Here is a 72,089-nt window from a genome sequence, read left to right on the forward strand (position 1 = left end):
GGACTATATAATTAGATCATGGAACTTAAAATAGTTTAAAATAAGGGATACGAGCTCTAAACAAGTTTAAAACCTACTGCATGATTCGTTGCCGCACATTGTATATGTATTATTTATGTTATGTAATAAAATGAAAATAAGTCAATATGTTTAATTCAAATTTGCCAACACAAGATATTGTCCAATCATCACCAAATTTTGAAGAGTTGTTTTGAGTCTCAAGACACGAACAAAGGCCAAACACATCCCGTAACATTTTGAAAAAAAACAAAAAAAACAGAGCAAAGCAGAGCGATCACCCTAATAACGATGTAATAGCATATTTTAAATATATTTTAGGCTCAGATATGGGTATAATAAGACAAGGCAATTGAGCGATAAAATTTTGATAGGCAGTGAAGTTTTAAATATGTACTTCTATTTGTTGATCCCATTTTGACGCCCCATAGTTCACCATTTTCCGTAATATTAATGAAAAAATTAAACATAAAAAAAAAAAAGATATTGCATACCTTATTAATTATAAACAAAGGGTCTTAGTCCCACAAATAATATTTAAGAAATTAAGTTTAGCATGTACGTATTTTTTAAACAATTAAATTAATGTAGCCTACCTTAACGTTTTATGATGGTCCCAAAATGAAAGTACTCTCTTCAACGCTTATTTTCCACCACAAAAGCTTATGCAATAGCATGAGGGTCTACATTTAACTTAGTGTATGTGACAGTACTGTAAGTTATGAAGTCTTCTTTGTGTCTTGATTGCCCTGAAAAGTATATATTGACACGAATAATTGAGAAAATGTTCTTTCATCTATCATTGTAGTAATAAAAGCAAAAAATAGTTTCAATTGCACAATTCATGGGCCATGGAACTATATTCAGACTATAGCCCTTAAATAATATATTTTAATATTTGAAACTGCACAAGAAAATTAGTAATTATAGAAAATTTTCAAGTGACATTGTTGGCTGCTTAAACAATGCACCCTCCTCCCCCCCTTTTTTCATTCATATAAGGAAAGTATTGAACTATTGGATGTCAAAACCCATTTAATATATTCACTTGGTACAGTTAGAATAAACAGAGTAGCCGGAGTAAAAAAATTCTTTTATCGGACAAAAGAGCTAATGAAGAAAGGAAGAGGATCATATGTGGAAATATCTTCATCTTCGGGACCCACAGAAATTAGACTAATTAAATGGTTTGATAATAGAATTGTAAATGTGCTGTCTACTTTTGAAGCCAGGCTCATTAGATGTTAAAAGGTACGACAAAAAGAAAAGTAAAACTTGTAATTCTTTTATGGGAGGAGTAGATTTGATGGACTCTTTAGTTTCTTTATATAGTATATGTATATCCATATTTGTAGTAAAAAATGGTACCATAAGATCAAATTTCATTTAATAGATGTTACTATTGTGAACCGCTGGATCCTTTATAGAAGAGATTGCAGCATACTCGCAGCAAACAAGCAGTATGACTTATGTACATAATTTAAAAAATCAAATGGCTAAGAGACTTCTTCTTGGAGGCAAAACTACAAATAGGAAAGGTGGGAAACAATCTTCAAGTTCTTTACAAAATCGAATGGACCTTACCTCCCACTTCCCAGAACCACTTCATAATCAGCAGCGTTGTAAAATGCTGCAATGATCATGAAAAGTAAATGGCAATGTAGCAAATGTAAAATTCCATTGTGTCTTGTAGCAGAGAGGAATTGCTTCTTAATATCTCATACTCAATGAATAAATAATTTATTATCCCTCAATACGTCTGAGTTTATATAGCAAATAATATTATTTTTGAAATTATGTTCTTCTATTTTATAGAAAATGTTACTATTTTTATCATTATGTTCTTACATATTTAAGAAAATAACAATATATTTATTTTTTATTGTTGTTATTTAGCTTATTCAGAACGAAAATATATATTGTGAAAAGAACTTTGTATTCGAATTGTCATTTCAAAAGGACACTTGCAAAAAAACATGTTCCATATCAAAAAATTAGTTTTGACTTTAAGTTAATATATTGACTACATAAATTGACAAATTTAAAATAAAGCTTTATGTAACTTTATTTTATGGTTTTTTTTAATAAAAAAAGACATATTCATAGAATACTACGATAATAAACACTGCTATTTTTATCAAAGTAATATATACTAAAAAGGGTTAAATTTATACAATTATAATTTACTTGGGATCGATTAGGGACAAGAAAAATAGGATTGTAATAGTTAATTTTTATGAACAATATGGAAATAATATTGTAACACGATGTGATAGCATATTTTAAATACATTCTGAGGATATATACATAATAAAACTAGGCAATAGAAGGTTTAAGTCTTTTTATTTGCTATCCCATTTTGACGTCCTATAGTTCATGATTATCTTTAATATTTACATGGTAATGAAATTTGGTAGTTTAGGCCCCCAAAATAACCGACATCAACACTGCTGATGTCACATGAAAATGTTATATACAGAGTTGATCTTATCTAGTGGTATACTTAGTTCATTTTTAATAAATCGGAAATGTATTCGTCGATTGTCTTCCAAATCGGTGAAACCTAGTTTTTGTGACTCAAGATTCCTTATGCAAAGTTTCTGCTCAAATAATAAAAAAAAATGGGAACGAGTAAAAGGAGCAACGTAGGAGTGAAATTTTGAATCTTCTCTTACGCAGCATGTCCCCCATGGCCATGTTCAACGAGCAGGCGTACCACTGTTTATCGTTCCAGGGACATGTTCAACAAAAGCATTGTCTTGGGTGTTGTGCCCAGCACAGGCGAAGTCTGCACTCTATTTTTGAGGCAAGGAAGGAGCGATTCATGCAGATGCTTACATCGAATTTATGATGGATAAGAAAATGCTACATAGGGCTAGAGAAAAGTTTGGGGACAACTTTGTTTTCAATCAAGACGGAGCTCCATGTCATCCACCGTTAAGACCCAGGCCTTACTAGATACAACTTTCAAGACTTTTGGGACTTCAAAATGTGGCCGCCCTCCTATACAGATGCGAATCCCTTGCACGGATCTATCTATGTATGTTTAGAGGGGAGGGTGAGTTCTACTCCTCACTTGAGTGGCCAGTCTCTAGAAGCTGCCATAAAGAAGGAGTGGACCAAGCTCGAGTCTGACTACATAGCTAGTGTAGGTCTGCAAGAGAATTAGGCCTCGTATTGAGACAATTATTAAATGTGAGGGCTCACATATTGAATTTAAGTTATGCAAGCACTATCTTCAGATAATTTTGTTAAATAAATTTCCACACAAAACCTCGCGTTTAAATTTTACTCTTGAAAATTGAAAATAATATAATGTGTACCCCTAAATAAGATCAATGCTGTAGTATGCTTGAGACTGAAATGTATGTTCTAGTATATCTACCTCCAAAACCTTTTTAGGAGCCTCAGTTGTCGGGGCAATCGGATAATTTCTTTTTAAAACCATTAAGAAAGTAAAATGGTCTAATCACAATTTTAGATGTTCGTTACTTTATTGCACAAGTATTTTTCCCTCATAACTAATACAAAACAAAGAAATATTTATTCTCACACTTCCCAATCTATCATTCAAAATATAACTAACTTAAATTTCCCTGCCGTTACTGTTATATTGAGATGTAAAAAATCAATCTAATCAACTTGTTTATATGTTAATCCGGGAGTAGTTATAGATTATATTTGGAAATTGAAATTAAAAAGTAGCACAGAGGAAAAAGTACTTATGGGTAAACGAGTCGATATACTTTGATTAGTTTTTTTTTCTTCATTGGGGGAGAGAAGATTTAAAGAAGGGTTTAAAGATAAAGATTTATTCATGAATAATGGGTGCCCTTTTCAAAAGTAACTCCTACTTTTTCCTTGTGGCCATAATTTCTCAACTTATCAACTAAGTAGAAGTTGAATATCATGGATATGGAGTGATATTAACCGGTAGCATTTTCTACGTGTTATACAAAAGCTTAGCTGTCTTGACGATCCATTAAATCAACAAGAAGCAGCTAGGACGAGAGAGGAGAGGAGAAGGAAATAAACAAGGACATAGGCAAAAGTTACTCCGATGTCGATCCTCAATTTTACTCTGAGTCCAACAAGGCCTTACTTATTAATGTAAAGTTGTTGTTTTTTTTATTTCCAAAGATGTTATCATTATAATTATTTTATTATTGATCATCGGAGTAATTCCTACGTCTATCATTGCTCGATAAGGAATGTTTTTTTTTGTATGGAAAATTCCCCTCGAGAAAATTGTGAGTGAGGAAAATTGCTATATGGAAAATTTCTCGCCATTTACTAACAAAATCACACTACCTCAGCCAAAACTTGTTTTGTACAATGACAGGGTAACCAAGCAGTTTAAAAACCACTGACACCACTTCACAAAACATTTAGACCCTCCAAATACTTATACTTTAGTTTAGAACCTTTGTTTGATTTAAAAGACTTATATTGGTCCGGATATGGGATTTCAAATAAAATTTATCAATTTCTTATTCTTTTATGATGACAATCAATTTACGATACCTTAAGTACAATTTGCGATACATCCAAAGAGTTAATAATAATAATTTGTTGAAAAAAATAGACGATGATTAGTCAAATAATGTAAATGTAATCCCCACTCAATTTTGAGGAAATTAATTCTAGTCTTGACGGGCAAATATTTTTGTTAATTTAAAAAAAAATAATGAATGTGACTTTATATTAGCGTTGGCAATGAACGTGTGTAGCTGAAGCCCAGCATCATATTTTAAAATTAAAAAAGGATTATTTGCCATGGGCGCCCACAAGGTGAGGGCTGGAGGAGCTGTAGCACCCCCCCCACACTCAAATTAAGGAAGGACCAAAGACTTGAGAATTGGTTTGGACTTGGAGTATAAGGACATTTTCCCACCTCTCATTATCACTGAAAAACATAATCAAACTTTGTAAGTATTTCATTTTTTGATAATCATGTCTGTATTTTACTGCATTTAATGAATTTATTAGTCAATTAATATTTTGACCTTCATAAGTTTTATTTACGGTGGGTATAAAGTTGGATTTTTTACTTATTTGTCTCTTCCAATACTAGGAATCTGAAGTTTTAATATATCTCGATGTCTCTTCCGATATGAGATATGAATAATATGGATCTATTTCAGTATTTTTTTAAATTTTGATTACGAATATGGGAAGATTTGGGATGTTTCTTTTTGGTTTCCAATATTGAAATAATATAGTTACAAATAATAAAAATTAGAGACAATTAACCTTTATAAGTATTTCATTGAAATATTAATGACTCTATTCAAGTGTATTTAAGAAGTTATCCGAAAATACCTGCTGAGATATATATTATAATTTCATGTACATGCTCCTTCAAAACTTGATCCTAAATTCATCGTATAAAATTAGATACTAAAGCCAAGGTTGTGCCCTTATTGGTCTATCGGTTCAATTGGATCCGGTGCATGAACCACTAGAACCAGAACCGACAAACTCGAACCGTGACCGGAACCAAGACTGCAATATATTGGTTATTGGTCCAGTTCTTGTGCTTTTATTCCTATATATAAAGAAAATACACTATACAAGGGTCGTTTGAAAAGTCCGTGCAACGTCCGAGATATGGCAATTTCTCGATTCAAACAAATACCAAACAGAAAGAAATAGACCGATCTGGCTGAAAGTTGGTGTGTGATCTTACAAGAAACGCTACAAACTGAACATGACCTCGATATGCGCCAGTCGAGTAATCTCTCGGATTTTGCACGAACTTTTCAAACGACCATCGTATGTTATTAAAAATACATTAGCTTTAATCAATAAGTCAGTTTTTTTAGGGTTTTTTTTTTGTGTGTAATTGCCGTGTTTTCCAACGATTTTTTTTACGTCGTTTTACGATACAGTTTTATCTGAGTTTCAAATAGCTAAAGGCTTCTTATAGATCTGGAAAAGTGGTTTTAGGCACAAGATGGTGTAAATATAAGAGGGAAGGGGTGGAGTAGATTATGAATCTAGGGCCACTACTAAGCATGGCAGGGCCCTATTATATCATAACTATTATATTTCTTAAGCCAATGTTCCCCAAACTTTACTATGCCAAGGCCCCCCTACAGTAATACATTTTAGCTGAGGCTCCCTTTATACAAAACATGTGTTGTTTTTAAGTGTAGTCTGAAAGCAATCCTCAATTCTTTATCTTCCTGCGCGCCTCCCCCTAGCCTCCCTTCACGACTCCCACTTTGTAAACCATTGTCTTAAGCAACCTTAGCGTTCGGGGCCTCTGCTAGAACTTGGGGTACTATGCACTCTGCGTATAATGCAGCTACGGCACAGTTTGTATCATATATTATTTCCTGGGACGAATTTTCTAGCGCAGTCCATTATTTTAATTCCCTGTTACCAAACTGAGCCTGTATAAATACCGATAAAGCTGAACCGAGACCGGAACCGTTAAAATGAAAGAACCGAGACCGATAGACCGCTCAACATGAACCGCTCACAATTTTGACCACAACTCATTGACTTGCAAATCTTTTGTCATGGGATTATGTAGAAATCGTTATTAAAAATTGTATGTCATGCATAGGTCGAAACAATGAACCTAAAGGTAGGTTCATTGAAGATACAAATGAAATTGGAGCAGTTTCATCGGTTTAATGTTCAAATCAGTGTGATTTACTCACAAGTTCGAACCATATCGTTATAAAGCTGTTACTACCGTTACGTCATAGAAAAAACAAATACATAACTGAATACTCCGATCAATGGAAGTATAATAAATAATTATGATTCTTCTCCGGGACTTAAAGGAAGTTTTTCGTCGCTCTTCGTCACATACATCCAGTGAGCACTATATACATGGAGAGTTCACGCATTTGCTGGAAACCCGTAAGTTGACATTAGCAATCCTCTTTCATATTTCTACGTGTCTAAAAAAAAACACTCTTTGATTTTATCAGATTATGGCCATGGGTAGTGATTTGATTAATTATTCGACCAAACGACATCATATTTGGTAATCTATCTCATGTATATGTGACAGTAGAGATTGAAATCCAGTCGAATCGTTGATTCTCCTAATAGAGATCAGGATCGTAATCTGAATAATTTGTGAAGGATTCAGTTATTTTATTAAATGAGTTATTTTAGTAAATCAGTTCTTTTGATGACTCGGTTCTTTTATAGATTTAGTTCTTTTGATGATTCGTTCTTTTAAAGACTCAATTATTTTAGTGAATCAGTTCTTTTGTTAAAACAGTTCTGTTTAATGATCTATTCTAGAAATATATTACTAGTGCCAGCATGATCCTATAAATGATGAGGATTTTTGTAACTTGTAAGATTCAATCCAAAGTTGAGCTTGAAGCATGGGAGAGTAAGAGATCCTGGAGAAGGCAGTGAGGGGCCCGAGCAATTAGCTTAGAGTTATTGTTTACGTAGATTTGAATTGTGAAAAGAGAAAGAAAAGAAAGAGGGATTATTAAATTGATGATTGTCCATTTTTGAGAAGAAGTAGGTGCGAGTAGTAATACAAGTAGACGATGAAGAAGAGGAGTAATGACGGGATTTACTTGTATTTCCCAAAGTATATATAATATCAACAGATTCCATTTCTTCTTACTATTAAAGATTTATCATGACGTCATTTTTAATCCATAAATACCATAGTCCATAACTCATTCATATCTGTCCCCCATTCATCATTCATCACTAATTATCGCTCATGTCCAGTATCCAATGCCCAACGTCCAGCCCTCTTTCTACAGCCCTACACAAAAACTACTAACTAGTGTAGAAACATAAACTGTATGACGTCACAAAATATCCTTCTTCTAAGTGGGAATAAAAAGTCAGCAAATGAATTTTACAGGGAATGAATTTACTAAGAAGGAAAAGACACGGGATTAATTTACTGGGAATGAAATACCGGTCATGGTTCCATAGAGGATATGACTTGGCGTCATATTTTCGAAAACATGCAACCTCTTCAAATATTCAATGCTACTATCCCTCAGTAAAATTGTAATTTGAGAATATAATTAATAGGATTGTAATCTCTACAAGTAGAATTATTGCTTCTCTTACGAGATACTATGATCGTAATCTGTCCTAGGACAGATTACGATCATGATTTCTCCTAGGAGAACCAACGATTCTATTGGATTTCAATCTCTACTGTGACATATATATATATATATATTATTATCTCTTTCTATTAAATATTTTTTTGTATCACAACTTGTAAAATATTAAAAAGAGTGCATACTCCTTCTCTAGAGCATTCCCTAGACTAGCATTCGGTACGGTACAACAATTTGAAAAGGAGTGCTGGCACGAAGTATGTTATTGACAAGGAAGCTACCCTTAGTTAGTGTCATACCTTGTATTTCTAGGTTTTATTATTTATCAATTATTACTTATCCAACACTAGTATGAATTAAAATAATGTTACCATATCGTAATACAATCATATTGTATATAAAAATTAACTATTACAATGGAAAGAATAAGATATTTTTCTCTAATTATCCTACTTTTCTCGTCTTTAATTGATCAAAAAAAAATAAAAAAAAGTCATACAAATATAACATTTCATAGGGATTGAAAGTGCATATTACTTTGATTATTATATTCCAATATTAAAATGTCACTGTTTATCATCAGCATAACGTAGTATTCAATACAGGTATTAAGTCTTTTTTGAATCAAAACCATTGAATGAAGTATTGTGTATTGAAGATCAGAACTCTCCCAGATGACGTCATAAATTACATCATAATTGATGGACAAATGTCCTATAAATTTTGATTAAGCTCAATCATTTAGCTTTCAGAATAAACAAAGACTTTATAACTGTATTGAAAACTTCTCGATGTCTAAGTCTATGATAAACGCTTATACTTGAATATAATATAAGTATTTTAGGGTCTGATATGTAATAAAACTAAGTAATAAAGCAATACATGTTTGATAGGCCGTAAGATTTCAGTCTTATTATTTGTCATTTTGACAGCCAATAGTTCACTATTTTCTTTAATATTAAAGAAGAAAGGGTTTTCATTGTTATAAAACTTGGCTGTTTAGATCCCCAAAATGGCCGGACCAACAATGCTGACTTCACGGGAAAACACTTTATTAACCAAGGAACACTGAAATGAATATAGAACCATGTATTTTTTGGTCTGCGTTTATTGAGACGGAAGTACAAAAGAATTTTCTCATATAAAAGTACAGTACAAAGTAATTAATGCAGTAAATTAAAGATAAATTTACAACTTATATCTTACTAATTTCTAAATTTAATTAAATGCCTCATTTTCCCATTAAAAAATTATCATTTCAATGACATTGAATATAAATTTTTAATTAAACTTAATTTTACAATGAAAGACATATATTCGAGGTGGTGCCTGGTTCAGGTGCAGCGATTCTATCCGTCCCTGTTCTTTTATTTCAACGGTTTCGGTCTCGTTTCTTTTTTATACAGGCTCAGTTTGGTAACAGGCACGTAAAACAAGGGACTTTGCTAGAAAATTCGAGCCAAGAAATAATATTAGATACAAACAGGGACACAGCTACCTTATACACAAAGTGCGTTGTCCACCAAGATCAACCCAGGGCACCGAAAGCGAAGGTTGATGAGACAATGGTTTCCAATTTGGGGGCCGTGAGGGGAGGCTAGGGGAAGGGGCGCAGGAAGATGAAGAATTGAGAATTACTTTAAGACTACACTTAAAAAGAGCACATGTTTCGTATAAAGGGGGCCTCAGCTAAAATATATTTGTGTAGGGGGGCCTTGGCATAGTAAAGTTTGGGAAACATTGGCTTAAGTTCATGTTTTCAGTTAATTTTTGTTGTTTCTCATTATATTTTTTTCCAAAGATTTTTACAATTTTTTTTCTTGATTATGGGTATAATCAGACTTGTAAACATTCTGTTATTTTGGCCTTCCGTTCAGAGATCTGTTCAATTTTTTTTTTTTTTTTTTTTGTTCGGCATTCAGTCATAATTTCTAGTGAGTTCCGCGTTCCAATCATAAGGTAGTAGCATACACACTATACCACAGCAAATTGCGATTTACACTATGATAGTGTACGGGAGGCCTCCTTTGATAACTAAAGCCTTAAAGCTTGATTAAGAACTAGCTTTAAAGATTTTTTTAACACAATAATCCGGTGAATATTAGCGTTCAAATGACTTAAACTGACTAAAATCAGTTCTTTCATGGTTCAGATGGAGGCCAAAAGGCAAAATGTAACCGATTTGATTTACCCCCAGCACAGCAACAAGACAAGAGAAAATTGACTGTAGACTAGTCAAGAAACTGCAGGAACGGCCGCTACCTTGTCTACGCGGTCGATGAGGTTTCGTTGGTCAACCAGACTAATCGTTGCGTGAGGCTTTATTTAACGTAAGTGTACATGTGGATAGGAGTATACAATCCCTGAGTAACTGACATTATGTTGTATAAATTATCTACCACTTCAATAGTAAGTTCATTCATTTAATATTTACAATATGTACATAATTGGCGATAACTTGAACTTTGGTTTTTACCTCAAACTTCGTGCCTTAAAGAGTTTGTTTAAACATAGTCCTTGATACACTCCATTCTATTTATAATTCGAGATGATCTCCTTAGAGTAACGGAAGGAGAGGATGTAGTAGAGGTTTCTTTGTAATTACTATTTTGGAGTGATTGACTGAAAGCTGTAGGATTAGCACTAACCGGTGAAATAGTAGGTTTTGGTTCTTGTGACATCATCTTTGAAGTTGTATTGTATTGATCGTTTGTATTTGAGTCGTTATCATCACCGTTCTTTGGAGCTAGACTTCTGAGCGAAACATTGAATATGTTTTAATAGAACAAAACAACGGTATCAAAATCAGAGTTTGCTGAAATAAGATCTACTTCTTCAACTAGAGGTTCGTATTGGCTTTGTCGAACATTTCTTTTGTGGAGTATCTTTCCTGGAGTCGTTAATCATGAAGAAAGAGCCAAACCATCTGTTGTTTTTCTATTATAATTAAATATACGTCCGTGAGGAGTACAATTGGTAGCAGTGCTCAAGAGTGATTTGATTGCATGAAGAGCTTCCTGTAAAACCTTCTCCCACTGTTATTGCTTTAAATAATTAGTTTTTAAGTTAAACAGTATTGTCTTCCACGAAATGAATGGTTAAGTAGAAAATTGAACTCCAATCTAACCTAGAATACCTATTTTATACACAAAAATTTCATAATCAAGTGATTTGCTGATGATATGCTGTTAGTTATTTAATAAAAAATAATCAATTTATATAGTAATTAATAATTGTACACGCAAAAAAAAAAAAAAGATTTTTAATTTTTCTATGCATATTGATTTTATTAATTATAAGATAATAATAATTATACCCTGCTTGTGAACGGAACGCTGAACAGAACTGAATTTTTTTTAACGTTGAACTCTAAAGATGAGATTTTAGAGTTCCGTTCCAAAAGTACTGTCAAAAAATTCAAGAAATTAAATTTTACATTTTTTTTTTACTATTTTAAATATGATTTAAAGGGCTGATTAAAGAAGGACGAACGTTTGGAGGCCTATTATGTGGCAGTGGCACAAGGAGGGGCTGAGGGGGGCACTTTTTGAAGGTTCTTATCGAACATGAAAGTTTCTAGTACATACTTTACCTTAACTCGAACATATGAACTTGGCCAAATAATTCTGAATCATGGGGCCGAGGCTTATCGTTTGCTACTAAAAATACCGGAGGACCCCTTGATGAAATAAGAAGAGTCAAATGCTAAGATAAATTAGGTATCTTCTGATATTTACAAAGCATTTCTTGTTTTTGGTTCTCTTACAGTATTTTGGGGGTCCAAACAGCCAAGTTTTATAACAATGAAAACCCTTTCTTCTTTAATATTAAAGAAAATAGTGAACTATTGGCTGTCAAAATGACAAATAATAAGACTGAAATCTTACGGCTTATCAAACATGTATTGCTTTATTACTTAGTTTTATTACATATCAGACCCTAAAATACTTATATTATATTCAAGTATAAGCGTTTATCATAGACTTAGACATCGAGAAGTTTTCAATACAGTTATAAAGTTTTTGTTTATTCTGAAAGCTAAATGATTGAGCTTAATCAAAATTTATAGGACATTTGTCCATCAATTATGATGCAATTTATGACGTCATCTGGTAGAGTTCCGATTTTCAATACATAATAAATAATAATTAATACTTCATTCAATGGTTTTGATTAAAAAAAGACTTAATACCTGTATGTTGTCCAATTAATCTATTGCGCCAAGAACTTTTTGGATCAATTTGCAAAAATAGAGGTTTTATTCAAAATCTTATGTAAATCAATTCACAAAAATGAAAAAACTCAATAAATGAAGTAGCGGTTGCATTAATTAAGTCGTTTATCAATGTAATAAAGTTTTATTTTTTACTGTATCTAAGTATGTTAGTATAAGAATGAACATACATTTACTAATGCAAACTGCGATTATCAAAGAAAATAGAATAGCTTCTTCTTCTTTCGGAAGACGGAGAATGTGTATGCGAAATTAAGTAAGTTAAAGAAATTATTATTATTAAAATAATTATTCCATTTTTTCAGGATAATTAAGCTCAATAAAATTATTTTTTAGTATTCATTTAATGTGTTAAGTTCTTTTGGCCTATTTGGTATCTGTCAGAAGGGGGCTGAAATTTCGTGACGTAACTCTTCTTATAGGGCTCTGCTGCCTATGACTCAGCTATGAGTCAAACAAGAACTTACAATTATAACTCCGCAACAAATCCTCAGGATTATGCTCCATCTTTTATGACCACAAATGAATGTTCAATCAGATTTTGAAAATAACTGAATCTATTTAGCAAAGGATGTTCACTATTCAGGAATTAAAAAATAATGACAACACCCGATGAAAAGATAATTTATTTTTCAGATTACCAATTACAAATTTAACGGCCAATTAAAAAAAAACTGGATTTACAACATTGAGAATGAATGATATTCTTTTGTATAAATAATATGATATCTTATTCCTCTTCCACTTCTCTTTCCTTCCCTCGGTCATTCTGGATCCTCTTTTGGTAGTTTGGGTCAAGTAACCTCGTCAGACGCAACAACTTGAAATGCAGATCTGGATCTAACTCAATCCTTTATCCATCTCCAAATCTCTATTTCGAGATCTTTCCTACAATGACAGAATCAATAAGGTATTGAAGAAGTTCATTAATTGACTCATGGAGATTTTAAATTGATTGAAAAGTAGAAAAAGATCCTTACGGCGTTTAAATATTCGTATAGATTTTTAAGGGTTAGGATTAAGAAACCAAATATCGCACACTTAATTTTAAAATGAGTGCAAGACGTCATATTAAACTGAAAATTTCAGAAGGGCCAATTTTTTAAGCAATGGTTTATTTTTCATTACTTCATAATAGACAGAACTAGGCAGCTCTATGACCATGGGGATGGGACTGTCCATGACTCTTTTGTCCAGTTAGAATCCCATTAATGATTTTATAAGTGGTATGTCAACACAAAGACAATCTCGTATACATATGAAGAAAAGTAAAAAATCCTAATGTATTTTTTTACATTATAAATAAATTCTCAACCCCTAATAATTATTCATGAATATATTTTTGGTCTATTATGGCCTTTATACTCAAACATTTGGTATGGGAACAAATATCCAAAAATGTATAATATAGTTTTAAAAATTTCCTTGATTAATGGGACTTTATTTGGCCTCAATATGGGATTTCAAATGGAATCTATATATTTTACACCATGTTATATTTCTTTAATTATTTAAGAGGGAATTTTTGCAATTTTTAAATGTGATTTGCGGTGTTACCGAAGGGTTTATCAAACACATTCAATTAATATAAATAGAAGGTAATTAGTTGAAGAAAGTTTAACTAATCAAAACTCAATTTATACATAATATATTACATAACATTTATCTGTTTTTCCCTAGTCCTTTATTTTGGTGTATGGTAACATGTTCGTATAAAATATTTTTGTATAGTCTTCAGTAGGACACACTCCATTCAGAGGAAAGTGACCCAAAGAGATTTACTTCATCTTAACAAATGAAGATAAATCTGAAAATTGAATTTTTATTCATTTTTTTCATTTCATTTCCTTTTCTACAAATTATAATTTTTAACTAGTTATTCTGTAATACTTATGCTCATTATAATATAAGAATGGATTTTAAATTAGACATTTTTTAAGTATATCAGATTTATATAAGTACATTATTTAGAATATACCAATATGCCATGGGCCATGGCATAATATAGTACAATATACTAATATATGCATATGTAGCTACAACCAAGTACTTGTACTAACCTAAATAAGTAAGCTTAATGTTTGATGATTTTGTATATTAGTCCAATTCCTTTTACAGGATTTAATTCTTCTCTGATATTTAAAAAAAAATCTATTAAAATATGAGTCAAACTTTTTTGTTCCAGTCGCAAGTCTATCATTGTGAAATGATTTCGAGTCTGATTATAAATTTGAAAACAAAAGCACATAAACAACGATAGGAAATTGTAATGAGTAGAACTCATAAGTCATACGCAATCAATAGGAGTATGAATATTGAAGCGACGGGGATGCAACTTACCGCCAATACTTCAAGAAACAACTAAGAGCCCCTTACAAGCTCAAAATTGTATCCAGAATGTTGAGGTGCTTTCTGGGTTTAGTAGTTCTCAATTCTTATAAGCTTAAAATCCGGTATATGCTTGGAGTACAATTGGGGGGTTGTTAGGGGCTCTTAGTAGGTTTTCAAGTATCAGCGTTGGGTTGCATCCCATTTTGGGATACAGCGGTACCTGAAAACACCCCCAACAATCGGGGTACAAAATGACAATTCATAAAGTATGTGCCCCGTTTCCTCATAAATTTATACGAAATGGTTTTATAGAGAAAAAAAAAATTATATGAAAATGTTTAATACGAATTGTCCTTATACATACGAATTTGTGTTATACTAAATTACTAGGTATGTTAAAGGATTTAAAAAAAATAGATTTGAAGGAGATAATTAACTTTATTTGATGTAGCTTTTTCTCCTAATTTCAGTAATGCAAGTATTTTAAATATTTATTTATAGGAACGGAGTAATTTGATGGTTTTCGATGGGAATTTCGCCCTCCCTTCTCCGCGTTTTTTTAAAAAATATTATTGTTTGTTTATTTGGCTATGACGTATGTATTATCAATGAGATACTATACTATCTGGAGGACCACAAGCTCCCATCACGCAACCTGTTGTATCAATTTTTATGACAAATTCCTGTTGGTCTATAATTCCATTATATATGGTCAAAAATTGTTTTTGAGGCGAAAATGATAGACTCACTTCACGTTCACAGCTCAAAATCAAACTAGATACTTGTTTAAAGGTTTTCTAAAGTAAATTGGCAAAAAAATATTGAACTAATTATTTAAATGGATTAATTTGCCCTTTCTAAAATAAATTATCAACTTCAGTTCGTGTTTGTACAAGATTATGTAGTATGAAAATATTACATTTATACATTAATATCTATTACATTTGTTTAATAGATTATTAATATTGTAATAATAAAATAATTCGTTCATTATGGTAAACAAGTGTGTTTATGTTGGGTGTCGAACTGGAGCCGATAGGACACTACTTTCTGGCGTAGGACTACATCAATTACCCAAATCCTTAATTCGTAAGCATAAATATATCAACCTGACCCGTCACGAATCCTCATAGATACCCACGTCTAATTCTAGTTTGCTCATTACATTTTAACGAAAGAGATTATCTTTACACTCCTGAAGGACAGAAAACACAAAGACATAAGCCTAAGACCTACCCTTCAATTTCTCCTAAAAATGAAGCATTAAAAGAAGAGAACGAAAAAAATTTCTATGCGATGTGAAAAAATTATTCCTGTAGTTAAGAAAATAACTTTAAAACCAACGATAGACAACACGTTTGATGGTCTTATTTTTTATCTTCCGAAAGATATCAGTTTCATTAACGAAGCATCATTTATAATGTTATTTTGTTTCAAAGATGAAGGTGTACCAGAAATATCATACGATATAAATAAATTTCGGAATCTAACTTTTAATTTATTTTGTCACGGAGATAAATTATCAGAAGATATTGTTTTATTTTTATGCCCTGAAAGAAAAATTAATTTTTTTACAGTTCTAAAAATAATGTATTTCCTTGGCGCTTACAATTTGGATGTGTCATCTCAATCCAAAGTTATTTGATGAGTGAATTAGAACAAGAAATGTCTGATTACCTTATAGTTAAAATGAATTTTATAAAAGAAGTAAAATTTAAGATAGAAAACTTTTTAACAGAAATCTATTTTGATTTTGAGTTGTATACCTTAAGTTTTTTAGGATTTCAAATATTACCCCAAAATGAGTGAGTTTCTTAATGTACACGTGACGTTGATATAAAATTACAACTATGAGCAATATTATCGCCTTAAAATTATACAAAGCTCATATGAGTGTACCAAGTAAAAATTTTCAAAAAAAAGTTTTTCATCTCAACAGGTTGCGTGATTGGAGCTTGTGCTCCTCCAAATAATATTATTATAACTTATTTGTTGTATAATATTCATAAATGATAAATGGAAGAAGATACAATTTTCAAATAAAATGAAATTAAATGAATTGGAGGAAAAGTCGTTTATCGAGAGGTATCGTTTGGTTTTAAAGCAAATTCTCGATGGCTCTGTTAAAGAAGTAACTTTTATCTGGCGTTTTTGTTCAGAAACCAAAGTTTTGTTTCAAAAAGTGGATAAGTCATGTCATGAACGTTTATGGACCGATTCTGGACTCAGAGACTCTTCAATATCTGATTCTATTCACTACATTTCCATTTTACGCTACCTAATCCCTGTTATAGAAACTAAAATATTAGAGGAAGAAATAAAACCTAAGATATTGGCTTTTCAATTTACGAACATGGATCAAGAGTTTTCAGATACAATATCCGTTTTGTTAGAATTTGTGAACGTTCCTCCCTCATATATCGACCATCATTTCCAGGCTTGTAGTCCTGTTAAAATTAAGTTCGATGCTTTAAATATGCTGAAAACTCCTTTCTTATTGAAAGGAGATAAACATTCTGTTCTAGTCCTGAGATATATTTTAAATAAGAAACTTTCTCCAGAGGCTCCAAGATTACGTGCCATAGGGGCTATGATTCCAGAAAGTTCTGATTCTACAGATTGTAAAGTTCTAAAAATCCTATTCGAAGGACAGGACACGGAACTACCAGAGGATATGTCCATTCATTGCTTTTTTGATGCATTGAAGTACTTCTCTCGATATTTGTCTGATCCAAGAATGGAATTAAAACAATCCTTATTAAAAAATTTCTCTAAGATATTAAAAGTAACTGATCCACGCATTTCTCTTAGAGTGGTTGATGGTCTTGTGAGGTATGGAGCTTCTATAAACTATCAGTTTGTGCATAAAACTCTGGAAGATATATTAAAGTCATATATAGATGATGATGATGGGATTCCGTCACAAAGAGATCCTGAAGAATATTATATTGATCGCAAAATATTATCTTGTACTTTAGAGGCCTGTGGACACTTTTTTAAGCCTAACGTAAAGGATGATATTAAAATACTGTTTGAAGGTTTGCTGTTATCACCGAAATTGGAAATCAATCATCGTGTAGTATGTCTACAAATTTTGACAAAGTTGGCATCAAAAGAAAATTCGAACCAACGAATGAATTCCAATTTATGGTTTCGGCATACAACGTGTCGATATTGGGAGATACAAGAAACTTTTCTACTTTATATTTCCAAATTAGTATTACTGAATCAAACAAAAGGCATTCCACCCCTCAAAGGATTTATATCTTTGCAGTTAAAACATGAAAACAGTTTTGTTCGAGCCGCATCTATCAATGTTCTCCGCTCTGTTGTTTTATGTGAAGGATCTTTGGGTCTTTCAAAGATTATAGATTCGACGGATATTGAAAAATTCTTTAGATTGATATTTGAATCAGAGACTGAAGCAATCGTTCGACGTGAAGCTGCAAACTTGTTGAGCATCTTGGAAATGTCTGATATGATTAAGAAAACTTCAATTTTCGTTCTAGAAAATGATCTTGATTGGGAGGTCAAAGAAATTATCCTGGATATGTGGGAAAGTCATTTAAATGACCCCTTGGCATTAGTAGCCCTTGAAATTGCAAAAATTGATCATGAAAAACGACTTAGACAAAAAGCATTCAAGCTTTTGAAAAAAATGGGGAAGCAATGCGATGAAGAAAACTGTTTTGATGAATACGTAGATGTTATATATGGACTTCCAGGACTCATGAATGATATACTACAAACTAAAGATGAGTTGTATAAAACTTATGATGCAGACTGTTTTTAATATTGATAGTTTAACACTTTGTACACTAACGAATATAAGAAGGCTTTATTAATTATTATTGGTATGTACCTATCTCTCTGTGATGTTTTAATTTTTATTATATTCATAATATTTTGAAAACCTTTTACTATTTCAAGTTTAGAAAATAATTCTAATAAACATTTACAGGAGTAGAGGAAACATTTTTAGATTGGATTTATATCCGCAAAAAATATCTTTTTCTAAGCTCAATTTCCCGCAATGGTAATACAATGATGTTCTTGGGTTACTATTTAGGTTTTATGAATTAGTCTCTAATTGATTCGACCTATATCTTTGTCCTTAATGGATAATTGATGTTTAAGGAAATTGCTGAATTATATCTTGTCTATGAGGGAACAGCAATATGCCCACTATGTTTTTACTAATGTCTAATACGTGTAATAAGTCCATAGAAAGCCGTAAGAAACAGGTAACAATCGTTTAAAAAGTTTTCAATTGCGTACTAAGTATTGAGCGACTAATGTTTATGGTAAGAAATCCTTTGTAAGCACCTTTGTCGAGTAATATACCAACCTTGAGTAAAATTTATCATTGTGTCCAATTCTTAAATTTCGTTACATTAGTTAATAATATATTAGGAATTTTTTTATTAACTACTACCAATTTCCTAAAACCGTAGTTTTCTTTGTAAAAGTTTGTGCAACTCATATAATGGAAATAATATGGATGGACATTACTCATTAGTGTCTCGTTTGCTACTTTGTTAACATAGTTGGAGTTTGTAGGAGCTCCCCCCCCCCCTGATCCTCAAAATTTATTTTATGAAAATATGTGTTTGTTAATTAATACAATTTGCCCTACCCCGCGTAGGATAAATTTCAAACTTCGCCTGTCTGTTACACAGATTTTTAATTATATGAAAAGTATCGTATCTCTTTCCAGTAAATCCCATGAATGACTATCAACCGAAGACTTTTTTTTTTTCAATAAAAAACTTACTTTACTTACCTATGTATAATTTTTTTCACAAAATTTAAGATTAGTTCTTGAATATTGAATCTATTCTCAGGAATAAACTATTATTATAATATGAAAAGACGAGTCAATATTCATATTAAGAACAATTCAAATTCTTAGTGTTACGAGTCTTTGATGTAATTTTTTTGTTGATTTAGAAAAATTCTACGCTCTAACTATAGTCTGCTACAATAGTATATTAATTTGACAACCCGTAACATTTTAAATCAAAAGCTCCAACTGCACTACTTTATTAACATATTTGCAATTTTTAAAATTAGTAATATTTTTTTGCTGATTGAAATACGGTTAAGTAAATTATATTCATTGTTGTCTTCAAAAACCGTAAAAATGAAAATTTAACAATAAAAACCCAGATTCCATGTTAAGCACCATCATAAAAATTGATGCTTAAAATACAAAAAAAATCGCAAATTGTGGGTTTTCATTAGAACAGGGATATCCAACATATTTTATAATGTGACAAATTTAAGTAAATTCACCGGGACAGTTCATATATAAAACTTCAAAAATAAAGTAATCTAAAGTTTAATAAGAAATACACTTTGAAATGTTTTTCATATTATATTAAATAAACAAAACGAACCTGAAATAATAATTTGAGTGTGCAGTAGGCCTCGTAAAATTAAACAAGTAACCGGTAATATGCTACGCAGGTTGAACATACATCGTTTTACGAACCAAGTCATCTATCATGGAGTTAACTTTTAAAAATAGCTCTTATTGATGCATACTGACAATTCACAGATTCATCTGTTTAATTTACTTTACTCAAAATTTGAATTTTATCTCTTTAAGTAACATACATATGCTCTAAAATTTTAGTTTATTTAAGTAATTAGTACATATTTTCACTTTTTCAGTAAAATAACAATGTTAAATACTGGAGTTCGGTAGTTCTACCTTTAATTATCTAGTTATGAGAGTTAATCATTCACATAATATATTATTCTCAAATCTTCATTCAAGACTGACACATAAAACTACATAAGGCTGTAAATAATTATTATTTTGAGTTAAATTAACAAGGTGAATCACTTGAGACACTAATAAAATAATGTTAATAAAAAATAAAATGCCTATGAAGTTATACATCTTTGAACATTACACCCCCCAAAAAAAAAAGAGAGAAACATCTACTACTTAACATTAATTATATAATATTGGACCCAATAATAAGCACAAGTAGATCATGATACCGACAAACACTCGGGAGTGGACTGACAACCTTAGAACAATGCATAAGTTCAAATAATAGTATATAGATAACTTAACAGTTGCATGTTTATATTGCTTCAACATAAATTAATTATCCGCGAGGAAAAGAAGAGAGACAATTGAAACAGATTAATCAACCATAGTTTTATTATTCGCGTTTAGAAATTGTGACAGATTTAGAACTTTTTCGACAAAATGGCATCTTTTTTGGCTAAACGATTAATGCAATCATCGGATTCACCCATTCGTCTAATGGCGCCACAGATGGCGTAGGTCTTAGAGGTACCTGTCATTCTTCCGGTAGCTTCATCCACATCAGCGACATTGATTTGAATGGAAGCGTGATCCTTGGCAGAAATAATTCTGTTGCTGGCGGAACTGAAACAATCACAATAATCAAATAAAATTCACAGATATTCCAGTCCGTGTAACATACCACTTGCGGGGAATAAGGATATCTACGTATTGTCCGGCTTCGTTTTGCATGATGAGCTCGTAACCGAAATCTGGATCGTGATAGAAGAGGAATCAGAGAATAGAAAAACAGAGGATAGAAAAAAACGTGGCTTACCTAGTAGGAAGATCGAAAGAAAAGGAAGAGCAGTTGAGGAAAAAAAGAAGAAAAAGAAAAGAAAAGGGAGTTTAGCCACTTTATTGGTCGAAGATATGCGTAGTCAAATGATAGTGTGATAGCTCATTTTAGAGGGTGTGACCAAGATATATAGCTAGTTGTTAGCTATAAAAGTAACTAGATTCATCATAAATCTTAAATTTAATATTCATACAAGCAGCAGATAAGGAGGGCCGGCAGACAAATAAATGAAATAAAGTTGTAGAGTATGCAGAGAGCTAGGAAGCTGAGGCGCTGCTGCTTAGTGCTGAAACATATGGGCAGAACAAAAAGAAAGAAGAAGAGAAATGTGGGAATAATAATAAAGTTTTAAAACAAAGTGGCGAAACGAAGCACCACGTGATCTATATTTGTACGAAATAGTTGTCTTATGAATACTTCATTTTTTGTTCGCTAGGGGGTTGTTTATTAGTCCATAACTAACAACGCAGCCTCTATGAAAGTACCCTTTTTACAGAATTTACAAGATGAGTTCTGCATAAGGATGAAAAACTTACATATGTCACGACGTTTCCTAGCTAACACAAAACTATCTTATGTATTTTGTTGTCCGCTGTCGATTCTCTCTTCTCCCTGGCTATTACATATGGATATATACCGACGTAGGTAATAAGGGAAAAGGATAAAGTGGCGTCATCTGTAGTATAATAAAAAGCGACATCTAACAGTGGAAAAAGATATATATACGACTCTACTTAGAGGCGCGTTTCGGTAGTTTGTTCTAGGCAGTTGTAGACGGTTGAGGAAGGAGGTCCAGACGCTGCTAGAATTTGTAGAGTGCGCCAATAATCGTAGACAGCAGAGGAGAAACTTGTAATGGAGTACTGGGCGGTACGCAACTCTCTTTTTCGTTAGTCTTCGTTTCTCAGTCTTCCTATTTAATGGTATCGTGGGATTTTGCTATTGAATAAAGGTTTAAGTGAGACGGAATAGTTATTGGTGTGATTCGTTGCCAAGTCTTTGTTCCTAGGGAAGTTTATCGTTTGTGCGAGTCAAGTCAAAGTGTGAATTACGTATTTAGTACTAAGTAATAACTAATTGTATTTATTATTTAATGAGTAAAGTAAATGAGAGATGATTGGTTTAGTTTCAGCTTGTGAATTGAGTGTTTGAAGATGGAAAACATTTCAATAGCATCCGTACTACGGCAACGAAGGTCTATAAAAGATTTTTGGGGTGTTTTAGTAGAGATGGATGTGACGCCTAGTGATGCTAATGGGAGAAGTGATAAGACTAATTTTAATTTTAAGACTATTTTCAAGCCCAATTATTGCTAAAACTTTGGCAAGACTAGAGATAGAGTGAAGCAGGATGGACGAAGGCTCTAAAGTGTTTAAAAAGTCCTCCTATGGGCTGCAAGAGGCTCCCTCCTCCTCCTCCTCCTCCACTTGCTCTTCTTGTGAGCGATCACCTCTTTTCATTGAGGCCTCCGGACATTTTCTTGCATGCAAAAAGTACGGGTCTAACGTTATGTTTGAGCGACAAGCTCTGGAGAATTGCCTCTTTTCTGAGTCCTTGAGTGTGGATCGTCTATTTAGAGAGAAGAAGATGAATTCTCTCCTTGCCTCTTGGAACCGTCCTTTTGTCTCTTGGAATCTTCTTAAAATTATTCTGAGCACTGGACTCACTCAGAGAGCTCTCAAAGATATGTTGAATCACTACAAACCCTTTGAAGCCTACCCAAAGGATCTACGCCTTGATGACAAGTCATTTAGCAAGGATAAAATCCTAATTAATGGACTTCACATCCCCTTTAAGGTTCTTCAAGGGAGTCAAGTCTATTTAGACATTCTTGAGGCCTTCACTCTCATTGGTAAACTCAAAATAGCCATGACGAATCAGTGGAAAGAAGTAGATCGGATACTCGAAACCAATAATATTTCATGTGAAGATGCATTCAAACCTCGAAAGGACAAAAAACCAGTAGGAGCTAAAAAGTGGTACGGCAATCGCTCTCATATCAAAATGGATGCCCTCAAGTATTTAGCGGAAGTACTTGTTTCTGATGAAGAAAAAAAGAAATATCTAAGCCTTCTTTTTGATCACTTGTTAAATGAGGTCAACTCCATTGTCAATGAAAAGAAACAAATTTATGATGAATTTGAAGCTGAAGTTCTTGCCATTCAAGGTAATCACATTGAATACAAATATTTGTTTAATTACACAGGGGAGCAATTAGGGGGAGGGGAATCTTGTACAAATGAATTGAAGACAATAATCAAATTAATTTATGAGCGCAAAATCCAAAACTGATACTCAATTTTTGTCTCAGTCATCTGAATTCTGAAGTATCTGGTGTGGTTATAGTAATTTGAGACTATCGTTCAGGGTCATGTTTTACCCTTAAATCAATCTCCAAATTGAAAATAGGATTAATAAAACTTTTGTGTTTTTATGATTATATAGTATTTAAAAAAAAATTATGTATCTTGTTCTGAACTCGAAATATTGCCATTTTTTGGCTGAATAATGAGAAACGACGCTCTTCTTTAGACCTTGTGTAACTTATTCATAATACAGAGTCATGGATTCAAAGATATATTCCTTTTTTGATCTGAATTTATTTGTACAAAATGAGTGTTCCCCCTATGTTATTATTAACCTTAAATTATATTATTTTTCATTATATATTTTAGGGAATAAGTCCGACTTGGAAGCAATCAAATTTGAACATTCTGATCAATCAGAAAACAAAAAAAGGTGAAGTCATTGGCACTGAAATTTGTGATAGTGCTTGTGGTAGAAAGTATCATTTCACAATTCGTTGCTGTAGACTTAATCATATTTTAACATTAGCTGACAAAACTGTTGGCTACATTGTTAAAGAGGATCAGATATTTCTTGACAAATGTAACGCATTTTCTGCATTGGGAAGGATGTATGTCATTCGATGTTCTGACTATCGTAAATCAGACAAAATTTTAGAATCATCTGGAATGGATCCAAAGCAGCATTATCTATTAGAGCGCCGAAACTATTCGAAATCAAATCCTAGAAATCGAAGAACTCATATCTCAATGGAAGCTTTCATTACTTTGGTTCACATGGGATTTGCCGATAGTGTGAAAAACACGTCTCTATTACAATCTATTAAGTGCATCGTTGATGATGCTTTTGTGCTAAAGGAAAAATGTGAAAATTATTTTAAAGTCAGTACTACAACTGAGGAAGAAGAGTCTGAAGATGATTTACCTATTCACCAGGAAGAGTCTGGTATTGAGTCTGGAACCAGTAGTGATGGTTGTGGATCAGGTAAAAATTCACCTTCAACTGATGTTGGTAATATAGAAGAGACTATTGAGTTTGATAAAAAAGAGAAAAATATAGTAGTTCCAAAGATATCTAAGAAGAAGCACAGAAATTCAGTTATTAAAGTTCTTGATTTTCAAATTAGGTCTAGAATAGAGAAAGGCAATCTATATCTAGAGCTTCATTCAATTGCTAATAATTTTTTTGATGAACCAAACAGATTCATACCAAAGATAAAGAAGTTTGCACGTTTGAACCCAGAAATCAAATTCCCATTTTTCCCTACTTTTTTCAAAAAAGCGACTGATAAATATATCAGTGTTGATTATATTATCTGTCTTATAGAAAAGATGTATGTTAATCTTAGTGGAAGTATTAATAATCCTGAAGAACTTATTAGTGAATTGAAGAAATTAAATGAAGAAATACTCCATAGTCTTATTTCTGAAGATAAAAAAAATGTAATGGATGCAGCCGGAGGTTCCTGTGATGGATATGATGGATCCGACTCTGAAGATGAGGGTATCCTTGAAAATGTGAATCTGTTGTTTGACGTAGTAGATTCTAATAATAAATCCTGTTTGAACATTGGAGACTTGGTAGTACCTTTTCAAATTGTAAATGATATAGTTTATCTTGATAAAAAGACTATTTTTCAACTTTTCAAAATAAACCAGAGTGGACCCTACTACAGAGTATACAGAGTCATTGATAAGATACTGGAGGACTCAAACGTTTGTTTGGATGACGCATTTCTATATGAAGGACGAAAAAGATGTTACATATCAACTAAAGCCTTAAAGGTTCTATTTGAACATGATTTCTTGGCAAATTCTGGGTCTAAAGATGCACTTGTTGAACGTTTAAATGAACTGGAAAGTCAAAAAGAGTCCCTGAAAACAAATAGAATTTTAAACTTGAAGAGTTTTGAACCTATTCCTTTTAAATCTTGTAAAAACACAGTGTATGTGAATACGCTACAGTTAATGAAAGTTGTTGGATTTAGTCCATCTTATGTGGATAATAATCCCTCTAAAGCCTACTTCGTTGTGAACAAATTGCTGTCCCAACGAGGTATCAATGTAGATTCATGCTTTCTAAAGCAGGGCAAATCAAAATATGTATTTATCTCTCTCCATGCAGTGATACTGCTCTTTCAAACTGAGTTTGGTCCTTTTAAGGATAAAAGTAAACTGATGAATGAAATTCTAGATTCCCTCAAGGAACATGGTCTAGTTCATGAGAAGAAAACAACAAAGAGATCTAGGTCAAACAATATTACCGTCGGATGTGATTTTCCTCGCTTAAAGTATCGCATCAAGAATGATATGATTTATATTCATAGGAAGAGCCTGTTCGAACATTTAGGCTTAGAAAAAGTTATCATGTCTGGTCCCAAAGGTTTTGAGCCAATTAATGTAATTTTGACAAACTGTGGGTTAGATTTGAATACTTCATATATTCAAAGTCGTCAAGAAAAATATTCCTATATATCATTGGAAGGTGTTCTGTTGATTCTAGACTCTCAAAACCCACTTATGGTCTGTCTCGAAAATCGTGAAAGGTTCTACACTTCTTTGTTAATAACAATTCAATCATCTATTGGAAGCCTTATTATGTCCAGAGGAAATGAAGTTATTCTGAACAATGAAAAGATTCCTTGTAAATTTAACCGAAACAGGTTATACCTTTTAAGACATACATGCTATAGTCTCTCTGGTCTTTATGATAAATCTTCGAGCTTTAAGAATAGTGAATATGATATATATGAATATCCTAGTGCTCCTTTAAAAGATAGAGGATTTTCTACTGAAGACTGCTTCTTCTCAGACTGTGGAGATGACTACGCTTATATATCTGTAGATGCTCTTTTAATATTAATGAATTTGGATGGAGATTTAGCAAACCGAAGTAATTCTGGTGTAAGACACCAGTGGGAGAATATCATTGCTGCCATCAATGTTGAAGTTCCTAAGTTGAAAATTCGAGTCAAAATGGAAAAGTTCCGAAGCAATCTAATCAAATATTTAATCAATTGTTATTTAGAGTGTTTGAAGAATCCCAACAAGAAAGCCACAAATGTGGAGCTGATTGATTTGGTTACCGAAACGGAAGATGAAGATAATTTTGAACCTGGTTCTATTAAAAAAATTAAAGTAGACGAATTTGATATTATTCAACTTCCTCAAAACAGCGAAACGTCCCTCTCACTGTCTGAGGAGTCGAATACTATTGCTTTTACGTCAGAGTTTACATCAATTAAGTCTCAAATTTTATCCAACTCACGTGAAGGAATGATTGGAGATTGGGAGGTCAAAAGAATTGATGATGAACTCGTTAGACTAGTTATCAATCCTGGATACGGCTCTGCTCGTAAAATGTCTTTCATTCATCCTGATGTAGCTGCTATCCTTAGCTATGAGTTTTTGATTCAGCCTGATTTAAGATTTGCATTTTTCATAAATGAGCAACAAGTTCCATCAAAACTATTAAAGGATATTGTTGATAGTGCTTCTGAAAGTGGTATTCTTAATCTTTTATACCAGTTTTTGACTCTGCGTCCATGTTTTGGATCATTTAATCCTGAATTAGTTGAAACTGTTGGGAAAGGCTTGGTTGACTGCTCGGGCAATGATATTGACAACATTGAGAGTGTTTGTTCTAAAATAGTAGTCGACTCTACTTTTATTGGTTCGAGTCAAAATGGGAGGACCTACGCTGGAACCGTTCGATCCAAGAATTGCAAAGTTCTTGCTGAATCTAGAGTTAGCGATACATGTTCTGAATGTGGAAATTTGAATAAATTAGTTATAAATCGTTCAGTGTTAACAGATGAGGCTTTAAGAATGGAAGAGTCGTCGTCAAGTGGATCTTCGTCTTCCAAGTTGGATGATCTGAAAACACTTTCGTCTTTGTCTCATTTCCATCAAAGATCTGTTTGGAAAATTGAGTCAACGAATGCAACAGGGTGTCACTTTGTATGTCCCCAGATACAATCTTTTAATACAAGTCCACCTAATAAATTTGTTGGGTCCCAACAGGCAACCACAATTGTTGTGCACAAAGTCGATATTTCTTCAAATTTAGAGGCTAAAGTGACTCTAAATGGTAGTGAAATACGCAAGGTCTTTGACGAGTTTCGCAAAAACAAACAAGTTGGTTCGCTTTTGGATAAAGTGGCTTCATTGCGTTTTTGCCTCGGCTACCCTGATACGGAACTTGTTGAAGGAGTTAAGTATATAAGTGCAAATAAACACTTGATGAATGCTGATATTAGGAAGTTCTTTGAATGCATTACTGTCGATGAAACTTTCCTAGCTAAAATGACCAATGACGATGTAGAACTTAAGGGAACTCTACGAACCAAAAGTTGTAGATTCATTTCTGGAGAATTCGCAGATATATGTGATCAGTGTCGATTACTCCAGGAACCTTTGGAATTTGTTGGACTGTAAATTACTAGATGGCTTATCTACTTCTAGATGTACTATTTATTACTTTTATCAGAGGAATGTAAAATGCTGAATCTCTCATTTCACATTCGTTTAATTCATTCTTTATTTTAAGCCGTTGGCTCCTTATATAAATAATATAATTTAGAGGATTTAAAATTATACAAGGATGGCTTCAACGTCTTTATCGTATTTTCATTAATTTGAATTTTTTGCCGCCTTTTAAAAAGTATTTGTTGTATATTAGAAAGAAAGTAGACATGCAGGACTTATGCATTATATTTTCTCTCAAAAACGAATATTAATTAAAAGATTTTGTTTATTTGTCAATATGAACATTAGTTATATTTTCTGTACAATAAAATTATCAATAATATCACTACATATTTTTATTCATAGTTGTATTCTTATAAGATGGACTTAATTTTATACTCTTAGTTAGGATGGTATTATTGATTTCCCTGTTAATGCATCTTTCCCTTTACTTTGCTGAAAGGAGCTTTCTTCTGTTAGACAAAATACTTTCTCACGAAATATCAACACGCCATGGCACATTCAGTCATGGTTTTCTCCATAAAATGACTTCTTCTTACTTATTCAAGATTTTTTTTGTTTATTTATTGATATGTATATCCACACCTTTAAATAAGATAGATATAGTTACTCATAAAAGCTGTTCTAGAGCTCAATCTTCCATTGTCCGACAGATTTTGCATAAAATATGGAAGCCGATATTTCATGAGTATGGAATGAAATTATCCAAGGAGTGTCCACTTCACTTCTCCCGTGATATCTATAAATACCAAGAGTTAGCTAAGTTGCATTATAGAGTCAATCTATGGACTTGTGGATTCTGCGGAAAATCATTCTTCAAGGAAAATAATCTTGACTTTCATATTGCACGAAGTCATTCTCATCATACACTTGCAGTGATTATAAACTAATTTATCTAAGTTATTTTATATTAATTATTTTAAATCATTGGTAGGGCGATGAAGCAGTTTGCTTGGCTGATTACTGCGATATTTTTCGATGTAAAGGCTTCGAACTAGATGGAGATAATTCCATATTTAATGAAACCAATGGTAAGTCATCCAATAGCGATGGTAATAAAGCCTTAGTAGTAGGTCCACCACAAGAACTAGCATTTTTGATCAATGCTGGTGAACGAGAGATAAATAGTGAGGCGTATATTGGCCTAAGTGGAGATTTGGATCCCTTACTCAAAAAGAGAAACTCAGAATTAAATAATGAAGGCAAGGAAACCTCATCTAAACCCCGAGACAGGGAATTTACTAAAAAGAGGCGTTCAAGTATAATTGAGGATTTAGATAATAGAGCACCACCAAATGATGATGATCATCATGAAAGCTTCTCTAATTGGCTTTTTCATCCAGAGATAAAAGAAAAATGTGATACAATAATGATGGAAGATATTCATAGAAAGTGTCAAGTAAGTCATAAAATAAAAACGATATGAAAATAAATTAATATTCCTTACAATTGAAATCAACCAATTCTCATAGTCATAATACAAAACACAGTATGCAATAGGATTTCCAAATAGCCTCGGGAGATGGAATTTAACAATATCCAAAACATTAGATATAGTGCTTTAAATTCTATATATGGGTATTTTTTTCCTTTTTTCATCTAATCTGAATAAAATTTGGATTTCAAATAACCTATTATTGAGGAATTCTAAAATGAAAGTTCTGATATGTAAGTCAATCCAACTCTGTTGTTATGAGCTCCTTTTTATCATGAATTAGATTAAAAATCGTTTTGAATACCCTTGCGATTTGAATTGTAGTTCCTAAATCAGTAAAATCGTAAATGGATGTATATTAAAGTTGAGCTTATTTTTTCAATTTGAGAAATGTTAAGTTGCAAGGGTCACAAATTTTTCCTTTTAGGTGAAGGACATCGATATAAATTTTAAACGGTTTTGAAAAATATTAAGAGGTTGTTGCTCAACAGATCCAAAGTTTTGAAATTTTACGATTAAAAAAAAAAAAGTGGTTTGATCTTTATATCAACTAAGCCTTTGGTGTTTCAACAAACTTTACAACACAAGAAACTTAGTTAAATAAACTTACAATCGAAAATATTTTCTAATTTTTTTCTTATGTTTGGTTCTAATTAGTCAAAAAGAGCAAAGATTCCCATTACTTACATTTTTTGCTATATGTCTATCTATCTGCTCGTAAAAAAAATATTATCCATATTTACAATTTATGATTCCAAAATCATTAGTATTGGTTAATTTATTACTTGAAGTAGTCAAAGCAGGTTAAATTACCATAAATTTGATCTTTTACTGACCTTTTTTGATTAAAGAGCCTTTATAACCTAAATTCATCTTATATATACAAAATCTTCGTAAGAATCGTATTTAAAAACGATTATGGGATAGTTTGAGTTGAAAATTATCATTTTAAAGTAAAATTATTATGGGGTAAGCCTACCCCATATTATTATTGTTTTTTGTTTTTTTTTCAATGATAAAACTTTCCTATTTATTTCCTAATTTATTATTCATCTAAATTTTGAATATAAAGTAATAAAGTTCTAGTAATTTCTGTTGCACTATGTTTTTAAATTTAAATTTTAAAGGAGTATTTTTGCTTGAATCAAGGACATATAAGATGTGATGATCTTCGACCACTTGGAGGAGAAATTAGAGCTGCAATTCATCAGAGGTTAGGAGACCACGATATTCTTTTATGAGACCCACTCAACATTCAGCAGGATCATTAACAACTTTTAAATAAATGATAGCTTCAAGAACTTATCGGTAGTCATCTCGTTCAACCATAACTAGGGATCGTCTCAAATAAATTTATCTTGGAGGTGCAGACTTTGAAACAATTTCTTTGATTTTTCTGTAGCGAAATCTTCCAAGTTTTTGTAAATGGATTCATTTGAGAGTAAAGAACGACCTTTCTTGATTTTTATTATTCAAATTTTGTATGGCCTTTATTATCCGTCTTTATGATTCTGAACTTAATGCACTGTCATATAGAGCTAATCCAACAAGTTCCTCGGACAAGTACAATAAGTGTTTGAATATTTTTTTTGGATGTTGAGATTCGATAAGTTTGAATTAACGGAGGAATATTTAAGGAAGAGTTTTGTTAAATTCAGGTCATTATTAGGTGCACTTAATAAGGAGGAGAAGACATCCAGGCTCGGAGAGACACTCTCACTATAAACACAAAAATATCAAACAATCCTCGTTCCTCAATTTGAATTGTGATCGAAACATCTAAATTTTGATAGCCATCGGGCGTGGTATATAGCAACGAGGTTACATAAATTTTACACGTCGAGGATGCACATCATCAATAAATATAATTACCAGTTTAAGGAATTCTTTACTGTCTTGTCAATGACGATTTGTTTCCATACATTCATTTGCATTATCAAGGGTCTCTTGTCGCACATCTTCTACAAGACTAACAATTTCAAGATCTTCAATTCCAGTATCATACTTATATATATAAATGGATGGCCATTTTTCTTGAAATCTTATGAACAATTGACCATCAGGAGAAGACGTAGGTCTAAACAAAGACTGGAATGCTGTGCTCATGAATAAGTAATTAATTCCATAATAATAATATGGTATCTATATGTGAGAGGTAAAATATTCTTTCCTAGATTTTTTAAAAAGAAGAACACAAGCTTTAGCAGTCCTACCCTTATTTGAATTTTTTGTGTCAATGCACATGCCTTGGATTTGATATCTTATTTTCCGTCATAAAAAATTTGAAATAAATAGCAGTGCTCAGAAATTTTATCTCAGTATAAAATAAAATAAGGTTTAATTACTTTACTTATTTATTATAATTTGGCTATAAGACTTTTTGGATTAAGTAAAGGTAAGAAAAAGGTAAACATCTATGCAATAAATATTTCTTAATACTCAATTACGAATTATTAAATAAATTTAGCTTATAAAGTCTTTTTATTCGAAAAAAGGTCAGTGAAAGATCGAAAAAGGTCAAATTTATCATTAATTTAACTCATTTTTCTATTTTGAGTAAAAAATTAAGAATTGCTAGTAATTTGGGACACATAAATTGTTAATATGGATATCATTTCTTTTAACGAGCATCAGATGAACATGCAGCTAAAAAATACAAGTTATGGTAGTCTTTGCTCTTTTTGACCGATTAGCACAAAAGGTTAGTGAAAAAACTATAAAATGTTTTCGATAGCAAATTTATTTAGCTAAATTTCTTCTCAAATAAGATTTGTTGTAACACGAAGTACTTAGATGATATTTTGGTAAAAAGACTTATTTTTCCAAAAAAAAAAATATCGTGAAATTTCACAATTTGTATACGATATCTTTAGTGTAAAAGGGAAAATTTGCAACACTCACAACTCAACATTTCTCAAATTTAAAAATTTAGCTCTACTCTAATGTATATAATACATCATTTGGTAGCTATATTTGAGTTATACAACAAAATAATTGAAACACATTTTGTTTATGATGTCATAAAAAGTACATTGACTATAATTTTTTTACCTTAAATATCTCGAGTATGATATCACTTGATTTTGATAAAACTTTTATCAGAACAAGATTACATAAATATCTCACTTAAAAAAAATGATTAGAGTGTTACATCCATGGGATTGGGAGATATGATAAGTATAATTAGCTCATAAAAATAATGCATTTTCTCATTTAATGGTTTTTATTGGTGTATTGCTTATAAAGTTAAGTCGATTTTGTGAGTTTAAATAAATTCAACTGTAATTCGCTCCATTAATATTTTTTTATATTGCTTTCATAAGATGATATCAAGTGAAAAAGATTGATAAAGTAGAATAAATGTTGTTTGAAAGAAATATATAATGTGGATAATGTAAAATTTTACATACTCATTTTTTACATTAAAAAAAAGAACCATAAAATTTACTTATGTAACAAGAATACCTTAGGCCAATGAATACTTAAACAACAGTTGTGAAGATATTATTGCTAAGGCTTAAGTATTTTATTCCTTCGCCTCACTTGATAAATAGTTTGTTCTTTTTGATAAAATTAGAAGTAATAAATTAGATCCCTGTTCGATTTATAGACACAATATTCTGTGTAGAAGTTGTAACTTGTATAAGCAAACTGTATTAGTTGCAAGCCAAAATTGAGATGAACCATTTCAAATGAAGGATTTACATCACTTGGGATGAGGATAATACAATAATTGAATATCCCATGGATGATTGATTTATTAATTATGCAAATTTTTGGATATTTTATTACAAATTACTAAGATATAAGAGTATTCTGTGGCACATTAGCAAGTTCAAATGCCCCACAGTTATACGACTCATAAACACATAATAACCATTTAATTTTAACGGATCAAAATGTAATGGTAATATCAATTAATAGTTGGTAATTAGAATGACCAAATGATGTTTTTAAATAATGCATTTTAGGACAAAGAAATTGCAAAATTGTTCGATTGTATCTTACAAGTTGAAACTCGTACAGACATTGCAACATGTACACAACATACATATATATTGGCCGTGTTATTATTTCTATGAAGAAATTTTGGCTATCATTTATATAGAAATACATATGTATATGTACGCTTTTAATAAAGATTACTAAGTAATATTATAATTCAACATGGAATGTAATATTATGCAGGATTTTAATATCATGAAATATTTATATATATATATTGCAGATAAAGTAAGAAGTCTGTTAATATGCAAGATAACTCGTTAATGGGCATACTAACTGAGCAAAACCGTTAATCTGTATAATAACTGAAAGAGATAACTAATGTGCAAAATGATTAAAATCATAAATTTCACATTATCTTCTGAGACCCTTTCCAGAGACACAAATTGATACTCGGCTCATGGGATATGTAGCATGTCCACAAGACTTGATTATGATTAAGTACCCTTCGTCAATTCTTTTATTTCAATCCGGGACGCCATCCCCTGTAGCCCCGGTTGTTATCCCGACCCACTGTTTGTGTTGCGTGCCGACGCGACTAACAAACGTATATTCAAGATTCGATATAATATCTTGAATCCCTGTTCTACATATTTAACCCTTATCTGCCCAGCAGTGACGTCGCTGCCCCAAATTTTTATTGTATATATTATACAATCAAATCTTATAGATGAATACCCATACTCTTGATATGAGATGAGGATAATGAGTTGCGTGTAATTCTAGACAGGGGACTAAATACACATTTATATCGACAAATATGACAATTCATCTGTTTCTCATCCGGTAAGTATTTTCCAAATTCCTGGGCCTCCATTTTCAGAAATCCAGACAGAAGGCGACGTTATTTTAGGCATTTTATTCAGTTCTCTATCGACTATCAGCGACTAATATTATATAAATATTGAATAATAAAGGCGGGAATGATAACGTTCTTGATGGAAGAAGATGTATATTATTTAATCAATGATGCCATAAGTATTTCTTCGCTTCTCCTCGCACGCACTTTAGTATTCTTACCAAAATTATCAACCTGTGCAAGGAGAAGGGGGGAAGACATATGGTATCATTGTTTAAAATACTGATGTGATTATCACCTGTCTACTTTATTATGATTTTTGAGGGTATAACGAAAGTATTTATTAGCAAAATGTTTAATGAAGATATACTACGTATAATTGACTTAGACGTTTTTTATCCGTTACAGCAGATTTGAAAACGTCACACTCCATGAAATTGTAATTCATTATGAACCATATTCTCAGAATAATAGCTAATGAAACGACAAAGGAGAGTATTTTGAAATATATTTGAAGTTCCAAGTTTAAAAAAGAAGGCTTTAATTAAATATAGTCTACATACTAAAAAATATACCATCATACATTTATGTTAAATATACAAAATTAAACAATTATAATCATATAACTAATAACAATAAATTATAAATGCAGAATATTGAAATAATAGATTGATCCAAATAATATTTTCTTGTTCTGACATGAATTCAGTTAAATATGTCATAACTTTAAGTTGCTAAACAAAAGCGAGACGTGGAGTTAAAAAAAAAAGATCATCACCCTTTTTTCCTAATGTGGAAGTTGCTATATACAATGGTGCACATGATAGATATATTTCAACGGATGAGATCTAAATAATTATTAATAATAAAGCAAATGTCAAAATAATAAAATTAGACAATAAATATACTAATAAAAAAAATGCTATAATTAAATCCATCGTAAAGATTTAGTGCAAAAGCTAATTATGTATGTAGTAATGTCCGGCGATATTACTTCTTATTAAGGGCATCAAAAAAGATTCCCCCCCCTTATTTATGCTTGTATAACAGTATACTATCATCATGAAGGATACGCACAATTGCTAGTTATAATGCTACACCCAATGCAACTACCCCCGTTGTTGTGACCATTTAAGCAGTTGTTTTTGCCATTTAATGAGTTGTGTATCATAATTCTTGATATGTTTAGCTAAAATAGAATCATATTTTATGGTTAGATTTAAAAAAAATTGAATACTTACTGTTAGATATTACAAAATTCAGAGTTCCATTCCGAAATTAGTAAATATTTTATACTTTTTACTGATAACTTGATCGTCATTTGGTGTGGATGACTCAAAACATTTTTATATCTATTTCTATAAATGACATCAGTACCAACATCCTCTATTAATTTAATGATGGTTCCTCGGGAAGGGATAGGTTTACCCGTGTATTTCTCCATAAATTTTTTGAACGTAGATGATTAGCAAAGGATAAGGGTATATACATGCAATAAGCATCTTTGTGAAATCAGAGTTAAAGTCTGACTTGATGTATTCATCATTAACTTGACTTTTTAGATGAATATACACGCTCTTGATATGAGATGAGGATAATGAGTGGCGTGTAATTCTAGACAGGGGACTAAAGGCACATTTATATCGACAAATCTGACAAGCTATCTGTTTCTCATCCAGTAAGTATTTTCCAAATTCCTGGGCCTCCATTTTCATAAATTCAGACAGAAGGCGACGTTATTTTAGGCATTTTATTCAGTTCTCTATCGACTATCACCATCTAATATTATATTAATATTGAATAATACAGGCGGGAATGATAAAGTTCTTGATTGATAGAAGAAGATGTATATTATTTAATCAATGATACCATAAGTATTTCTTCCCTTCTCCTCGGACGCTTTAGTATTCTTACCAAAATTATCACCCTTACTTATACAGTAACTCTCCATTCTAAGAGGGGATTTTTCGTTATGTCAATAAAAATCTTTTGGTATATCTTGGGGATAATAGAAGATAGTAGAGTTAGCCAAGCTACTATACATTTTTCGGCCTTTTGAGAGAAGGGAGGTACTTTGAATAAAAAAGGGGCTTCAGCCACGAATTTTCTTCATTAATTGCCTTCTTAGCTAAAAGAAGCAGAGAATGTGCTTTATAAAAAAACCAGGGGAGCTATTTCAGCACCATACAATCAACTCATGTCAGGAGATTGTATTTCCTTAATTCTCTTAATTTTTTATATACCAAATTACACAGTCTTGTCCAATTTGTGTAAGTTTCACCGTGTCTTTGCCATTCTATGCCTAAAATTTCAACCCTATTTTTGACATTACAATCTAAAAGTGTAGTCGAAGAGTGTGGCTTCCAAATCCCTGCTGGGAGAACAGCAGTTTTACCTTTATTAATTATAAAGCCAGACCAGTGGGAATATTTTTCAAAAGACTTTAGAATGACTTCAATTCTTCTAACTAACTGACTTTCAGTGTTTGCTTCGACAAATAATGTGACATCATCTAAATAGGTGTCAAGTAAACGTTTAGAATTGCCTGAGGAAATTCCAAAGCCTCTATATCTCTTTAGCAGAGATATACAAAATTCTTCAATTGTGGCAATAAATAACAAGAAGAATAGGCTCACTTACACAACCATCAATCCCGATTATAGATGATCCATTACACAGCAAGACACTTATAGGATTGAAAAAACGCTTAGGCAAAAGCTTTTTAACAGCCCGAAGTATATGACTGTGTTTAATATAATCAAATGCCTTGTGGAAATCCACCACAATGATTTCCCCATATTTTTTATTCTCCTTCAAAGAATCAACACATGCTTTAATTTTTCTAGATATGACAGTTATTTCCTTATTTCTTAGAAATCTTTTTTGATGGTTACCTATCTTTTGGTTGAGGATAGGCTCAATTTGTTTTGCAATTACTCCTGCTAGGATTCTATATGTTTCGTTCAAAACTGTTATTGGCCTCCAATCACCAATCTGAGTACCGTCTCCTTTCTTAGGGATGAGTACAAATCTACCACGGGTTATAGAAGGAGGTAATTTTTCATACTTCTCCATCGAAGTTCCAAACTTTATGAGAAACGGAACAAAAACATCGGGGAGGATGGTAAAAATTTTACCACCTAAACCATCAGGTCCCGCTGCTTTATTAGTTTTAAAACTATTTTTCACATAACACAAAATATTTTTTGATTTGAAAACAGGAATCATGTTTTATGATTTCCGTTTTCTAGGAAAATTGCTGCATTGGTCTCCAAGAATATTCTGAAATTGAGAGTAGAAATAGTCCAAAATATCCTTAGTTTTGTCTAAGACCTTATCTTCCAAAACGATCTTCTTAACGTTAGCTTTCGCATTTATGTTTTTGAAATGGAGGATTCTTCTTCGAATATTGAACTTGCATTTTTTGTCACGCTTTCTCTCCATCTCTTCCTCTGCAATATCAGATAATATTCTATACACATTATGAGTATCAGCAGCAAAAAAACTATGAAATAATTTGTATCCTTTTTGCCCTACTAAACATATCAGCAGTAATTTTAACATTTTTTATAAGACGACAATCCAACCGGTTCGATTGGTTGAAGGGGGTCAAAAAGCACGTCCAGTCTGTGTTCTATGGGTTTTATAAAGTCTTCTTGTTCTATAACTCACCTAGATAGACTATACTGCCGAATTGAAGGACTTGATCGAAATTCCACTTGAATGATCTTGTGATCAGAAAAGGGTTCTAGACAATAAAAAGATTTTTTAATGTTTTTGAAAATGCTTGGATAAACTAGAGAAAGGTCTATTCTTGATGTTCGATTTACATTTCTGCATGAAAATATGTCATCAGGACTTCAAATTTTAATAGTATCAGTGAGATTGAGTTCCCCTACAAGCTTAAGTAAGAAGTATAAGTTAACTTGTCCGAATCTTTTATCTATTTCTACATTCATGTCCCCTATAAGGATACATGGACGCGAATCACACTTAAGATTGTACAACATTGATTGGTAGAGAGCATGAGATCTTATATTTGGTCCATAAGCATCAAAAAGTTATTAATTTCAATTATGTACCATTGACTCTTGGATGAGTACTCCTTGGACAAAGAAGAGCACTCTAGTTTCGTAGAAACCAGTGATAGAATGCCTCTAGAAGAATCAGACCCAGTAAAATAAGAATCGAAATCATGAGGAAGACAGAACCCACAATAACTTTTACAGGTTGCAGAAACCTTTGTTCTTACGTCTTGTAAACAAATTATAGTAGGATTAAGTTTTATAAGTCTTTTAATTAAAGCATGTCTGGTCTTTCTGTCTCTTCCGCATCTTGTGTTTAGTGAAAGTATTTTGAATGTTTCCATGATTGCAATTATTAATTTCTCTGTATTTTCTTGGGATTTTCACTTTTCTGTGGAGACAAACTAGTATCTGGAGCAGACCTTTTTGTAACAGATCCTGACCTTGTACGTGAGGTTCTACATTAATAAGAGGTTTATTTTTTTAATTGGTTTCATATTTTCATTCGAGTCTAATGAAATATCTTCCAATGGTTCGTATTGTCGTCTTCATTCCCTGTTATAGGTGTAGTTATACGTCTACCTGTTTTATCATCGACTGAGAATGAAGACACCTGGCCTTGACTTATTTCTGCATTAAATACCTCATTCAATGAATCAACATTTTCCGAAATCACTACTTTCCTCCTATTTTACTGAGATCCATCATTATTTGTTTGTTTATCTTCTGATTCTTCTTCTACGACTTTGTCATCCTTCCCTGATGAGTGACTTCCTTCTTGATTATCCTGAACAGATCTTTCCATATTTGTAAAACTCTTTAGAATTTTCTCGTGACTTCTTTTTGGTTCATTAGTTTATGACATTCAGCAATTTCTTGAAGAACTTCCTCTTCTAGAATTTTTAGGTAATCCGACCACTTTTGATACTTATTGGGATAGCTTTTAGCTAAATGACCAGTTTAACAACATTTTGCACTTTTCTTAGGTTGACCTAAATAACTAATTCTGGTTTTGAAACCTTTGAGTGGAAGAAATCCTGGTAAATCACACATAGGGACCAGTATTTATATTCTATTCAAATCTTAAAATATTCTGTAACTGCACATGAATTATGATATACATTATAGACCAATAAAAAACAACCAAAAAAAAACAACCAGTATTCTTGTTAAACATGCACACCCCCTGCAATTTTTCATAAATACGACTATAGAATGCTCCCTGATGTATATCATATACATATTCTTATATCTAAAATATATTTATCAGGGAACAAATATACAGTTCCATGCTATATGCACAACCCTGTAATATCTCATTAATAAGACTACATTTTTATTTCATAGATCAAAATATGTTTATTAACACCATAATATACTACATTGCACCCGGTGACTCTTTTTCAAATATTCATACATATAAAAAAACTTTGCTTCATTAATGTATTTATGAAATTGTAAAACGGTGTTGATAATTTTTGGAGCTAATTCTCCCCAATCCCCCAATAATGAAAGCTACCATCACCCCTACTTCTTTTGTCTTTGAGGGATCAAATTTTGTGTTTTTTCTCATTTGATTACCTTTGATTTGATAATTGAAAAATATGTATCATTTATGGACCGTCACATGGATGTCACGCTTGGAAGAAACATCTACATTTATTTTTTATACATAATAAGAATGAAAATAAGATATAATTATACGTAACCTTAAGGACTCCAGAGGAAGACAGAACACTCAGTAGCAAATAAGCAAGTTTTTTTCCTTCTCGTCGCTGATTTGCTAAAATTTGTCAGCTACTGGTCTTGGAGGAGTTTTATATACTATTTTGTGGGCTTAATTAAATCATTTGTTAAAATTAGCCAATAATTGTAATATAGTTTTCATAATAGTAATGTCAAATATTAGTACAGTGTATTATAAAAATAGATCAGCTACGAATAACAAGTCTCTAGACTTCTTGTCCATGATAATATTTAACTATCCAAAAGACATAAATAGCAAGAAGTTGTAGAGCAATGCCACCAAACGTGCTAATTGAAATTTTAAAAAAGGCTCATGAATTTTTCACTTTTTTTTTAATATGTGAGGGATGTAAAAATTAAATAAATTGGTGGGTTTAAAAATATGTCAGTGGGCTTTATATTCTATTTTCTATTTGCTTAATATCATTTTGAGAGTAATATTTCTTATCCATTGGTGCAAAAGAAATAAGAAATCACGCTTAAAACGGGCAGTCTATCATCCCTTTATTTTAAAACTACTGATTTAGAAAAGCAAATTGAAATTATAATTAATTCATTTATATAAGAAACATCACTTTTTACTCTATATATGTATTCAACCAAAAATCATTGATAGTAGAATCAGTTTTTATTTAACAGAATGGGTAGTTGATAAAATTGATTAATTTTACACTTAAAAACACAGTAACAAAAAATTCAAATATAACTATTAAATAAGTATTTCTCTGTTTTTTTCATAGAAATTATAATAACTTAATCCAATGACCTAGTTACAATATACTATGCAATGATAATAGCTGTAGTCTAAAGAAATCCATTATTTTAAATTTTCTCTCTCCATAATTATTTATCTCCTTGGTAATCAAAATAGGGATTACTCGACGATTTCCATTATTTTGACATCAAAACTACCGGTATGTAATCGACAACACCAAAATTGCGCGTGATTGGCTATTATAGTATTAGAGCCATACACATTATTCACATTTTCAGCCGCATTGCTTGTGTTTTCGCCTTGAATAATAGAAGAAAAACGTAAAATATGGCGTATTTTCTCTCTACTAGTGTATATCTTTGACCTTTGCTCAAACAATAATGAGACAAACAATCGAAAAACTGTTTAAAAACTTATTTATTACCGAATCTTATCTTTCTAATACTATCTAGTGTAAACCGATAGCAATTATACAATCCAAGATACTCATTACTAAACCCATCTATTGGGAACAATTTCAATTTCTTTTTACTATTATTTAGAGCCTGCATGGGCAACTGGCGGCCTGATGGGTGCATAAAACCATCGTTCTCATCAGTGTGGCCCGCAAATAGATCAGTCATAATTATTAAAAAAATGGTCATGTGGCCGTCAAATAATAGTTTTTAAAAAAAATTGACCCTCTTTAACATGGAAGTTGCATATCCCTGATTTAGAGTATGGTGCTTTTATGACAAACATAAAATATACATTTTTTCGGAAAAAAGACATTTAAGAAATAGACTTAAATATTAGTTTTCTAAAAAAAAGTAATTAAATAGTAACTTTCGACAAATTCTATGAATAGGGACCTGAAAAAAAAAAAAAAAAAAAAAGGAGTGGGGATTGGTTTTTGGAATAAAAAAAAAATCAAAATTAAAAGTACAAATATAAAATTTCTTGGGAATTTTTTTTCAAAAATCCATAGTTATTTACAGAAAATTAAATTTTTGTAAAAAAATTTCAAAAATCCTAGGTATTCTCAATAAATTAAAGTTTTGAAATTTTTTTCAAAGATCCTGAGCTGTTAACAAAAAAAAAAGAAAAGATAAAATAATGCACAATCGACTGAAACTTTGCAACAAATTGAAATACTTATTTAAATTTGATTTGAAGCGGCGGTTTTACGCTCTACTGAGTGCCCATTCTAGTTTAATTTCATTTGGTTGTTTATAAAGGATTTTCACTAAATACATTGGGCTCGTACGTCATACTTTCTCTTTTTATCTCAAAATTGGAGACAGTGGCAGAGGATAGTTGAAATTCAACTCTCGCAACCTTTTAATAATAAGGAAATAACTTCATGCGCATTGAAGCAAAGAATATATTGACTGAGAAAGAGAAGACGGATCTCGACTTTTTGGAGTTATTCGGATAATTAGCACTTCGAAGTGTCAGGAAACTAGATGGAAGTGTACAGAATACTCATATATTGAGCTAAAAATCACTGGTCTTTAATCAATTTTTATTTGACAAGGGCTCAAAAATGACTATAGTTGATAAAATATATTAATTTTAAAATATTTAGTTTTAAAAACACCAAATGAAGGTTTTATATTAATTAATAACAAAATAGACATGTTTATATTAAAGCTATCTTCTTTCATTGCGTTTTCAGAAGCTAATAGATGATTGCACTTCTCCATTACTTTTTCGATTATCAAGTGAAGAGTATAAGGCAATATATCGTGAGTATATGTACATACATTTAATTATTAACTTAAGTATTTCATTGAAGAAATTAATTATTTGAAGGAGGGTAATATAAATTACTATTTTAATGAACTACGGCAACGTGTAATTGCATGGAGTGATGAATGGAATTATGTGTGTTACAAAATATATCCATAAAGAACCTCTACAATTATATATCAATAAAACTGATTTTGTATATATTTTTATTGATCTTAAAAACTATATGGGTTTTTATAGAGATAATTTAAAACAGAGACTCTTATTAAGAAATTTAAAAAAAAACCTCCTGAGTTATATTTATTTAGAACTATTAAATCCTAAAGTTTTGCTTATTGACAATACAAGGCGTTAAGATTAAATTGGTGCTTACGTGTGCCGATGATTTTGTTATGATGGAGCTGTCTGACGGCGTCTCTCTCTCTTTTTTTTTTGGTATCAACAAACTTAAGTGAAGTTTCGGTAATGATGGCGATAGCTGCTTCACATATAAACAAGATTGAATTTACAGAGGTGGAACGGTGTTGCATCATGACGATGATTTTTGTCCACAACAGCATTGAGATTTCAAATTAAGAGGTCTCAGATGTAACTAGCACCTCTATCCGGATCGTGAAAAAGACTCAGCACCTTGTCATGCCTCAGACAGGTTGTTGAAGTAACTGAGTGAGCACTGCTATAGCTTCATTGGTAAGGAAATATGGTCCTCATCACTCCAAACCTTACCCATGGATTAATTTGTCTGGGGCAACGTGAAATACAAAAGAAATCCAACTTTATGTTCAATTCAACCTAATTTTGAAGTAAATTTGTCAAAAAATGTGGCTTCAGTGACAATTTTTATTTTTTAAATGCGCCGATTTGATCTTAACATCCTGTACCTGTAATCAAACCTAATTAATTAAATATACTTAATGAAACTAATAATGTTTGATCAATAACTTTACCTCAATGATGAATGGTTAATAGTCAAACTATTGTTGTCTTTCTAATAGTTTTTCTTTTCATCTCCATGCAAATAAATAAATGAAAGAAAATTCCCCAAAAATAATTTGAATATATTCGAATATATATATATATATATATTGTGAAGTTACTTTCTCGATTGAAATAAGCTTTATCGAGGAGAAGCATTAGGGGGATATAGTTACTCCATCATTATCAGAATCAGCAAAACATAATTTTGGTACTGCATCTAGGTAAGTAGAACACAAATTTTTAGCAAATTTGGATGACGTTTACCTCTGGCACAATTACGATTTGTATACGTGTATGAAACAAAACTTTTTTTATTATGGGTTCTATAAAAAAACATATTAAAGAGTAACATATTTTTATAATGAAATAAAGCCTATCTTGAATTATATTTTTTTGTCAATTCACTTTACTTGATTGTATCAAGCAATAAGTGATCGCACCCAGACCATTTATTAAATAAAGAAGTTATTATTACACTTGAGTACATAAAAGAAGAAAAGAAAAATAGTAACAGTCTTTCTTTTTCAGTTATTTCTCTTTTTTTACTAATTATCATCTTTATATAATAATATAAATTTATAATTATAATTGAATTAGTAACTACTTTACACATATTAATACATAGATAACTCATCAATTTTTAAATAGTTTTTTTTTTTTTTGCTTTACCTATGTTTCTTTGATTTGGAAGGGACTATCTTGAGCTATGCCTCTTGGTGCAGATTCTTTGTCCTAAAGTCAGTAATTTCGATGGATACCCTGTATGTTTTGATGTCATTTTTAACTTGATCAAAAAATTAACCAAAATTTGCTTAAATTTTGTACTTGTATTCTACTTATCTAGCAGCTGTACCAAAATAAGGATTCCCCGATTCTGACAAGGATTTCTAATTTAGGGGGTACCTGCATCACCTTAATAAACATGGATGCATTTTTCGAGGATTTATAATATTTTTTAATGAAAAACTTTATTTTTATATTTATAGTTGGATTATTATTTATTTTTTGTTAAATAGGTAAAATTTAATCGGTACTTAAATAAACATTTCAAATTTATTAAAAAATGTAATCAAGGCTCAGACTACACTAGTTAATAAAACTTCATCTTTTATTTGCACTTAGATCGACATGGGGGTAATTATATGAGTTTGTCCGCATATCATAATTTATCTTTCTATCTTGAAATGTGAGACAGCTACAGTGGAGAGTTAAAATTCAATTATCGCAACCTTTTAATAATAAGAAAGTAACTTTGCTAAGTGAAACGAAGCGACGCCTTGTAAAACAAAGAATTTATTATTGGAGTATTACGAGTGGGATCTCCGCTCAATCGATTACAATTGCTCGAATAATTTTCCTAGTATGATTAGAAAAAAACATTGGAGTTTGTGCTATATATTTCTATTTAGGTTTTCTGTTTTAGGAGTACTTAATGGATTGGATGACATAGAAGTTCCTCTCCATGATACCTACTACCTTCATCCTGTAATTGTACTTTAATGGTTTACGGTAGATACAAGAAAGAGTCGTTGTGCTTTACTTAATGGGATGTTAGTTTCTCAGGCATCATCCCTCAGTCCATGGATTGACTCCTAGTCCCCCCCCGGACTTAAAGTTTTTTTCTACTTATTAAAAGGTTTCCATAATTGAATTTCAACTATCCGCTGTCGCTATCCACAATTTTGAGATAGATAGAGAAAGTATGACGTGGGGGCAAAGTTATACAATGTACCTTGAGATGATTCATCCTTGAGAATTACGAAAATGAACTTAATAATCCGAAACTTCTGCTTTTGTTGCCACCAGAGTGCTTTTTAGAAAAGTACTTTATTAGAACATCTACATCAATACATATATTTTTTAAAAGGATAATGATAATTGAGAATAATGCAATAGTTGAATATTCCATCGATATATTTATGGTGTAATTTTTGGACAAATTATTAAAATATATGTATTATGCAGCACATTATAAAGTTCAAATGCTCAAAGTTATATTCCTTATAAATACATAATTATTTGAAATTGTTTTGGGAATAGTTTAGATTTTTGCCAATAAATGTGGATTTTTCAAAAACTTTATAAAAATATTTAATATTCTGTTAATATTTGAAATCTAATTTTTGAATTTTTTTACAAAGGATTTTTTTTTCTTATATTTTTTCAAAAAATTTAATTTTTCAATTTTTCTAAAAAAATTTCATAAACCAAGTCTCCCCAGAAATATTATCTTGCGGACGCCCCTGGTATGACATGATTAAGTATGATATATAAATCCAAAATTTAATTTCTGAGCTGGTCTACTGTCAACAATTCCACAAACCAAATTTTAGTGAAATCCTTTTCCGCAGAAAACTTTTTCATGTATATGAAAGAGTACCTTAGAAAAATTTAATATTGTAAAAGTTATTTATGATTTGATGCTTGAAAAATATTAAGTGTATGTATTTATTAGGGTATCAAGGTGTATTGTAGTATACTCTTTAGGACCACAAAAGTAGATTTTTGAGTTATAAGAGTCATTTTCATGTTTTTAGAGTGAGAAATAACCAAGAGCACGCCATTTTGATCAAAGGGCAAACATCTGTTAACTAGCGTTATTTATAGATACTTAGTCAGTAATCCATTTTTTTATTTTTTTATAGAATACTTAGATCAAAGGATTTGTTGGTACTTGACCTGCGAGCGATATCGGCAATTTCTAGGATCCAAGAAACCCAGCTCCTCACTTGCCTTATTCCTTATTCTTGGTTTGACACTCGCTCTATTCCTAGCAATTAGTTATTACGTGGTATGGTTTTGCTTTTAAGAAATATGAAATAATAAACATCACAGACTTTCAGTTACCGATTTCAATCATTCAAAAATGTGCACCGTCGAATTACAACTACATTTAGATTAGAAATTATGATAAAAGTTATTTATTTGTGTGTTCAGTTTATAAACCATATAAATATATATTCTATAGTACTAAATATACTTAAATAAGGATAGTTATGTTTTGAAAATGTTGTAATAACCTTTGATACATAAGAAAATTACTATACACATACATTTCCTTACTTCCTTACATTAATTTCCTTTAGTGATATTTTGTAGTGTGGGGTATTTTTTCTAAATAATAACGTGTACACCAGATTTTTTTTATCTGCTTTTAATTCATTAGATGTAGTTGGACTAATAAGGTATAAGTAAACATTGTAGCATTACATTTACTCCATCTGACCGAGGAATCTTCTTTGAAGTACATATTCATTAAGTATATTTCCTTCTCTATGTATAAGCTAGCGCGAACCTACGCACATTCAATTCAAGAGTATAAAAAATAAGGACTTTATGCTTTTTACTAGAAAATTTAATATTTCAATTTTTTTTTCAAAAAATTGAATACTTGAAATTTAATTTATTTTTTCAAATTGTTTTCCGAAAAATTTAATTCTCTAAGAAAAACTATAGATTTATCAAATTTTCCTGCAAAAAATTTAATATAGGAAATTTTTTTCGAAAAAACATTATACTTGAAATATAATTTTTCACCTTTTTTCCAAAAAACATTTTACACTGAAATATAATTTTTCAAATTTTTTTCCAAAAAATTAATTTTCTTTAAATATGTTGTCTATAGATTTTTGAAATTTTTCTTTTGAACAGTTGTAGATTTTTGACCTTTTTTTCAAAAAATTTAATTTGATATTCGAAATTTTTTTCAAAAAGTTCCAAAAACCAAGCCCCCCTCTAAAAAAAATAATATATATATATATAATCCTGCGGGCACCCCTGAACGGACACCTGTTTTAAGGGTATCATCGTACTAAGCGGTCATATGCAGTTTTCAAATTTGGATTTTTACAAAACAGGTAACCTGATTTAAGAGATAACCAATACTAAGCGGTCGTTTTTTAAAAGTTATCTTGCAGCCGTTTGCAAACTTCCAAACAGTTTTATACAAGTTTGGTTGTATATTAAATAAGTTAATGTATTATCAATATATACAATGTACATAATATTTAATATTGATAGGACACTCTATGGAAATAACTCATAAATCAGCCCCCTCCTATTTTTTTTCATGACGTATTCTTTATTATAATTAAATTTTTACCATATCTACGTGTATCATAGCAAAAGTGTTTGCTTGCTATATTGTACATTCTTATACAATAAACATAGGTAACATAGATGCATGTTAGTTATTGATAAGGTAATTTATCATTCAATATAACTCATAATTAATTAATCTAAAATCCAATTTACATAGTATACTCCATTGCCTGTCAGGAGTTACTTTATAAAATTTTCAGTTATTTTGTCTGTATAAACCAGACGCTATCCTTAGATAACTCAATGCAACAAAATAAAGGTCTTAAAATACCCACAGGCTGAAACACAGAATTAATATTGTTATTTAAACCGTAGAACTCGAAAATGACTATTAAAACTTTCAACAACTACAGATTTGGCCTTTAATAAAATAAGCTATAAGGTTGAATGACTAAATATTAGGGAGAAAATAAATTAAATGGTTTAAATCTACCAATTTCTCAATTATTTTGGTTAGGAAGTATTTATAAGCTTGTTTTAAGCCCCTTACATATAAATTATTTTTTCATAATACTATATATTATTCCTTAAAACTCATGAAGAGTTGTAATCTGTATTTAATGCAACCTAACCAGCTAACTTTAAGAAAATTCCTTAATAAATATTAAAAACTAAATTCACCAAATATCAATCAAAACCAACCTTTTTTAAGGCAATTTTTTTTTAAATTGAAATGTAAGGTCTATTCTATAACTTTAGCTAAGAAATAAAGTACGTGAAGAAAAATTGTTAGTTTGAAAGTTTTAATGGTCATTTTCGTGTTTTACAGCTTTAGTAACAATAATAAATGTGGGTTACATCCTCCGTGCAAAAATGCTGTTGTATGTTGTAATAGCGCCTAGACATAGATTATAAATGGAAATGCCAATGGTCTCCGCAGCCATCACTTGTCAACCCATTGTTACTTGGGTTATTAATAAGAGGCGAAAGGCGTCTTCTCTTTCTAATCAGTGTTCTAAACGGTGATTGGTTCAATTTGAATTAGTTTTTTGTTAAGCTATAAACAATTCCCAACGATTATGATTGAATAAATATTATAAAGTTTCGAAGAATTGACCGTTTTGTTTTCTAATGAGACTATAAGGGATAGAGGCTTATTTCTAATTCTGATTCGTCTAAAATTTGTATATGCGCTTTTTCCCTTCTTGCATAGTTCATTGTTATATTGTCTTTTGACTATGATTCATCTAATGTAATTTAAGAGAAGTCAACGTTTTGGACAGGGTTATGTATTTTTCTTTAGAATATATCAAAAACATAAACTATTAATTAAAACCATAGTTCATAGTATCTTAATCATAATTATGTTTGAAAAAATTATAAAAGTTATTTTTAAACAAAAATACATAACCCTAATCAGATCGAAATTACGTGAATCCGGAACATGATACAAATACATAGTTTTTATTTACTTTTTATTTCAACCATCTTCTCTCCTCTTTCCTTTTTAGTCTTTTTAGCGTGACCTAATTACAAAAAACGTGATTTTTATGGAATCAAGAAAAGTCAAGTCAAAACCAATTTATCATATTTTTAAATATTAGATTTAGCTAAATATTTTATTCAATGTGCCCTCCTTCACAAGCAAAAGAGCCTCGATACGCTAGCAAACAGAGTGACAGCTCTTGACGACGAAGGTCGTGTCTATGGCGTGCACGCTGTTATCATAGCAGCTCCGAGTGAACCCAAATTTAGATGATAGTTTAGGGTCATGTTTTTTTTATAGAACTAATATTGATACATTATCAAAATTAATCTAAACTTGGATTATAATAAGAAAAAAAAAAAGATGATAGATTAGTTGGTCATTCTTCTGCTAGACTTCTCGAACATTGTCATTACACTTTGGAGAGAAAGAATGACATTAGAAGGCATGAAGCGAACTGATGAAATTTGGTTGTTGCACAAACCAATTCCCAGATTCCCTGGAACTAAATTTCCAAGCAGTGGTGAATCCCTGAAAGTTATCTTTTATTTGCATCAATCAGAACGACTCCTACTATGATTCCTGACACCTGGGATAAGTCAAAATACCAACTATCACGCTATATAGAATAATTGATAAACTCAGTAAGCTCCATTAAGAACACTACAATTTGCGAAAAAATAAAAACTGAGAATTAGAAGATGTATGTCTTAAGTTTAGAAAATCTATTTGACATGTCACATCCAGATATCTTTCACCAGATAAAAATCAAGAAACAAATATTTTCTTATTATGTAACACAAAACAGGACAGCCGGATAGGATGGGTGGAAAAGACAGAAAATGGGCTGCTCGGGAAACTAACAAAGAAAAAGGTTGGAGGAACAATAATAGTGCAGCAACAGATGGCTGGAAGAACATCGTCCTTCAACATCAGCAGCCACTGCCTCAGTGCACTCTTCCTCGTATGAAGAAAATTAAAAATTCTTTCTTTTCTCTTTTCAACAAGTTAAAAGAAGTACGTCTCAACCAAAGGTTGGTATTAGTCAAATTGTAGCTTCAGTTTTAGACAGAACTCCGATCAGTGACCAAAATGCAGTGTATATTTTACTTCCTTTTGCAGCTCATCTTGTTGATAACATCGATGATTTTGACATTAGTATAAGTTCCATAAAAAGGAATTGAAGTAAAGTTTTCCTTCAAACATTCGTTTAACATTACATTGGGATGGTATACTAATCCCTGACTTGGTTCGGCGAGCGAAGATCGAACATATAACAATATTAGTTTCAGGTGTAGAGAAAATTCTTTCATTGCCCAAGATTAATAGTAAGGATGCATACTCAATTGCTTCGGAGATCGTATCAGTTTTAGCAAAATGGAATATAAAATACAGAATTAAATCCCTTTCTTTGACTCCCCAGCGAAAAATACAGGATCTAAATCTGGCATTTGTCTGAGGCTTGAAATGTTATTTAAACGTGAGCCCTTGTACCTTGCCTGTCGATATCACATTTTGGGGATTACTCTTAGCTCTGTATTCTCTAATCTTGTGACAGAGCTATCAAAAAGTGTAGATATTACTTTAGAGATTGCTGTTCTAAAATTAACAAAATAAATTACAGAACAACCATTGAAGAATTGCCACTCCAAATACAGTCTTGGAAATATTACATTATTCAATTTTCTCAAAATCTCCTTCACTCTCACCAACCACGGGATGATTATAAAGAGATATTGTAATTATGATTAGATATTAAACTTCGAAGGAGTCTACTGAGCTCCCTTATGAGGACTGATAGTTTCCCTTGGATGAATTCTCCTCCCGTCGTCCCTCGTGGAATTCAGATTCCAGATTATAACGTCCCTTGAGATGGATGATCCAGTTAGAATCATTTTTCTTCAATTGCCTCGATCCTCCTTCTACATGACATTGGCATCCGGAAAAATATGCTGTTAATGTTGACTATTTGCCTGTACACCTCATAAAATATGGGATCAATTCAAAAATACAAAATAGACCAAAAATCCTTGGAGATGCATAAATAGGTTTATTTTTAAATTATACATTGAATATCTTTCTATAATATAAGCTATGATATTCCTCATCGCTATGTATTATGAATAAGTTATAAGGGTCTAAAGAAGAGTGTAGTTTTTCATCATTTTTCAACGTAAAAATGGAAATATATCGAGTTCAGAACGAGATTCTGAGTCAATAAAAACACTATATAATCATAAAAAATACTTTTACATAGGATATATTACTCCTATTTTTAATTTGGTGATTTTTTAAAGGGTAAAAATGACTCAAAACGATAATAGTCCCAAATTACTATAATTGCAGATATTTAGAATTCAGATAACTGAAAGGAAAACTAAGATCAAGTTTGGATTCTGGGCTCAAAAATAAATTCCTTTTTTGGCTTGAATTTATGTGTACAAAATTAGAGTTCTCCTGTGTTGTCTATATAAAAATTGCAATAGAAAATAATAGTTTGTTTTAGTACTATTAAAACAAAATTTAATTTAACAAATATTTCAAGTAAACATGTAGAAAATAAGAAAAAAAATATTAGAAACTAGCAATAGTAGCCGCCATTGCCAGGAGTCATTAGGCATCGGCTAAAATATTAAATTTTTCCTTAATAAAAACTCTCCAAGAAATCCTCAGTATTACGCTCTATTTTTTAAGAGCACACTCACATGTAACTCATAGTGAAATAAATATAAAGGTGAGGCAATAAGGAAATTCTACGCTTGCTTTTTTTATTTATCAAGAAAAGAGGGATAATTTAATGACGTCACTGTTGATACACACAGCACTCTGTCCCATAAAATTGTTAAAGATAAAAATCCAGTGTTGAAAAGGCTTGTTAAAAAATAGAAACTGAAAATCAATATGGTAACCCTAACAAATTGAAAAATGTTTTGGAGGAGAGAAAGAAGAATGCTCATGACGTTCCATGAGATCATCTGTGACAAGAGAGGAAGGAAAAAGGATATACACAATGACATTTGCAAGTATCAATTCGATTTTGATCCCCAATTCTACTCTGAGTCCAACAAGGACTTACAATTATATCTCCGCAACAAATCCTGAGAGATACGTTCAAACAGGTTTTGAATATAATTGAATCTATTTATGAAAGGATACTCACTACTCAGGAATTAAATGATAATGACAACTGCTAAGCAAAATGAAATTCGTTCTTTATACTACCAATTACAAATTAACGGGCCAGCTAAAAACACACACCAGATTTACATGTATGATAATTGTAAAGTAATAATTTTAAAACCCAGACTTAATTCATTGTAAGGCAACACAAATTAAGTGAATAAATTAAATTAATATAATTAAAATTCATTTGTTGTACACAATGGTAAGCTTACAAGCATGTCAAAAAGTATAAAAAGTAAAAATATTCAAATCATATTGATATTAATATCTATAAAAGTAAATCCTTTCCAATACTTATTTCGATTGTTATGAAATAAGACGATATCCTTGCTTGATACCTTATAAAATCAATTTCAGAACTAGTTATATAAAAAGATTAACATTAATTTGCATGGTGTATATTAATAATCTGTATGTAAGCTTATGATAATATGTTTTGTTTATATTATCTAATTTGCTATTTTATTACCTATATAATATAAGAGAGGTGAATAAAAGAATATGTATAAGTAAAAATTATAGCATATATTTTTTTAATACATATATCCATAAATACATGAATAATAAATATTAATTTGTAAATTGACTAATCTGTCTAAATTTTCTCAGATTAGCACTTGCACGTTTCAGTTTGAGCTTTTTATTAAGGTTATTTACTCTAATTCTTGTCCACAAAGGATATGAGGACTTATTTTGGCCAGTTAGGATATAATTCAAATATATGATTAAGCAGCCTTTCAAATACGTTTGGGTTTTTGTCAATTACGTCTTCTTGGTAACAATGAAAAGCTTTGAAATGTTTTTCCAGACAATGACAAAATTTCAAAGACTCACATGAGTCTTGGACCGTATCCTTAGTCAAACTTGCAGAATTACCATCTAAATCATTAAAAATGTATCGATGATCTAATAAATGATTTCGAAATAATTGGAGCAAAAGGGGACAGTAAAGGAAGGCATGCATTTGGCGTTTTGTATCCACAAGATTTTCAAATGAAAAGTTGCCTGGTGAGAGTTCTGATTTGTTACCCAACACAAAAGCAATGTCTTTGATTAAAATTGCAGCTTGTTCAAACCTCTCAATGATGGAGCACAACAATTTCTTTTTCATATGTGAGTCGAATTTCAATTATATTGGTTGCTTCTACCCATGAAAAGCTTTCTCACCTGAATTTTTTTCTAAGGTCCAAATATTTGCTCAAGTTTCCAGGAAATTTCTAACTTCCTTCTAATTTCCATCTCATCGAAACAAAGAACCGCCATACGCTCTTAATATTCTTCTGAAATACTAATTTTTTCAGAGATAGCTTTGATGCTATCTTCGAGGAAGGCAGGTTCACACTTGAAATCTTGTAGAAAGATTTTTTTGAGTCTGGCGACTGGGCAATTGAAGCCATTTTCTGGAACGTAAGTATTCAAAAGCTCGAGAACTAATGTTCCGTAAGATGAGGGCAGTGGTTACATCTTCTTATGAGTATCCTCGATCCTCGATCTTACTTGGATTTTGAAGTCGCTCTTTTCTATGGTGATCCTTACTAAATTTTGTTTAAACTTCTTTGAGTTTAGTAACTTAAACTTAGTTTTGTACTGACACAATTTTCTTTTCGTCAAAGAATGTTGTTTATGCAATTTTTTGCATTTGTGCTCCCAAAACAAAGGGCTATTTGCTTTCTCACACTGGACTCCTTTTTTGAATTTGTAAACGTGAATCTGAGTGCTTTGTGTCTTGGTCAAAGGCTCTTTTTGGGACTCAATGATCCTACTAATAATGTCCATGAGTCCTTAATTATCAGCCATTGTTTCGGAGTCCATACTGGTTTCCTGGACCTTACTTACTTCCAATATTTGTTTCACAAGCTCTTTCCTATCCCGAGTTTCCTTACGAATATCTTTGCAGGATTTTGGTTCATCTGAAATGGGAGAAGCGAGGGAATATGGAGTAAAGGAACTTTTTAATTTCTTCCTGGCCTTTCAGTCAAGAAGCTCAGCCTGGAGATTCCACTCAAAATCATTGGATTTAAAATGCCTATCAGGCATATCGGTATTCTTAATATTAATTGTGTTTTTTCTCCTGCAGAATTAGATCCAAGAACGCATGAGTATCAAATTTTTCTGAGGAAGTGCAAAATACTTGGTATCCCGTGGTTGGGATAGCAGGCAATCGTACAAATACGCTTTGAACGTCGAAATGATGCCATTTGTAATAAAGAGATCCAAATTAGTGCACTTCACTCCAATATAATTACCTAAACTGCCCCAACAGTGATGTTACTACGTCAGTTGTATCAGCTAACGCCAACCAGACTGCATTAGAAGATCCTTGTTACCTAGCCTTACTATATAGCCCCCTTGCACGTAGCTACTCAATTCAATAATACTTATATCAATTCAAATGACGTTTTCTCTCCTCAAGAATGAAAGCATTATAATAAGAGAGTTAGAAAAAAAAATATTGGGATGACTGAAGAGTACTTTTGTCTTAAGAGGGCCCAATAATAATAAAAAATTATTTAACATACCAACGTTTATATTTAACTCAAATCTTTATGTACACTGAAAATGTACATGAATTATGATGAACTCGTATGTTCATAAGATACTAATAATTAACAGAAACACTGATCTACTTATACAGGCACACGCTTGTAATATTTCATTAATAGGAATACAGTATTATTTTTTATTTAAAGATATTAATGGCATTTACATCAGGGACTACTATTATATGCAGTGCACACTCCTGGAATATTTCATTGATACAACTACATTTTTATTTCTTAAATGAAAATATGTATATGATAGATCATAGAAAAACTTACTTTATAAATAGGATTAACATAATAAAAGTGAAATTACAAATTAGTATTTAGGATTAAGGTAATTTCAAATTTTTCATTAGAGTATATTTGGCTTTGTAATTTTTTGTTTTTGCTCTTTTCTTCTCCTTTTTGTTGTCCCAACTACCGTGAACAAACTTCCTCACATGCTAATTAACGACTATTAAATATATTTTCATTAACAAAATATTTGAGTTTTAGAAGACAATTAATGAGCATGGTACGAAGTTGTAAATTTAGGCTTTATATGTACATATTTAATTTGATAAATAATACTTGAGGAAAAAAAAAACCCGTACTAATAAATTAAAATATTAAATTGAAAATAACTATAATATTTTGATGAATAATCGATTTTTAAAGATAATTTTAAATGTTTTTCTCAATTAATTATTGACTTCACTCAAATGTACAAGTATTTTTGTTCGTTAAGTTAATTCTTGATTCTTATTTGTATCTTTATCACAAACTCGAGGTAGTACCCGGAATAGCCTGGAGATTAATTGGTTTCGTTGAACAAACAAAGCTTGCCTATAAAGATAGAATATAACTACACAAGAAATCCTCAGTCGTTTTTCATAAGCACAATCTCACGTAGTTACTCAATACATAGAGGATCCCTGTTCTTTCCTCAAGAATGAAAGAATAATAATACCAGTTTGAGAAAAAAAAAATCATATGAGAACAGATGAGCCTGGATGTATTTTATTCTTTAGAATGCTACTTGACTAAACTTTAGATACACATTGCACACCCTTGATACTAAATGAGAAACGCCTGCAACATTTCATTAATATAACTACTTGTTATTTTTTGGATCAAAAATATGTTTATGAATATGATAGATATGGTTCCAACTTATAGCAGTTTTTGGAAAGAAAAAAAATCTGTGTTATATGAAATCTGAGTTTTACGGGGACTTATTTTTGTGATAACCCGTGTTAAATGGGATAAATTATTTTTCGAAGTCCACATTTTACTATTCTTTTTATTTTTAGTATGGTTTGAACAATTAAAGCATTTTTTAAATCATAAATTATATACAATAATATATGCAGGACAAGATAATAGTAAATAATTGTAAAATGTAATATTAAACGGGTATTTACTTGATTATTAATCCGGTCATTTCAATTTTGTAAAATTAAAATAATCGGACACTAACCATTATTTATTGAGCAACCTTATTATTTGCATGTTTGTATAATAAGTTAAACAAAGTTTTAAGTCTATCTATCAAATCAAATACTTACAGGCATTACCCATTATGAAAAAGTATACAATTATATTATATGAATTCTAGGACGTACCTGTATTATACCGGTATACGGACTAATTTTTTAAACTCGAGTTATAATCTCGAGGTTCCGTGACCTGAAATAAAAAAATTCAGCACAAGTAACTCGGTAAACCTTTTGGCTTTGTTTTTGTTTTTCTTACTCGCATCAAACAAAGTCGTTTACGATTAATGACGAGGCCAAACGTCATATGGTTGCCACTCTCCTCCGCGCCGGTAGGTCTGTCAAGGAGATAATCAAGGACACTGGACTATCCAAGACCACTGTGTTTATGGTCTAGAAGCTTGTCAAGGAGGGACAAGATCTGAAAGACCATCCCATACCTCTGGAATGACTCAGGATTGGCTCGCTGCCAACATGCCATTTTGGAACAAAAACATTTGGTCACCTCAATCACCTGATTTGAATCTCCTTGACTATAGTGTGTGGTGGCAAATTGAGAATAAGACCTGTGCTACCCGCCACCCGAATTTGGACTCATTGAAGGCTAGCGTCAATGAGCAATGGGCAGCCATGGAAGGCTATTACATCATCAATGTGTGCAAAGCCTTCCGCAGGCGCTTAAAGGGTGTCATAGCAGCTGATGACGGTTATATTCAGTAATTATAGTAAATTTTATACCAGAAAAAATTCTCTATTATGTCATTCTCAAAAAAAAAATACGTCATACGAATTTTAATGCACATTTAATTATTTGCCACAAATAGTCAGCGTATTTATGCAACTACCGGTATATTTTATTTCGAATTAGTTTGTTAATGCTATAAATAACGCCAAAGTTTAGTAAAACTTGTCGATAGACAATTTAGTAATTAGAAATATGTTCCTCCTTCAACCATAATGAAGATTCATACTAAAACAAACTCACTAATCCTCTTCCTAATTTCCCTTTTTAATTCGTATTCAATATACGTTTTCCCTTTTTCCGTGAGTACAATAATTCCTTTTTTAGATTTCTAATTTTTATGGTGGTTTTTGAATCGACAACAAAACCCTTAAAAAAAATTGAGGAACGGGGGATCGATCTTGTTTAATAAAAACCCCAACTTATTAGTGAAAAAATAAACTTGCCCTCTAGAGCCCAGGAGCCTGTTCTGATCAGAATGAAACATGGCTTTTTTTACGTAACTCAATATTCTGAACAACTTTTATTTTATAACTAAAGTATGTATCCGTCTCCCTTTGTGAAATAAATACCCTATGCGTTTTTATCAGTGGACATCTACAACAAAATTTAACCCAAACACAAATAAAATAAAATATATATATATTATTAAGTGATGAAGATTATATTGATAGAACTCGAGTTTTACAGATATTTTTTCAAATAGTAAAAAATAAATAAAAAAGAAACAACAGCTGGAACTTTGATTTAAACATATAATACTAGAACCCTTTAAGCGAAGGCTGAAGTGCGCCCACTGCAAATGGTGTAGAAGAAATGAGAAATTACTACAATGGCATAACATTAGTTTATAAGTCCATTTGTTATATTTGCGTGAAAAACACTCATTTATGAGATTCATATAGTCCAATACCTAAACAAGAGACCCGTGATAGGCTTGAGAATGTAATTAAATAATTTCATAAAAATTGTGATTTATGTATTTCACAGACCTGACTTTTTTATATAGGTAAATCTTTGACTATTTAAATCTAATAAGTACTTTTTTCCTCCTAAAAATGTGAAAAATGATAAACAAATAGCCTTTTGAACTTATTTTATGTCGTTCACCAGTTCTACCTCCCCATTTGTAGGGGGTGCGATTGACCCTTCTCTTATAGGTTTCATGTATGATATGGATTGAACAAAGCTAGTGCGTGTGTGTAAATTAAATAACATAAAGTTAATCAGACAATAAAAGAAGATTCGCAAAATACACCAAAGAATAGTCATTTTTAATGTTGGGTTTCGGTCTGGAAATCCTACATCGGTCTAAGACCGTTATATTTTTTGTTGGGCCGAATTAGTTTGGTCAACAAAAAAGCTCGGTCTGGACCGGTCTCATTTAAAAATTCCGTCTTGATCATCCCAAAGGAAAAATTCGGAGTAGTTTGGTCTAATGGAAAAATTCGGTCTAGTTGGGTCACAAAAAAATGATTCTAGACCGATTTTACAAATAAATTGTTCATAACATGACATCCTACGTTTTTTCGAGTACAATGACGTTATACGGAGTTTAAACAGAGATAGCTCGGATTAATTTTGATCCCACCTTCTCTTATCTTTATATAATATTTGATTACAGAACTTATCATGTACTTTTGAGATTAAAAAAAATGAATGATAGTTGACCTAGAAAAAAACAACTTGTCTCTCATAATATAGGAGATCGAAAAAAAAATCGGTCCATAAAGTGAGACCGAATCAAAATCGGTCAACAAAGTTAGACCGACAAAAATCGATCCACTGTCTGGACCGAAAAATCGGTCCAAATCGGTCTAGTTAAATTACTTAAGACTGAACCGAAAAAACAAATTCGGTGCTGGACCGAGTCTCAACACTAGTCATTATGTTAATACAATTTTCCAATATTTTACTATGGAAGGTATCATGGAACATCTACTGCTCTATTTATATTTATATGTCCCCGAAATTATCACAACAAAAGTGCAGAACACTAAACCCTCTTCTGCCTTACGAAGGGAGACCACCTTAGTGCAACAAGAGAATAGATGGCCAGAAGATTCAACTTGAATTTTACAAATGGTACAATATTTTTCCAGTGGATTCGAAGTCTTATTATTTATAAATATGGACCCTCTATCTAATTTATTCCAAAACCACTTTTGTTTCGAGGTTCTAAAGCAAGAGCAAGCAACCTTTTGTAGAGTACGGGCCGGACAGCTATGTAGTGTTATGGCAGAGGCCCAAACAGCTATCGCTGCAGAGTCACGTTGAAAAACCATGCTATTGAATTTTTAATTAATTTTATGTGTTTCTAGAGAAAACAAGGAAAACAATACCTTTATTTGTTAGTACAGGAATAAAAAAAGGGAAGTAGGAAAAATACAAATTTTTTAATGAAACACTTTCTGCTTATTTGTGATAATTTTTTTTTATATGAGGTTAAATGTTTGTTGATGACAGGAATAAAACTTTTATAATGGTTATGTCGAATTTCATAGTGCTGTTAAATGTTAAAAACTTTTATTTTGGATTAGTATGCCTATATTTAGATGATTGCCCATGATATGATAGCGGGTCGGTCAAAATTTCTCTCGCAGTCAGGGGGTTGCCAACCTCTGTTCTAAAGGGATTTTGCAGAATGCATCTCGCATTATTTAAAAAATAAGGTGGGTAGGGATGATACCAAACTGATCCAGACGTCTTTTTATTAAATACCTCAGTTTATTCTCAAGGACTCTACCAGAAACGGCTCTTCTAACTCTGCTGATGCTCAAAGTGGATAGAGCAATAATAAGTTGTATACTATAATTAAATGAACCCTTTGAAATTATAAAAATAAATAAACTATGGGATTATAACAGACTGTCTTTATGAAGTAAAAGAAAGATTGTGTATTTTTTAGAGTAGTTTCCTAGTATAATAGAAATATAACTACTATCAGAGAAACTGTATAGAAGTATTCGAGTTTTACAAAGGAAAATATAATTAATAATACAACGCCTGATTGCTCTAATCATTATATTATACAAATAAAAATAATCTGAATATGCAAACTATCAATTTTCACATAGGAAAACATTAATTTCTACTATTAAATGCATGTATACAACTTATATAAGTAAGTGTATTAGTATTGTCATATAAGCAACACAAAATGGTCAACACGGAAAAAATTTCTAACTTAACAAATTTGGTACCAAAAGAAGTCCAATTCTTTGTAAATTAACATACCCAAAATCCCCTTTGATCGGTTTCGGGCAAAAAATATTATTGCAGTTAGAGTAAAGTTGGGTATTTCTGTCAATTTTTTTTAAAACTCAACCAATATCCCGGTTAAAATCTGAACCAGAAATGCCATGAACATGAAATTTTGCACACAAGTACCTTGTACTATATAGTTTACAACCCCCCCCAAAAAAAAAAATCAAAAATTTGAAACATTTTTGCTGACGTCCTCAAAATTTCGAAAATGTTTGTTATTTTTGCAATATTTTGCTATATTTTCAAATTTCATTCCAGAGCAGAGCTACAACAAAGATTTTCAGTTCTGTTTTCAGAATTTGAAAGATAAAACATAGGAAAATCACTTCTTTTGTCATAATTAGTACATTGATCCAAGTTGAAAGTTCGGATCATTAGCGTTACTATTTATTAACGGTGTTGTGTCTTGACGAGATGTGTTAAGACACAAACTATTTAAACAGGAATCCAGAATGACCGAAGAGAAACACCGTGGAGGAATTAGGCAAGGATGGAATTATAAGAAATACGTATATATTATTCGACGATACATATTACTACTACTCTGAGATATATACAACAATGTCAGGGTATTTATACTATAAGACAAACACAGTACTTACACATAGACAAAGGATACATTAAATAATAATAGCAGGAACAATAGGACGATAAGAAGATATATTTTATATATAATATTTCTACTATCTATAATATTTCTAATACTGTAAAAGATGTTTAACTGATTTTTACTCTAATATCACTTTAATCTAATAACGTTATTCTTATTTAGGCGATAGGAGAGGAGAAGTGTATCATTTGTTTGATTGGATTCACCACTGCTGAATTTTAGTGAACTTCGACAAAACCAAAATTTAAAAGAGAGCCTGGAAAGAGATGTCCAATAAAGTCCATAAATCCTGTCGAAGAGATTGTACAGATAAAACAAGAAGAACAGATGAAGCAACTGCTAATGATAAGCCTCGAACAAAACTGCAACGATCAGGCAGTGGATAGTTTGATTTCAAGCAACAGTGTTTGTTATGCGGAAGAAGCTCCATAATAGATAAAAGTATCAAGACCGAAACACAATCCCTCTAGTAACCTTTTTGAATTTCCTGAGGAGTTTGCTGGAAAAGTGTAAACGAAGAAATGATACTTGGAGTGAGGAGGTGTACAATAGGCTGAACTATTGTAATGCTCTTGTTGCAGATGAAGGCAGATACTAAAAATCTTGCCTTCAAAGATTCATGACAGACAATAAATCACCAGATCTAGACGGAGGAGAAACAGGCCTCCCAAGAGACAAAGGCATGTTTTACCGGTTTGAAATACTCCGTATATAGCCAGAAGTTGATTAAGACACTTTACACTTTCAAAGAATTACATGACAAAATGAGCAGCTTTGCAGGTGATCAAAGTGTGTGTAGTGGCAAGAGACTGAAGTAGAAACTTCAGGAGAGATAAGGAAATAAATTGTATTTTAGAAAGGTAGATGCAAATTCGACGATGTGCAAATCAAGCGAAGCAAAACTGGGACAGGCCTTCAAGAAAGATGTCACAGCGTCCATCTAGAAAGCGGATTAATCCTACAGGTTCTGGATGGAAGTGCTCTGCTAGATATAGTAAAGTGGCTAAAAAATTGTTCATATCGGTCAATTTTGGATCTGTACACTAAGTATGTGAGCAAGAAGTATGGTCGATCGTGTATAGTCTTTGATTGATACGATAATAGTTCCTACGTTAAAGATCACGAACACAAACAAAAAACTGGGAAAGTGAGCGCCTTTATAAGTTTGGATAAATTGGAAATGATACCAACATTCAACAAGGAAGTAATTTTGAAAAACGAGCAGAACAAATTGCAGATCATATTTTTCTTTTCAAATGAGTTCCGAAGAGAAGGTCACGATTTTCAAAAAAGTTTGGGAGAAACAGACACTCAAATCGTTTCAGCCGTATGCAAAAGACATCAACAAAGATGTTGTTGTTATAGCAGCCGGCACCAATATTCTAGTACTGTTGAAGTTTCATTGGAAAAGTGGTATACATCTCTACATGCTTTCAGATTCATCAAGCAACAAAGAGGACAAAGAAACGTGGCAATTGAAGATTTGGTAATTTCAACTGTGAATGTCATCACAAGTCATACCTTATTCATTTATGCCTGATCGGGTTGTGATACTATGTCTGCATTATTTACACAGGGTCAACTTCATTTTGTGTTTTATTGATACATCTAGGAATTGATCGATAATTTGACGATGATATGTCTGGTCGTATTATTTTTCATTTGATATATGTTTTTCAATAGCATTGCTTTCGAGCTTTGGAAATCAAAAACACACACACAAAGTGTTTCTCGTAAAAACTGAACCCTTTGAGTAACCATTAATATATTACTTACGCCTAGCATACAAAATATACTCCCATCTGCTCAAAATGTTCAGGGTTTAGTATATTTTTTATTTTTATATCAGAAAAAACAAGCTCCCTGAAGAAGTTTGAGACAAGCCGTGTCTTTCAAGAATCTGCTGAAGTATTTTAGGACGAAACATCCACCCCAGAGGAAGTACAGCATAAAGGACTTGGATCGTTAATGTTTCGGCTAATGAAAATATTACTACATAAGTATATACGTTTATGAAAATTTCCTACCTTAGAGAATCCTCAATAATATTTAAAAATTTGTGTTTCGATTTTATACAAATTATATCTTTTATAGCTACGATGGAAGAGGAAACTGGATGATGGAAGATTTGCGTTATCATCAGTTCATGAAGGCACCAATGACGTCTAAAACGACAATCAACCCACAGTAACTTGCTCCAACCAAAAATGGTGCAAAGTATAAATAGAGGTTATCATCCATATAACGTACATAATACAATCAATATAAGAAACCAAATAATTAGATATAATATTATACTCGTATCTACCTATATTTGTAATTTTCATTTATTTTCTTGCATGTTCATTATATTGCATAAATAATTAATAGTTCTAAATACAGTCAAAAAACGTATCAGTCGTGTAGTAAATACTAAATATAAATGAAAAAAGTCAGTAAGAATTCATTAAATCCAATACTCGGAGCTGTATTTAAGTTCAATTTTTCAATATTCAGGCAAAGTTTGAGTCCTCATGCTCCGGTTATATGGGAAAATAAGTAATGTCCTGATCTACCTGTAGTCTCGTCTAAGGCGGGAAAAATATTAAGCTTAAATGTGTACTGATGAATGAGGCCGCTACAATTTTTTTCCGAGGTTATCATGAATAAAACCTATATAGTACAATCAATATAAGAAACTAAATATTAAGATTTGTAGTTTTCATTAATTATGATAATAATCAGAGTTGCATAAAATGTTATTTAAAACGATGGTCCAGGTTTTTGCAGTTGTTACCTGATTCTAGGAGAGTGCTCCCTCCTTAATATATGTTTTTATTTACCAAAGCATATCATCATTCTTTTTTATCTTCAATACGCCATCAATAAGTCAATGGAGTCCAAAAGTAAATCCGTGTTGTCAAAGATTAAAGAAGAACTTGTGGGAAAGGATATCTTGAATTGTTTGCAGACCTTGCTCAGGCCCAGTTCTTCTACAAATTAGATTTTGCATGATGTTACTAGCAGTATGAGTTGGAAGAAAAATCAATGAATTTTTTGTTATAAATACTCAGTTAGGACTTTATAGATATATCGTCTCACCTTATGGTCTTGCTCGGCTCCTGCTCTTGTGAGGCAGCTCAAGAGAAGCTATTGAGAGGTATTCGGGCTGTGAAGATTTACATAGATGATGTCCTCATATTCTCCAAAAGTAAGGAGGAACAGGAACACTTTCGAACTTTAAACGAAGTGTTCAGTCAATTATTTAATACTGGAGGCACTCTGAAGCCCAGTAAGCGTATCCTTATGGGCGACGAATAAACCTATTTAGGGGTTCGCATATCTCAAAGTGGCCGATCCTTGGATCCAGAATTAATTCCACCAATTCTGGACTTCCCTGTTCCTGGATTGTGGGGTTAGGTGAAATCGTTCTTGGGTCTCGTACAATACTATTGTCATAATTTGAATAATATCACATTATAAAATCGCTTACTATTTATGACAAATATCATAAAATATTTGTTTATTCTATTCTCCAAGGGAGTACCTTCAAGTTTGAGTAATATTATTGCAATACAATTTCCTTGAATTTTTTAAATTCAATCCAATCCAATGGAACAAGAGGATTGGTCAGGAGGGGGGAGGATAAATAGTTTAGGGCCTCTTAAAATATGGTTGAATACCCTCCGCCCTCAGATTGGCCCGACAATAGTGTGGGGTTGCTAAAATCCACTGCAAATTCAATTCATCCAATAAAAGAACCCCTCTAATACCAACCAAAAAATAGTTCCAAGCCCTTAAAACAAGCGGTAAGTCATCCAGTATTCCACCATATTTTAGGAGCCTCTAAGCTATTTATTACCCCCCTATATTGCAATAATATTACTCACCCCTTGAGGGATGGAACTATATATGTTTAGATATTTACCATAATTTATTATAAACGAATTTATATTGTGTTATTTTTCATCATGAAGTTTGAACAAAATACGGGCTATTTTCCTCCATGGCAGTTTTCAGGGCATGATTTAATACATATATAATGATATCCAGATGTTCTTTTATTTTGTATATTGAAATCCATTTCAATTTATTTATATACCCTATAATTTTTTGTTTTTCCATTAAGTTGTTATTTTTAGAATCCATGGATTGTGATTAATTTTAAATAAGTTGATTTAAGTTTATTCGATCACATGTTTGAATATTATAATATTTTAAAAGATTAGGAAGAAGGATATTGACGTTATCATTGATTTATACAGTATACAGAACGTTTTCATAAATTAGAAAAATAATGTGAATCAATAAAAGTGATGATTCAAATAATTCTTGAAAAATAAATAAAAAATGTATACAAAAAAAGTCAAAAATCTTGCTCATTGAAATTTTTGAAGTATTTATTAAAAAAATGTCAATATTTGTAAAAAGTATTATTATTCTCATCCATTAATATAATTTATTAAGATATTTTTCATATTGTAAATATATATTTTTTAAAATATCAATACCTTATTATTATCTCTGTATAATATTAAGAAAGTTATTCAATCTTGTGCAATTGCTATTTGTTAAGAGTAAAACAGCTTTAGGGAGGGATGTACTAGGAATAAAAAAGGGTGCCTTAGAGCTATTTACGATTCATTGACAGGCTTACTTATTTAATATGTAAATTTTAATAAGAAGAGAAGTCAACATCTTTCTAGAGTTATTCATAAAAGGATAATGATTTTTAAATTATTGCCTGAAGCCTCTTCATAGTGAACGTGAGATTAATCAAAGCTATATCGAAATCTTACGAGTCTGAGTACAAATATTCCAACTTAATATGGTTCAGTATTTCATTACAAATTATCATTAGAGTTCAGTTCATTACAAGTTCTAGACATCTTCAAATCTGAATGAACCATTCTTTCTTCTTATCACTGGAATGAAATACATATATGAGTAGTTTTCATCTTTATACATCCCTCGATTGACGACTATAAGGCTACATCTATCACCTATATTTGCTGAAAAAATAAATGGTGCTGAGTTCGGAAGCTTCCTTGTATTCTTAGGAACACTTTGTGGGTCCTCAAATATAGGTAAACATCACAATTTGGAAACTACCGCACATACATATTGGATATTATGATACTTTTCTTACACAAATTGGCTATTAATATTATTCATAATTAATCATTTTATCATTACTGAACTTGTAAGGAAAAACAGCTGACTATATTATATTATAATTTATTCATATTTTATATAGGGAGCGCTTTTTATTTATCACCTTGATGTCCTATCTGTCTGGCTTGGTTAAAAAAATGATGACTGACCTATCGTGTCTCTAAGTATCTTGGAAATATCAAAGATTTTAAAAATTTCCTTTCAACGGTTTCATTAATTTTTCATGAGTTGTCTCTAGTATGATTTAAAGCAGCTGACTCAACCTACTATTAACTAAAAAAAAGATATTATATTAGGAATTTGATTGTTATATTAATTTATATCAATCGAGAGCCTTCGTTAAGAATTTGTGTCATTTCATACTCTGTCATTGATACATATTATGATACAACTCATTGTGTATAATAATGTGTAAAAATTCTGTAAATAATAATTAACAGTTGGCAACAAGAAAAATACAGAACATTGATAATTATAAAAGTAAAAAGACTAATGAAAGAGGCGAGACGACAGTTGCAATAATAATGACACAAGTAAAACTTTTTACTTAAATTATGTTATGATAAATTAAGTCTGACGTGTGATAGTGGGTAAGATACTAAACGATCAAATTGAATAAAAGAGTAACTGGAGATAAATTCTTATTAAAAGGACTTAACATAAAAGTAATTAAGATTTAGTTACATTTTTAATACATTTTTTCCCCTACTCTAATTCATATTTATTATTTACTTGCCCTTATAATAATACAGCTGTCGTTTTTCATTTATTTCATGGCTGAATCTCGTCCGCATATACTATTTTTGCACTGTTTATTAAAATTGATAAATCTAAGTTTATCGGTATAAATAAATTCATGAATGTATTTTTTGGTGTTTGAAAAAGTGTATTTTTGAACATAGGAAAAATCAGAGTAAGAATTTTAATATTTGGGTACACTTTGACCGATTTCTACCTGCTCCCGTTGTAGTCCCATTCTAGTTTTTTTTTCCATCTAAAGTTCAAATATAAAACAATAAACTTCAAATTTTTAGCACATTAACTGTTGTCCTTCAAAATCCAAGGAAAATATAACGAATAAAGCCAACAAAATATAGTTTTTCATCATAATATAAGTACAAGTAGCCACTTCAATTTAATGATCAAAACATTTTTTTTTATTACTGTATTTACTGCTAAATTAATCATCCAATTTAAAAAAAATTCCTAGCCAAATGAAAGATCAATATAGTAATAAAAAATATTATTAGTTAAAATAAGTGCATTAGGTGTCAATAACGGACTCGACTCTACCTTGGAAACGGGGCAGTCTTGTTGACAGGCTCCTTTGGAAGATTCCGGAATTTCTCTCAGATCCTGGACATCCCCTCGGTTTTTGTGTTGCAGGAGGATCTGTTGGTATGTCGCTCAACTGCACCCCGTACAAAAAAGTTTGCCGGTTGAGGTACCATGAGGTTGTGGGCCCAAAACTGGGTCTAACAATTTAAACAAAAAATTATGAAACCCTGTCAATTTTTTCTTTGCAGAATCATAATCACCCCCAGAAAATTTCCGTTCCTTCTGAACTTTCTAAACAAAGCATAGATCCAGATTTAAGAAGTTTGCAACCTCGACAGTGTCTCGTCCGGCGCAGATCGCAACAAGGACACTATGTCTTTTCTATGATTATGGAGTAAGTACTTTGTTGATCCATGCCATTTTTTAAAAACAGACGGCAAAAACATCCAGCTAGCCGCCAAAACAACAAACAACGTCCTACATTTGCATGCACTCAAATTTTGTTGTCAAACACCGGTCGCTCTCTGTAAATGCAATTCGAAGCAGTTATCTTTTTAAAACAAATTGATGGCCATGTTTTTGATAACTGAATGAGAGGTGGTAGAGAAATAGAAATAAAATATGTCCCAATGATTCCATAGACCTGAATATTTACTTTTCTTATTATCAAAATAAGCTTAACATACAGACTAAAATATATCAAATTCTGAGACATGTGTGGCAGATTCATAGAACACGTCGTGTCCCTAAACGTCAATTATGACCAAGTTCTTGAAAACCTAGAAATTTATGTTATATGAAAGGTTAAAAGATAATGAAGAAATATTTAATGAATGTACATACGTCAGAGAACGATTAATTTATTTCATATCTATGAAGCAGCATAAAGATTAATATTTACACTCAGTAATATTGATTAGAGAACATCAGAGATCGGGTTTTTAAATCGACAAAGATGTATGCATTTATCTTTCAGTTGGTTTGATTAATTTTCATAAGTTGACTTTTATATGATTAAAACCAGATAACTCAACGTTTTTGAACTCAAAAAAGATATAACATACGATAATCATTTTTATATTAATTTGTAATTTGCCTTTGTTTAGAATTTGTGTCATTTCATACTCAGTCATTGCTAGGATTATCAATTCAATGTATGGAATACTTAATAAATATTTCCTAAATAATGATTAAAAGTAGGCAACAAGAAAGATAAGGAAGAGTAGCTACACGACGTTCATCAGCTAACATCAAAATTACATATTATATATGTATTTTTTTTTGTTTACTGTCGATTACCCCGTCCTACTTGATTCGTCAAGGTTATTTAATAGTGTCTTGTTTGTGATAAATAAACGAAATATGAAGTTATACAGATATTTAGATTTGAGTAGTTTGTAACGAAAAAAAGAGCGTGAGGAGAAGGCGAGAGCGGTACATATAGTGCAGCTGAATTGCGATACTTATTAATATCAGCTGCTTATTATATGATTTTGAGGGAAAAAATGAATTACTGCTATAAAGAGGAGAGAGAACCTTCAACAATTAGTATAGCATTAGTGCCAGGAAATATTGTAATTATATTAAAATTCATACATATTTATTTTATAATACATTTTTAAAACAATTTACAACAAAAGTAGTTCTTAATGCATACTTCAGTGGGATAAATCAACACCACGAGGAACAAAAGGTGATTCTTTCATTACAAACTATTTAACTCTACAGTTGTCGATTCCCTCATCTCAGATGCTACGTCATGGCTATTTCATATTTCATTTAATTACTGCTGATTCTTTGTCGTATAAATATATATATATTTGGGGCATCTTATTATTTCTAAGAAGATATTTAAAAAATGTAATATAGAAAAGAAATGTGTAGCTGCGCTTTTAATAAAACATTACTAAGAAATATTATAATACAGAATCGAATAAAACACTATGTAGGATTTTAATATTATTAAATTTATAGAATATACAAATACGTTAAGTTACGCATTGTCGGACACATTGAAGAGGTGTTGCTGTTTATATACTGTATATAGTCATCGTACGCTGTATTTGAGATTTTTTTAAGTAAACACACTGATAAATATGTTGGTAAGAAGTTTTTTATTAAAATATTTTCATTAAGAGATCAAATAAAGATTTAAAAACACTGTCGAAAAATGCCCAAAATTCATAAATTTGGACCAGTTTCAAATCAAATTTTTTAATTTCGGACGTCTTTCGAATCATGTTTCTTAATTTCAGACCCCATGAAATAGAAAAAATATACACAGGAATGCAAATGTTATTTGAATATTTATCTCTTGGATGGATAAAATTCAAAATACGACGAACTTACTTTTGTACGCAGGGGAATCTTTGATTATTTGCCAATCCTTAAGATGAAGGATCTCATACTATTTTATGAGAACAAATAGAGGGAGGAACAGACACACGGTACATAAATTAGAAGAAAAATTATAAAAAAGAAACGAAAGAACAATCACTCCTCCTTTTGTTGTATTAATAATTAATATAATTTATCAAGGATCATGTCTGTGTTTCTCACTCCGTCTCGGGGAAGAATATAATATGGACCGAGTTCTGTATGCATTCAATGGATATTTCCAATATCCAATTCACTGTTAAATCTCTACTTCGATTCTAACTCTAGCCAAGTATTTATGCTGTCTTTCGGAGTCCAAGTCGCTTCATGTTGTGGATTACAACTAATTTGCACGCACCTGGCTAAGAAGATTTATTTAATATATTATCCAGAGTTGTCGCCAACCGCCCACGTTATCAAGGAACAAGAGATGGGAATTATTACGTTAGATATATTATGAGGATCTTAGTTACACTTTATTACACGTTATCAGAACGAAGGAAGACAAGAGAGTCATCATTCATAATAATAAAAACGGAAAAAGAATATATAGTCACGTGCACATGCACAGGTAATACTTATAATACATTACATTTCACTTCAACTCAATGCACCTCGGGAAATAATCAACTTTGCAAAGATGTGCTATAATTATCGTGTCTTTTTTGCCCCTATCCTCAACTCCAGAAAGTTAAACCCCCATTTCCAATACGATCCTATATTTGATTGAGACTCTTCATGTCAAAATTAATATCATTCTGATAATACGTTGGGTCAATTATGAAGAGGAATTGTCTCTAACTCTAAATCCTTCATTTACTTCAACAATGAAGAGTTATCATTTATATTCCGATAGATGATGTTGATGTTATAGCCTTTTACATTCTTTGGTTTCATTTATCAATATTAATTCTTAATTACAATATCACTGTCTGCTTTCAACATCTTTGCATTACCGTTCTACAAAATCCAAGTTATCCTGTTTGTTGTGAAAGGCTTCATTTACTTACTTGGAAGATTCATGTTTGATTCACTAAGAAGCAAGGAAGTCAATGGACTACCTTGCACCTCGATAGCTCTAAGGTATTTAGGAATACAAAACGAAGTTGAGCTTCTACAGGATTAAGGAAATAATAAATTACAATTTGCCACTCCGTTATTGCTAAACTCAGTTTCTCATTGATTCATTGATTAAAGATTGTTTTCATTTTGTCTAATTTAAAGTTTTATTAATCAATTAATTTAATATTATAATATACAATTCATAAATGAATTAATTTGAGTTATTAATTCGAATATATTGCCTTGATTGTGTAATAAACTATTAGGAGAGGTGGAGCATAATATTGGCTAAAGATTCTTCCACTGCCTCCACGTATTTTTCCCTCAATAAAAGGTATTCATTCAAATGACTTCAAGATTTAACTCCCCACATTCACTATGCTTCAAGTGGAATCATTGTGTTGATCCGGTTAAACTTAATGTTGGTATGACCACCCGTTAGGGGATCCATTGCAATAATTTATGATTGAAAACGAAATGTTGACCATTTCCCAAGGTGATGAGTAGGAGTGAAGCGACGTGAGCTCTTCAAGATTCCATACAATACTTGGACAGTTCTAATTCGGAGAGAGATTTAACCATCAATCAAATATGTATTGGACGTATCCATGGGATAAATGACATTATCTTACCGAAGAGAAACCATTATATTCCTTCCCGTGACAGAGTTGGATGCAGGGATATAAACGTGATCCACTTTATTAATTATTAATATGATTGATGTGAGACATGAAGGAGTTGAATGTACCGTATGTCTCTTCCTCCTTTTCTTCTTTCTGATCAACCGCTATTTGAATGATTTTCTCTTCGGTATCTAGCTTTAAGTGATTTTTTTGTTATTTTATTCAATTTACAACACTGTCCGATAATATTAATATTTCAATTATTTGGTTCATATTATCAGACAGCAATTATTTCGCAAATAGTATGTCAAAAACCTAGTAAATAAATAAAATAAAAATGTCGAAACTCATATTGAACTCGGGCATGGGAATTTTGTTCTAATATAAGCAAATGGAGAGGAAATATGTTCATACAATCACAAACCATAAATATAGAAGTGTTGAATTTTAACTACAAATTATTAGAACCTCGAACTTTAAACTTTTGTTTCTCAAAAATTATAATATCAATCGATTCGATTTTTTACAGGATTATTTAAAAATGTGTTATGATTAGATAACAATTTCTTTTGATAACCTTGCTTGAAGTACTAAAGAATTGTTGCGACTTAACCGTTATGTGTCTGACAATTTGAAACGTCCGACGATGCGTAACTTACCCTATGTTAATTCATTTAAAATTTGTAAATTGGAGTTGGTATGATTTACTTATTTGCCTAATTCCGAGATGATTTTGACCTTTTTTA

General features: G+C 31.4%; 3 protein-coding genes and 2 long non-coding RNA genes across 5 annotated transcripts in view; 3 read left to right on the top strand and 2 right to left on the bottom strand.

Moving 5' to 3' along the window:
- The window catches only part of LOC121132475 (uncharacterized), a 5,157-nt gene extending 1,556 nt beyond the window's left edge, over nucleotides 1-3,601 (bottom strand). The window contains exons 1-2 of the long non-coding RNA XR_005869339.2: nucleotides 3,404-3,601; nucleotides 1-814 (exon numbers count right to left, since the gene is read on the bottom strand). The exon at nucleotides 1-814 is cut by the window's left edge and continues 1,556 nt beyond it. This is a non-coding gene — a long non-coding RNA (uncharacterized lncRNA). The remainder of the gene's footprint in view (nucleotides 815-3,403) is intronic.
- An 11,673-nt stretch (nucleotides 3,602-15,274) lies between these two features.
- Nucleotides 15,275-16,005, top strand: LOC121132257 (uncharacterized). Its single transcript, XR_005869288.2, has 2 exons — nucleotides 15,275-15,741; nucleotides 15,806-16,005. It is a non-coding gene; the product is annotated as an uncharacterized lncRNA (long non-coding RNA).
- Nucleotides 16,006-20,812: 4,807 nt separating this feature from the next.
- RpS21 (ribosomal protein S21) lies at nucleotides 20,813-21,590 on the bottom strand. The gene is made up of 2 exons (XM_071886602.1): nucleotides 21,120-21,590; nucleotides 20,813-21,061 (listed from the first exon to the last, which is right to left on the bottom strand). Exons 1-2 carry the CDS (start codon nucleotides 21,167-21,169, stop codon nucleotides 20,860-20,862), a joined length of 252 nt encoding a protein of 83 aa, XP_071742703.1. The 5' UTR covers nucleotides 21,170-21,590; the 3' UTR covers nucleotides 20,813-20,859.
- Nucleotides 21,591-22,012: 422 nt separating this feature from the next.
- Nucleotides 22,013-28,391, top strand: LOC121132471 (uncharacterized). Its single transcript, XM_040727879.2, has 3 exons — nucleotides 22,013-22,341; nucleotides 22,402-23,442; nucleotides 23,951-28,391. The coding sequence occupies exons 2-3, from the start codon at nucleotides 23,368-23,370 to the stop codon at nucleotides 28,016-28,018; spliced, it is 4,143 nt and encodes a 1,380-aa protein (XP_040583813.1). The 5' UTR covers nucleotides 22,013-22,341; nucleotides 22,402-23,367; the 3' UTR covers nucleotides 28,019-28,391.
- Nucleotides 28,392-28,458: 67 nt separating this feature from the next.
- LOC121132472 (uncharacterized) lies at nucleotides 28,459-47,679 on the top strand. The gene is made up of 4 exons (XM_040727880.2): nucleotides 28,459-28,944; nucleotides 29,004-29,468; nucleotides 42,452-42,521; nucleotides 46,149-47,679. The coding sequence occupies exons 1-4, from the start codon at nucleotides 28,459-28,461 to the stop codon at nucleotides 46,310-46,312; spliced, it is 1,185 nt and encodes a 394-aa protein (XP_040583814.1). The 3' UTR covers nucleotides 46,313-47,679.
- The last annotated feature ends 24,410 nt before the right edge of the window (nucleotides 47,680-72,089 follow it).

This window comes from Lepeophtheirus salmonis, chromosome 2, assembly GCF_016086655.4.
Source record: "Lepeophtheirus salmonis chromosome 2, UVic_Lsal_1.4, whole genome shotgun sequence".
Classification (NCBI taxonomy): Eukaryota; Metazoa; Arthropoda; class Copepoda; order Siphonostomatoida; family Caligidae; genus Lepeophtheirus; species Lepeophtheirus salmonis.

What these genes read in the sequence shown, in the direction of transcription:
- RpS21 (XM_071886602.1), bottom strand. Translation starts at nt 21,169, where the DNA reads ATGCAAAACGAAGCCGGACAATACGTAGATATCCTTATTCCCCGCAAG. An exon ending in ATCCTTATTCCCCGCAAGTG is followed by an intron (nt 21,062 to 21,119) that starts GTATGTTACACG and finishes TGATTGTTTCAG; the next exon opens with TTCCGCCAGCAACAGAATTA.
- LOC121132471 (XM_040727879.2), top strand. Translation starts at nt 23,368, where the DNA reads ATGAGGTCAACTCCATTGTCAATGAAAAGAAACAAATTTATGATGAAT. An exon ending in TGAAGTTCTTGCCATTCAAG is followed by an intron (nt 23,443 to 23,950) that starts GTAATCACATTG and finishes TATATATTTTAG; the next exon opens with GGAATAAGTCCGACTTGGAA.
- LOC121132472 (XM_040727880.2), top strand. Translation starts at nt 28,459, where the DNA reads ATGGTATTATTGATTTCCCTGTTAATGCATCTTTCCCTTTACTTTGCT. An exon ending in ATATTCATAGAAAGTGTCAA is followed by an intron (nt 29,469 to 42,451) that starts GTAAGTCATAAA and finishes TTGCGTTTTCAG; the next exon opens with AAGCTAATAGATGATTGCAC. An exon ending in AGAGTATAAGGCAATATATC is followed by an intron (nt 42,522 to 46,148) that starts GTGAGTATATGT and finishes ATTTTTTTATAG; the next exon opens with AATACTTAGATCAAAGGATT.